The sequence below is a fragment of the Primulina eburnea genome, chromosome 6 (assembly GCF_022965805.1).
Source record: "Primulina eburnea isolate SZY01 chromosome 6, ASM2296580v1, whole genome shotgun sequence".
Lineage (NCBI taxonomy): Eukaryota > Viridiplantae > Streptophyta > Magnoliopsida > Lamiales > Gesneriaceae > Primulina > Primulina eburnea.
The window spans coordinates 18,041,806-18,113,894 of NC_133106.1; the positions used below are offsets into that span (position 1 = coordinate 18,041,806).

Sequence of the window (72,089 nt, forward strand, 5' to 3'; positions counted from 1 at the left end):
TAATCCGGTACAAGCAGATCTAGTTCTTGATGAATCCCTACGAACTTTCTTCAATGACTCCTTTCTTTATTCTTCTATTAGGTCCACGACTAGAAGATTTGTTCCTCTTCTAAATTGCACTAGAAATTTAGAAGAACTTTTACGTAGAGATTGAACACGAAGAAGAAATCGACTCAACACAATAAGCCGGATTTTTCTTGGTTTTTGAGAGGATATTTTCGAGAGCAGCCCCTTGAAATTGGAAGAGCCGAAAACCTTTTTTAAAAAATATTGCCAAAATATTTTTATGCTCATCACGTAAAAATAAGGATCAAATCCTTATAATTATGTCTAATCTTTAATTTAATTAATTAATTAGATAATTAAATCAATTAAAGATTCTACAAATATTATCATGCCAAATCATGAAACTCTCGATGCAATCTTCGTGAATCACAATTAGGAGAGTGTGGAGGCTAGGTCATTTTCTTTTTTATTTCCTTAAAAACAATAGCCTTGACCTAGATGCCATAATTAATATCAATAGGCTTGATTAATTAATTGGGCTAGTCCAACTAGTTTATTTAATTAATCAAAGTCCATTAATAACTTTAATTATTTAATATGTTGAACTTGTACTCCTACAAGTCCATTAAACATACTCTCAATATATTTCATTTAATGTTTAATAAACTCAACATTTGAGCTTAATAAATTAAATTAATTATAAATTCAATATTTGAATTTATTATTTAAATTATAAATTCAACTCTTTGAATTTATCACCTCCAAAATTTAATATTTAATAAACTCAACTTTTGAGTTTAATAAATTAAATTATCAAATTTAAGAAATTCAATTCCTTGAATTTATTCTCTCCAAATTTCATAAATTCAACTTCTTGAATTTGCTATCTCATAAATTCAACTCCTTGAATTTATTTTCTCAAAATTTAATTATCATAAATTCAACTCCTTGAATTTACTATATCATAATATAAATTCAACTCCTTGAATTTATTTTCTCAACTGGAACAAGCGATCCAGTGCTTGTGTGACCCTCAATGGTTCAGGGATACAGCTAGCCGTGGGTTCACAACTCTTTGTGATTCAGAATAATATTTATTCTTATTCGAGCTTACCCTAATTAGCCCCATTCTTTTCATCAACACCTTGATCAAGGGTGTCAGAACTCATTTCTGATTGCACCCATCGGATCATGGTAAGAGCGTCTAGTAGCATCGCCCCATGATCCCCTAGGTATCATTGATAGTGCCTGCAAGAACCAGTCGATTATGATTAGCGCACAGTAAGGTCCCTTCATCTCATTTATCCCGATCGAATATGCAACCATTAGTTCATCGAGGGTTGCATATTAATTCGATAACTATGTGACACATATAATAGTGGCATCGCGTGCACTATTGAAAAACTTCTTTCTCCAATGTACATCTCATACTCTGGCCAGAGATTCCATGCACTATTATTACATCAGATCACATAGGATATCCACACCCGTAGGTGAGAGGTGAATCCCCGACTACAATGCACTGGCTCCTATATGTGTCGCAACTGTACCCAACCTCGCCACCCGATAACTCTCTTGGAGCCGGTAAATGAGTCAAAGCACAACCTTAGCATATAGAGCCTCAGTGTTGTCCCGGGTCGTAAGGACTAATGGTGTACAATCATAACCACGGACTTATCCTCTCGATGAATGATAACCACTTGGAAAGTCCGAGGGAGGGTTGTTCGGTATAATCATCATATGACTACCATCTGCATGTTTGGACATCTCCATGCCCTTACCAGAAAACGCAGTACACAATATCACAGATGGTAGCACTACAAGAAAAATGGTAATCGACAACACACTTTTAACAACGGTTTTTGTTAAAAACGTTGTTAAAAAGCTTTTAACAACGGTTTTAGCGAAAACCGTTGTTAAAAGTGTGTTTTTTAAGAAAAAGACAATGAGTGCAAAAGACAACGGTTTTTAGAGTCAAAGAAAACGATTTTATAAAACGTTGTCTTTGAGCGTTTTTTAGGGTCAAAGACAAGTTTTTTTGGGACATTCGACAACGTTCTAAGAGAAAACTGTTGTGGGAAGTTTTTTTTGTGGCATATATAGCGACGGTTTGTTTTTAACTCGTCGCCACTATTAGCGACGGTTTAAGACAACCGTCGCCCAATTATAAATCGGCGACGGTCCAATATAAACCGTTGCTAAATTTAGTGACAGTTAAAGAAAAACTGTCGCATGTTTAAAACTAGCGACGGTTTTGAAACATTTGTCGCTACATTTGGCGACAAATAAAAATAAACTGTCGCTAAATCTAGCGACGGTTAAGATCAAACCGTCGCCGATTTATAATTTCGCGACAGTTTAAGTAAAACTGTCGCCATTTTCAAAAAAATTCGTTCCCACTTAAACTTCCCTCCATTTTCTTTCACCACTCTCTATAAATACATGCAAATTTGCTTCAATTTCTTCCACTTCACTTCACAACAATTAAAATTTTTCTCACTTACACGATTTTACAACTTCACAACACTTAAAATTTTTATCTCTTACACGATTTTACCACTTCACAACACTTAAAATATTTATCTCTTACACGATTTTTATACCACTTCAAAACAATTAAAATTTTTATCTCTTACACGATTTTATCACTCCACGACACTTAAATTTCTTTATCTCTTACACGATTGTACAAATTCAAAACACAGATTTATTAAATTCTTCAATTTTTTTTATTTTACCAAAAATATTAGCGACGGAATGTTTAAACCGTTGCTAAGTAGAGACGAGTTTGCACATGAATACCGTCGCTACATTTAGCGACGGTTTTTTTAAATCGTCGCTAAATTTAGCGACGGTCTTCTGTCTGTCGCAAATATCTTTTGCCACGGTTGTCAAAACCGTCGCAAATTGTAGCTACGACAACAGTTTTTCATTTGCGACGGTTTGCAAAACCGTCGCAAAATGTAGCTACGACAACAGTGAAAAACCGTTGTCTTTGAGCGGACCATTTAACAACACTGACTTTAACAATAGTTTTAAAATGACTACGACAACGGGTTTTAACCGTTGTCGTATGGCATTTTTCTTGTATTGTAGTCTCGAGCTCAAGCGGCCTTTATCCCTGTTTTAGGCGGCTGAATCGACTAGGAACGAATTTAGAATATGCAGTGTTTACAAATGAGTTTCAATATCGAATTACGATTCATTCGTATTAAAGCATAATCAAGGACTTTATCTATGTTGTTTGCATGGGTATACAGATAAAGTATAACAAGACCATAAAAAGTTAAATTATATTAAAATAAAGATTGTTTATTTCACTTGAGATAATAAATTCCCTAGCCAACCGTTGGCTTGCAGGGCATTTACTCTAACACGGTGGTCTGGGAAGTGATCTGTGTTGGTTTTTTCTGGTGAGTGTAAAATGTTTTTCTTAATTATGTGGCAATCTTGAGTGTTTCTTAGTTTATCCCATAACAAATTTGTTCTTATACTAGTTTATTCTTGTTAGTCTTATTTTGTACATCTACCCTTAATAAAAAAAGAAGTCAGGACTAAAGTCTGATTGCACTCATCAGATCTTGATAAGAACAATGAGTAGCATCGCCTCATGTTCTTCTAGGTATCACTGATAGTGTCTGTAATAACAAAAAAATTATGGTTAACGTACAGTACGATTCCTTCAACACATATATATCCCGATCGAATCTACAACTATTGGTAAATCGAGAGCTGATATGAATCAACTAGGGACACATTTAGAATATACAGTAAGTTTTAAATGAATTTTACTATCTCCATCATACGTACGACCTCATAGTACCATAGCATATTCAAGATCTTTATATATGCATCTTGCATGAGTATACAGATAAAATAATTATATTAAAATTGTAAAAGATAATTAAAATAAATATTTTTTTACACGAGAGTCGATAAAACTCAGGTCACAAGTTGGCTAGCTGGACATCTACTTTAATAATGAGTGGGCAACATTTCTAGCTGTCGAAAAAATTTCTGAGCTCCTCAATAGCATATTTGTTAGGAGATGATGATTAATCATCTTGTAAACTCTAGAAATAATTGACAATATCAATCTTAGAAAGGAGATTTGTGAATTTAATGATTGCATGTGAAGACCTAAAGTTGGAAGTGCCATATTATATGGAAACCCCTAGGAAAAATTGCATTTGTGCTACACTCGATGTTAGTTTATGGAGTTTATTTTTCATGGAATCCCTGATTTTCATTAATGGTGGAACCAGTATACACTGTGGCATCAGACAGCGAAACAACCTGGGAAGAAAATTATTTTCCTCCTTACCCCGAAGTAGCAATCGGGATTGACATTTGGACTTCTCAATCCAGTGTTGCCATATGGAATGGCTCGGATGTTGAGCTTCTGGGAAATAGACGAGAGCAGAAGTTTTTGAGATCTTACATCAAGTTCAAAGATGATATTCCAGCAAGCAGTAAAAGCAGTCATTGTTGGGATTTGTGCCCAAAAACAAATGTTTTTAATAAATGTGAGAAATATTTCAATATTGTTTTTGCATGCATATTTTTTTGATGCTTTATAAATATCTGGAATCCCAAGATTATTATTATGTGATTTTAAATATTTGTATATAAGTGTTATATACAAGAGGATAATATTTAAAATATAATGATCTAAATTTGTCCGCAATTAGAAATTAAAATTGGGATCTTTAATTTAAAATTGTTAGCGTGGTTCATTTTAGAATGATCTTATCCGGATTATTATTAATGAGATTATTATGAAAACGCTTTATATAATTTGATTATATAAGATTGGAGCATGATTAATTTTGAATCTCTTTAAATTTCCGTATCTCTTTGAGATTTCAATATTAATCAATGATGGTCATATATGAGTCGATCTTAATTCTGAGTAATTAATAAACTCCTATTTATGATATTGTGTTTTTGACATATCGAGTAATGACACAAATTATATGGTGTCAAAGTTCTTAATACACTGGAAATACAATAAAATAAATAGCTGGGAATATTAACATACAAGACGAAATCCATTACTTCGTAAAAGAAGATAGATAAATGGTTCCCTTAAGTGTTGATTCGGTACTTAAATAATAAGAGCGCTCAATTTATGATTAGTTCATAAACATATTATTCATTAGAGAACCAATGGGAGAGACTTAAGGAAAAAGATATAATTAAAGAGGTTAAGCGGAAATTATCTGACTTTAATTATGGACAATTTATGGATGATTGATTCACATGTAGTGACTATATCAATGGACTATTCATTTTTATTGAGTAATTTTATATCTATTTTTCAAGAGTGCAATTCCAAGTTTATAGTGGAATAAATTTGGAATTAATAAAATTAATATATGTAAATTAAAGAGTTTAATTTATTATCAATTTTATGGAAGCTTGAAATTATAGGTCCATAGTTCCCCATGCCATCTCCGATTTACTTCGAACACTCATGATAAATAATATATTTATCAACTTAAAATTTTGAATTTTAAGTCATTGCTCAATTTCAATTTGTTTGGAAAATCGTAAAGAATTTTTTTTCTTTTGCGATACCTTTATTTCATCTCATTCAATTAATTTTGAATTAATTGTCACACAATAATTTGTAATTGAGATCACAAAAGGATATACATTCTTAATATTTAATTTTGAAATATTATTATCAATTATTTTCTCTTTGAAATATATATTAGATAAATATTTGAGAAACTATTTTTGAATTATGATGGAGATGAAATCTTTCTCACGATTTATGGTGATCATATATATATATATATATATATATATATATATATATATAAAGGATAAAGAATGATATATATGATATCATAAGATTGAGAGGTGGAGGAGATAAGATCTCCTCCACTTCAATCACGTTAGTCACTTCCCTCAAAATCCCTCTTTTGAGGGAAGTGATATCAAATTTAAAAAGTTGTTTTCATATTATAGAAGATATGATTTTAGGATGAGATATCTTAACAAATTGAGGGATAATGTACACAATAATATTTTCCATTTTATTTTTCTCAATGGTTGAGTTTTATAAATAGAGAAATATATCTGTGTACAGTAAGATACAGAAAGCGAGAAACAGAAAAAAGGAAGAGCAATAGTTTGGTGACGCCCACACGTCAGTTCGTTGGTTCGAGAGAGTAGACGTGGAAGAATTACGGTGTCTTAACTCATAGTATTCCAATCTCTTTCAACAAAGGTATATATTCTATCTCTTGTTGATTATTTATTAAATTAATATAGTTATTGATCGTTCAACATTTTGGTGGAAAATGTTGTTTTATTCGCTTCGATCTATGTCAAGCTTCGCAAAATATAATTTTTTTTTTTGAAATTCGGTTTGAGAAACCAACAATTGGTATCAGAGCGGTCAATACTCTATACTAATTTAATTTTATAATACAGAGATTTTTTTTTCCTTTTCTCTCTATTTCGGATTCACTCATGCGTATTTACCTTTGGTTGGTCAACAAAGTCTACTGTTACACTCCTTCGTCAAAGTTTTTCCAGTAATTAGCAATTCCTTTTCTCCATTCAATTTGATTGTTACATTCATGTTGATGTATGGACTCATGATCAATGAATATTATGAATTTAATTGTTAAACTTCAATAATTGTCATCATTGATTTATATTTTAAAATGTTTAAAATTTAATTTAAATATTAAATATCGATCATGCCTATGTTTTTCCTGTAGTGTTATCTCACACAACAAATTGTGAATTTGTTTTTTCCTATCTGGGTTCCTATGTCTCGCGCATGATATATTTAATATTCATCACAATTTGTTTTTTTTCTTTTCAATCTCGGTTTCCTTTGTCACGTGCATGATATATTCTGCGTTTGGTTTGAAGGATAAAATAAACTAATGATTAGTAAGTAAATGATAAAGAAAATGATTGCTGTAGGAATGTAATATATGGTGTTATGTTTGAATGATTTTTCAGTGTAGGATAACTTTGAATTTTTTGATTAAAGGACAAAATTGCCCTGTCTTCTTTTTTTTCTTCTTCCACTCCGGCGGCGACGACGACGGCGAAGGTCCGGCGGCGGCGGCGGCGGCGGCGGCGGCAGTCGGTGGCAGCGGTGGTCTGACGGACGACGACGGTCCGGCGACTCCGACGGCGGCGGCGGCGGTCGTGGCTGGAAGTGGTGGTGAGTTTGGATATAGGAGAAGGGTAAAATTAGAAAATAAGAAGGACTAAGAGTTGGATAAATAATCCTAGGAAGTGAGGAGGTATTATTTTAACCTACCTAATATAACCTAATCATTCATAGGAGGACTAAGAGTTATTTTATAAATCAAATACATTTTTGTAAAATAATGAGTGGGAGCGGGTAATATGACAATATTAACCTTTGGTCTCCACTGTTAGAACAACACCGTGAGTTTTTTGTAGCGCTTTGAGACGTTTTTATTATGTCCTCCCTACGGAGGGTGTCTACAAATTACAATAGCAAGGTTGTTTTCCATGAGATAAGATTTTAAAATATATTTTATTTTTGACCTACCCTACGGAGGTAATTACTAAATTAAGTTTTAAAATCTGATACGGTGGGTTACATTCATAACAAAGGCGATTAAATTAGTTAATTATCTTTTTGACTAAAATTTATAAGCAATTAAAAGATGTTAGAAATATGAGATATTTTAGATAGCATTTATTAATTGAGAAAGTCTTATTATAATTAGCAATTTTTGACCTACCCTACGGCGGCATTTAATTGTGGTGATTATAATTCTTTAAGACTCAAGTAACATGTTTTGTGTATTATCATGTGCTTTAATGCATTCTATTACTTCGTCTTTAAATTATTTTGTGATATTTATGCAACTGCACATTGAAAATATTTCTCAAATTTTTTCAGAAAATATGTCAAATCCTAATCTTCTTCTTCTTGCATCGCAAGTTTTGACTGGTAAAAATTTGTCTAAATGGAAAAGCAACATGAATATCCTCTTGATCAATGAAAGTTACAATTTTGTCCTCAAGGAGGATTGTCCTCCAGTGCCTCCAGCTAATGCTTCTAGGACTGTGTCACAAGCATATAACAATTGGATTGTTGCAAACAACAAGGCACGTTGCTACCTGTTAGTAGCAATGAATGAAGTGCTTAGAGCTAAGCATGAAGCCTTTGAGACTGCTAAAGAGATTATGGAATCTCTACAAAAAATGTTTGGACGTCCATCTGAACAAACAAGCTATGAAGCTGTGAAAGCAGTTATGAACTGTAAGATGAAGAATGGTTCTTCAGTTCGTGAGCATGTGTTGAAAATGATTAATCATTTCAATGATGCTAATATCAATGGTGCTAACATTGATGAAAAAACTCAAGTTGGCATGATCCTGGAGAAACTTTCTCCTGTTTTTCTCCAATTTAGGACAAAATATGTTATGAATCATAGGGCATGTAATATGACAGAACTCCTAAATGAGCTGCAAAGTTATGAATCTCTGATACATGATAACAATGGCAAGGCAAATGTTGCCGAAGCTAATGTGGCTGTGGGAAAGGCTTCTTCTTCTAAGAATAAAAAGAAGAAAAATGTGGGAAAATTTAAGGGCAAGAAAAAGATTCAAAAGAAGAATTGGAAGGGTGTTGAACCCAAACCAAAGGGAAAATGTTTCCATTGCAACGTGGATGGCCATTGGAAAAGGAACTATAAGAAGTACCTTGATGAGTTGAAACAAAAGAAGAAACAAGGTAAACTAGATTTACTAGTCGTGGAAACATGCTTTGTTGAGAATGATTTCTCAAGCTGGATAATTGATTCAGGAGCGTCTAACCATGTTTGTGTTTCTTTGCAGATGCTGGAGTCGTCCAGGGATCTTGATGAGGGAGCTTTCATGATGAGAGTAGGCAATGGGGAAAGATTATCAGCGACGGCAATTGGGACAGTGCGACTGTCATTTAAGAATAATAAATATTTGATTTTGAACAATGTTTATTTTATTCCTGGTTTGCAACGCAATTTGATTTCAGTTTCGAAGTTGCATGAACAATTTATTTATGTTTCTTTTGATATTGATTCTGTTTCAATTAATAAGAATGGTATGAATATTTGTTCTGCTTATGTTGAGAATGGTCTATTTTTTATTAAGCCAATTTCACATAATTTACTTCAAACTGAAATGTTCAAAGTCGCTGAACCAACCCCTAAGAGAAGAAAAATTTCCGATGAAAATAATGATACATATTTGTGGCATTTAAGGCTTGGTCATATCAATGTAGAAAGGAAAGACTAGTAAAGGATGGTCCTTTGAAAGAGTTAAAACTTGGTACTCTGCCAGTCTATGAATCCTGTCTTGAAGGAAAGATGACCAAAAGACAATTTTTGGCAAAAGGTGAAAGAGCTAAAACACCTCTACATATTATACATTCCGATGTATGTGGACCTTTGAATGTCAAAGCAAGAGGAGGTTATGAATATTTCATCACTTTCATTGATGACTATTCAAGATACGGATAAGCATATTTAGTGCAAAGAAAATCCGAAACTTTTGAAAAGTTCAAACAATTCCGTGCTGAAGTAGAAAATCAACTCGGCAAATCAATCAAGACTCTTCGATCAGATCGAGGAGGAGAATACATGGATTATGAATTCAAGAACCACTTGATTGAAAATGGAATATTGTCACAGCTCACGGCACCTGGAACACCACAACAAAATGGTATAGCCGAAAGAAGAAATCGAACTTTGCTCGACATGATGAGATCAATGTTTAGTTATTCTTCTCTGCCTAACTCATTTTTGGTTTATGCACTGGATACAGCAGTATACATTTTGAATATCGTTCCATCTAAGTCAATCCCTAAAACTCCCTTAGAGTTGTGGAATGGTCACAAACCTAGTTTGAGACACATCCGCATGTGGGGGTGTCCTGCACATGTGCTAAGGGGAAATAATGGAAAATTGGAACCTCGTTCAGAAGTGTGTATTTTTGTAGGATATCCCAAGGGGACAAGAGGAGGTCTGTTTTATAATGCTACTGAAAACAAAGTGTTTGTATCGACAAATGCTACTTTTCTTGCGCATAAATACATTGCAGATTTCAAACCCAGAAGTAAAGTAGTTCTGGATGATTTGTTGGCTGATGAGATTAGCCCCATACCAACAAAAGTTGTTGAAAAAGAAAGGATGGAGACCAATACTCAAGGTCCAACACCCACGCCTCCACCACGACATAGTGAAAGGGAAATAAGATTTCCTATTCGCTATCGTGAAATAGGTGAAGCACAAGTTGCAGTCACTGATGGAGGTGACGATGATCCATTGACATATAAGATGGCGATGGTTGATGTTGATCAAGAAAAATGCCAAGAAGCTATGAAACTAGAAATGGAGTCTATGTACTTTAATTCGGTCTGGATACTTGTAGATCAACCTGAAGGTATTAAGACTATTGGTAGCAAATGGATCTACAAGAAAAAGAGAGGTTCCGATGGGAAAGTCGAAACTTTCAAGGCTAGATTAGTGGCAAAGGGTTTTACCCAAAAAGAAGGAGTAGACTACGAGGATACTTTTTGTCCAGTTGCCATGCTAAAATCTATCCGGATTCTCTTATCCATTGCTGCTCATTATGATTATGAGATATGGCAAATGGACGTTAAGATGGCTTTCCTGAACGGTCATCTTGAGGAAGCCATTTATATGGTACAACCAGAAGGTTTCGTAGTTAAAGGCCAAGAGCAGAAAGTCTGCCGGCTGCAAAGATCTATTTATGGACTTAAGCAGGCTTCTAGATCATGGAACATAAAATTTGATGAAGCTATAAAATCTTATGGTTTTCAACAAAATATAGGTGAACCTTGTGTATACAAGAAAATCAAAGGACAAAAGGTGGTTTTCTTAGTTTTTTATGTAGATGATATTTTACTCATTGAGAATGATGTTGAAATTTTATCTAGCATAAAGAATTGGCTAGCCAGCAAATTCCAAATGAAATATTTGGGAGATACAAGTTACATTCTTGGGATTAAGATTATTCGAGATCGGAAAAATAAACTTGTGGCATTGTCTCAAGCATCATACATTGACAAGGTGCTTGTCAGATTTGCGATGCAAAACTCCAAGAAAGGAAGCTTGCCTTCTAGACATGGAGTTCATCTCTCAAAAGAGCAGTGTCCCAGAACACCGCAAGAAGAAGAGAAAATGAGATAGATTCCCTATGCATCAGCAGTTGGTAGTCTCATGTATGCAATGTTGTGTACAAGACCCGACATATGTTTTGCAGTGGGAGTGGTTTGTCGATATCAGTCAAATCCAGGATTAGATCATTGGGTTGCAGTGAAACATATACTCAAATATCTGAGAAGGACTAGAAACTATATGATAGTATATTCTATTGGGGATTTGATTCCTATTGGATATACAGATTCTGATTTCCAATCAGATAGAGACTCTAGAAAGTCTACTTCCGGTGTGGTGTTCACTTTAGAAAATGGTGCCATTATATGGAGAAGTGTTAAGCAAACTTGTGTTGCTGATTCAACTATGGAGGCCGAGTATGTAGCAGCTTGTGAAGCGGCAAAAGAGGCAGTTTGGCTTTGTGAGTTCTTGAGAGATCTGGAAGTTGTTCCAAACCTGCATGAACCAATCAAGCTCTATTGTGATAATAGTGGAGCGATGGCCAATGCCAAAGAACCTAGAAACCACCGCAGAGGAAAGCACATAGAGCGAAAGTTTCACTTGATAAGAGACATTATCAAGAGAAGAGATGTGTCAGTTCAAAAGATCGCTTCAGCGAACAATGTAGCTGATCTATTTACTAAGACATTGCCTGCTCGAAGTTTTGAACAACATCTTGAAGGGATGAGACTCATAAACATGTCTCATTTGCTTTAAGGGCAAGTGGGAGATTGTTGGGATTTGTGCCCAAAAACAAATGTTTTTAATAAATGTGAGAAATATTTCAATATTATTTTTGCATGCATGTTTTTTTGATGCTTTATAAATATCTGGAATCCCAAGATTATTATTATGTGATTTTAAATGTTTGTATATAAGTGTTATATACAAGAGGATAATATTTAAAATATACTGATCTAAATTTGTCCGCAATTAGAAATTAAAGTTGGGATCTTTGATTTAAAATTGTTAGCGTGATTCATTTTAGAATGATCTTATCCGGATTATTATTAATGAGATTATTATGAAAACGCTTTATATAATTTGATTATATAGGATTGGAGCATGATTAATTTTGAATCTCTTTAAATTTCCGTATCTCTTTGAGATTTCAATATTAATCAATGATGGTCATGTATGAGTCGATCCTAATTCTGAGTAATTAATAAACTCCTATTTATGATATTGTGTTTTTGACATATCGAGTAATGACACAAATTATATGGTGTCAAAGTTCTTGATACATTGGAAATACAATAAAATAAATAGCTCGGAATATTAATATACAAGACGAAATCCATTCCTTCGTAAAAGAAGATAGATAAATGGTGCCCTTAAGTGTTGATTCGGTACTTAAATATTAAGAGCGCTCAATTTATTATTAGATCATAAACATATTATTCATTAGAGAATCAATGGGAGGGACATAAGGAAAAAGATATAATAAAGAGGTTAAGCGGAAATTATCTGACTTTAATTATGGACAACTTATGGAGGATTGATTCACATGTAGTGACTATATCAATGGACTATTCATTTTTGTTGAGTAATTTTATATCTATTTTTCAAGAGTGCAATTCCAAGTTTATAGTGGAATAACTTTGGAATTAATAAAATTAATATATGTAAATTAAAGAGTTTAATTTATTTTCAATTTTATTGGAGCTTGAAATTATAGGTCCATAGTTCTCCATGCCATCTCCGATTTACTTCGAACACTCATGATAAATAATATATTTATCAACTTAAAATTTTGAATTTTAAGTCATTGCTCAATTTCAATTTGTTTGGAAAATCGTAAAGAAATTTTTTATTTTGCGATACCTTTATTTCATCTCAATCAATTAATTTTGAATTAATTGTCACACAATAATTTGTGATAGAGATCACAAAAGGATATACATTCTTAATATTTAATTTGAAATATTAATATCAATTATTTTCTCTTTGAAATATTTATTAGATAAATATTTGAGAAACTATTTTTGAATTATGATGGAGATGAGATCTTCGTCACGATTTATGGTGATCCTTGTTATATATATATATATATATATATATATATATATATATATATATATATAAAGGATAAAGAATGATATATATAATATAATAAGATTGAGTGGTGGAGGAGATAAGATCTCCTCCACTTCAATCACGTTAGTCACTTCCCTCTCTTGAGGGAAGTGATGTCAAATTTAAAAAGTTGTTTCCATATCATATATAGAAGATATGATTTTGGGATGAGATATCTTAACAAATTGAGAGATAATGTACACAATAATATTTTTCTTTTATTTTTTCAATGGTTGAGTTTTATAAATAGAGAGATATATCAGTGTACGTAAGATACAGAAAGCGAGAAACAGAAAAAAGGAAGAGCAATAGTTTGGTGACGCCCACACATCAGTTTGTTGGTTCGAGAGAGTAGGCGTGGAAGAATTACGGTGTCTTAACTCATAGTATTCCAATCTCTTTTGATACTCACGGGAAATTTAGGGTCCGATTCCAGCAAGTGTCACTAGTCCAGACGCAGGTTTTGAAATTACCCTGAGCCTGAAATCACAAATAAGATCGTTAGGAGGGGGCCAGGAGGGTGTCCTGGCGTAGCCACTCCGACGCTCAAGTCAGAGTCTGAGGATATATGGGGGGAGCAGCTAAGGGTGCTGCTGAAAACAATATAGTGAATTTTTTTAATGGGGACACTCAAACCTGATATTTATAGCAGAATAACTGAGCCCTTGATGGGCTGGTCTTCTGTTTGGGCTAGAGATGGGCAAGGGTAGTGGGCCCATCCATGGGGTATCACCAGTCTCCCCCTCCCGAGTCGAACTGAATCGTAGGTTCAAAGTTCGATTAGTTGTGCTGTCGTCGGGTCACAGGTTACGAGTTAATATTTTCTTCCAGCCGTTTTTCAGTCTCCAAAAATTTGGAAACAAATCAAATCGTAATCCTGCTTTCATTCTCACTTCACCCATACAGAATTTTTTCTTCAATTCACACACGCTCCACCTTTGCAGCGCACTTTGCCTACAAATATTCAATCGCCTCCAGGCATCCAACGCCGCGCCGCCTGTGCGCAACGCCCAATGTCGCCCGCAAGCTCGCCCGGAGCGCCCACCTACCCCTCTCCAGCGCGCCTTGCCCTCACGCACGCTCGCCTACTGCCAGCCGTGCTGCCTGCCACACGCTCGCCCGGAGCTCCGAGCTCGCCTGGCGCCACGCTCGCCCAAGCCCCGCAGCACGCTCGCCCAGCCTCGACAGCACGCTCGCCCAAGCCCCGCAGCGCGCAGCCCACCTGCTCGCCCAGCCTCCTGGCCTCGCCACGTGCACGCTCGCCCCCACTTGCTCGCCCAGCCGCCTGCCTTCGCTCGGACGCCCCGCACGCTCGCCCCCACCTGCTCGCCCGGACTCCCCGCACGCTCGCCCGGCTGCCAGCCCCCGCACGCACTCGCCACTCGCCCTACGCCAGCCGCCCTGCCTCGCCGCTCGCCCAGCCCATCACAGCGCGCAGCCCACCTGCTCGCCCAGCCTCTTGGCCTCGCCACCTGCACGCTCGCCCCCACTTGCTCGCCCAGCCGCCTGCCTTCGCCTGGACGCCCCGCACGCTCGCCCCCACCTGGTCGCTCGGACTCCCCGCACGCTCTCCCAAACTCTGCTCCTCTGCTAGGCGATGTCTTAGTAGGAAAATTTAATTCTCCTCCTTCACTCTGCTCCTCTGCTAGGCGACGCCATAGCTGGAAAATAACATTTTTCTCTTCCCAAACTCTGCTCCTCTGCTAGGCGATGCCTTAGCAGGAAAATAAATTTTTTTTCTTTCACATCTCTGCTCTTCTGCTAGGCGGTGCCTTAGCAGGAAAATAAAAATTCACCACCTCCACCCTCTAACTTCTTTGCTAAGCCGGGCCTTAGCAGGAAAATAAAAAACTCAACACCTCTACCCTATAACTCCTCTGTTAGGTCGGGTCTTAGCAGGAAAATAAAATTCACCACCCCCACCCTCTAAATCCTCTGCTAGGTCTGGTCTTAACATGAAAATAAAAATTCACCACTCCCACCCTCTAACTCCTCTGCTAGGTCGGGCCTTATAAGAAAAATAAAAATTCACCACCCCCACCTTCTAACTCCTCTGCTAAGCCAGGCCTTAGCAGGAAAAAAAATTCACCACCTTCACCCTCTAACTCCTCTGCTAAGCCGGGTCTTAGCATGAAAATAAAAATTCACCACCTTCACCCTCTAACTCCTCTGCTAAGCCGGGCCTTAGCAGGAAAATACTCTGCTCCTCTGCTAGGCGATGCCTTAGCAGGAAGATAAAATTCTTCTCCTTCCCCACTCTGCTCCTCTGCTAGGCGATGCCTTAGCAGGAAAATAAAGATTCTCCCCCTCACCCTCAAACCCCTCTGCTAGGCGATGCTTTAGCAGGAAAATAAAATTTCTCCACCCTCACCCTCTAACTCCTCTGCTAGGCGACGCCTTAGCAGGAAAATAAAAATTTCACCTCGTCACCCGCTAACTCCTCTGCTAGGCGATGCCTTAGCAGGAAAATAAAGATTCTCCACCCTCACCCTCTAACTCCTCTGCTAGTTGACGCCTTAGCAGGAAAATAAAGATTCTCTCCCCTCACCCTCAAACTCCTCTGCTAGGCGATGCCTTAGCAGGAAAATTTATTTCTCTTCCTCCACTCTGCTCCTCTGCTAGACGATGCCTTAGCAGGAAAAATTTAACTTTTCTCCTCCCCACTCTTCTCTTCTACTAGGCGCAGCCTAAGTAGGTAAAATTTAATTCATATCATCCTCATAAAACAAGAACAACCACGAACTTAATATAAGAACTTGACTTTATTAAATATCAACTGATAACATAAGACAAATTCAGGAATGAAATACATCAAAAATAAAGTCAAGATTAATATTCTCTAAGGTGGTAAGCGTTCCCAGGCCTCTTTAGAGCCTTACCCAGCGCATTCTCCAACTTTCCTCTCTGCTCCTCTTGTATCTCCACAGGACAAAGTTACCCACTTAGAAGCTTCTCCAAATGACTCTACAATTGTAAGAGAGTTCAAGCTTCCATGTGAATGCTCATGACCTCTCCCTTCTTCTTCCTTCACGATTATTTCATAACAACGACGTGCGACTTTTTGGTCCCCGCCCAAGACTCCAACTCCTTTTCCCACAGGAAACTTAAGCTTCTGATGATAACTGGAAGCTACTGTTCTAAAATCTTTCAGGGCTGGCCGTCCCAGGATTCCATTATACGCTGAAAGGGTATCCACCACGGTGAACGCTATCATTTTTGTTACCTACCGAGGATCAGTCCCCAAGGATAGGGGAAGCACAATCTGACCTAAAGGCGAGATGGCGTGTCATGCAAACCCATACAGCGGGGTGGAGACCAGCTCAAACTCAAATCCTTCCACCTTCATTTGATCCAACGTGCTCTTGAACAAGACGTTCATGGAGCTTCCATTATCAATAAATATTCTTGCCACATCATAATTGGCAATGGTGGCCATCACCACCAAGGCATCGTTATGTGGAGTCACAATGCCTCGGAGGTCTTCCGGCCCAAAGCTGATGATGGGGTCTTGTGGTAAGTCTGCACCCCTAGATATCTCAAAGTTCTCCAACCTTCTCCCACATGCTTTCCGAGCTCGCCTAGAGTCTCCATAAGTAGCACCGCCCGAGATCATATGAATCATTCCTCTCGTAGGGTGGTTATCCTCATTCGTTCCCATCCTCGGTTCGACGGGCTCCTGAAGGACATCTTGACCTCGACCTTCCCCTCTCTGCTCCCCAACCCCCTGATTTATCTATGGAGGGCCTTGACCACGTCTAGGGGACGGGCGAGACCTCGGTCGACTCCCAGATGCCGATCATTCTCGTCTCTCACGCGAAGGCAATCTAGCACTGTACTCAACCCTTCGTGACTTCTCCCCTCTCCCCGCGGGTTCCCTCACCTCCATCACCTTGTCACGACTCCTATCCAGGGGAACATGTGATGAGAATTGTCCTCTACTTTTAGTTTTGTCCTCCTCTCTTTCCCCCGCACCCCTCTTCCTTCCTCCATTCTCCACTCCCTCAACTCTACTTCCTCCGGGCCGGTTCTCCATCTTTCTGTACTGTTGGGCATCTTCCAAGTTTATATATTTCTCAGCTCGAGACAACAGATCATCATAGCTCCACGGAGGCTTCTTGACCAGCGACTTGAAAACTCCTCTCCCCTCAGTCCTTGTGTGAAGGCACTTATCATGATGTTAGGAGCAGCCGCTGGTATTTCCAGCGCTGCACTGTTGAAACGCTGGACAAATTCTCGTAAAGTTTCATTCTCTTGTTGTTTCATCACGAACAGGCTCAAATAATTTTTCTGATGTTTCTTGCTGCTGGCGAACCGGTGCAAGAAAGCAACTGAAAAGTCCTCAAAATAACATACGGAGTCAGGGCGCAAGGTGTTAAACCACTGTTGGGCTGACCTCACCAACGTGCCCAAGAACACCCGGCATTTCACTCCATCTGTATATTGATGAAACATAGCCGCATTCTCAAATCTCCCCAAATGCTCTTCTGGGTCGGTATGTCCATCATATTCTCCAACATTTGGTTGTCGGAATCTCGGGGGAAGTCCTTCTTCCAGAATGGCCAGTGAAAAAGGACTTCCTCTCTTGGGGGTCGGTGCTCGGCTTCCCACTTGCTGCATCAACATTCTTATCTCCTTCCACATCTCCTCTATCTCGGGATTCTCCCCACCTTGGAGGGGTTGCATCTCTTCAACCTTTCTCTGATAACCCTCAGCACTCTCCTCTCGTTCCTGGCGAGTGGCTTGTCGTTCCTCAAACATAGATTCTTGATTCCTCTTCATGGCCTCGTCCACCGTCCGGGTAATAAATTGACCCAACTGCTCCAGGGTCAAGTTCCCCACATTTTCATTAGGACGGGGTTGCTCGACCCTGGTCTCTTGACGAGGTTGTTCGGCTCTTGTCTCTTGACGAGGTTGTTCCACTCTTGTCTCAAGATGCGGTTGTTCCTGTCTTGTCTCAATATGAGATTGTTCGGGTCCCCTCTGATGACGCGATGATGCGGAGGTATCTCTTCTACTTCCTTTCTTGCCTACCATCTCACGTCTCAACTCAAGTGTTCCCACAGATGGCGCCAAGTGATACTCACGGGAAATTTAGGGTCCGATTCTAGCAAGTGTCACTAGTCCAGATGCAGGTTTTGAAATTACCCTGAGCCTGAAATCACAAATAAGATCGTTAAGAGGGGGCCAGGAGGGTGTCCTGGCGTAGCCCCTCCGACGCTCAATTCAGAGACTGAGGATATATGGGGGGAGCAGCTAAGGGTGCTGCGGAAAACAATATAGTGAAAATTTTTTAACGGGGACACTCAAACCTGGTATTTATAGGAGAATACCTGAGCCCTTGATGGGCTTGTCTTCCGTTTGGGCTAGGGATGGGCCAAGGGTGATGCGAACACGGGTGGTCAAGCTCCAAGGAAGGCACGGGATCCTTTGCAGTTGCCGGAGGGACCAGTCACTAGGGGACGCCTGAAGAAGTTCAAGGAGGCACTACAGGGAGTCATGAGCAAGCATGAAGGGGTCGTGATGCATGGGAGTACGTCGGGAGGCCAAAGGAACATCATTCAAGCATTTTTGGATACGGCCGAGACTCCATGGACGTGTACACGGACCTGCACACGGGGTCCGTGCCCTTTAAGGCCGAGGATGAAGAATTCCAGTGTCTACATGGACCCGAGCACGGACCAGTACACAGGGTCCGTGTCCTATGACATTTGCAAAGACCGAGTGTACGCGGACCCGTACAAGGAGGTGGACACGGGGTCCGTGTCCCTTGTTTCCAGTTGAAGATGATTTCCCGAGAGTACACGGACCCGTACACGGATGGCTACACAAGGTCCGTGTCTAAGGCGGCTGAGCGAGAATATTTTCCTTTCTAGAGTTTTATTTATTTTGGAGACTAGATTTTTGATATATTTTGTTTATTAAAAAACATGTTGGACGAAATTTGACACACAACTCAGATTATTATTGATATTTTTATCAAAGTTTAGAGTTTTTCTCTCAAACATTCAAAGCTTCGCTTTGTTATTCGAAAATCAAACTTATCAAGATTCGTCTTGTGGCGTTTTTCGATCGTGCTTGTGCGGATTGTCTTAGACTTGTTCTTTGAAGGTTCGTTGAGTTTTTCGGTTGTTTATCATGTGATTATTTGTTGCTAGACTTTTCATAGTTTAGAGGTGAAAATAACAACACACACACTTGATTCAAAAGATCGGGACAACAACGATTCTTTGTTCGTTATTGAATTGAGGGCGCGATTTGATTTTAATCTTGTTTGCTATTCGTTCGTACGAAGTTTCACATTATTTGGTATCAGAGCTTAGGTTCATTGAATTCAAGTAAGTTTATCTTGTTCTTAATTCTTCAGATCTGTGTTAATTCTTCGTCCTTTTTCGGATCTGCTTTTGTTCTACCATTCTTCATCAGTTTCTGAAATTTTGGTGATATTTTTGTTGGGATTTTCGAGTTTTTACTCAGCCTTAGAGTAAAAAAAAAAGTACTAAAAATCCGAAAATTCACCATTTTTTCTTTTTGACATTTTGTTCTATTCTTTTTGTGAGTCATATACAAGTGTCTCACACAGTCAAAAAAATAATAATATTTATCTTCAATTTGCTTGTCTACGCAGTCCAAGCGAGTCGATCACATTTGTTCACAAGTTGAACTTGGTTGTTTGATACTCAAATACAAAGCTTGAGCACACTTTCGAGAACACTATCACATTTGAGTGAAATTACTTGAGTGCGAGTGAATTTTCTTTGGAGTGACTAGTGAGTATTTGTTGTGAGCAAAAAAAAATAAGAGAGGAGCGACGAGTGAATTTTCTTTGGAGTGACCGTGAGAATTTGGGTGAGGACTATCTATTTTCTACTAACGTTTTCTTGTAGGTACAATTCTAAAAATTAAATGGAGAGGGAGGTAGGAGATGATTCAAACCAAGGGGTTTCTAAGTTCCAAATGGAGGCCTTATTTGGGTATTTTAGTAGGATGATGAGGAATGAATTAGAGCCCTTGCATGAGAGGTTGGATAAGCTTGAGGTTAGTGCTAGTGGGAGTAAATCTAAGCCTAAGGATTTGGGTAGAGATGATAGGAATATGATTTGCGAGGAGACGATGAGAGTCAAAATGAGAATTGGGGTAGGAATGGAAGAGGTAGAGGATTTGAGAGAGGAAAAAGAGAAGCCGCACGGGGTAGATATGAGGGGAATAGGGAAAATGGTAACATGGGTAGTATTAAGATGAAAATTCCCTCATTCCATGGGAAATCTGATCCGGAGGCATACTTAGAATGGGAAAAGAGGGTAGAGTTTGTGTTTGAATGTCACCACTACTCCGAACAAAAGAAAGTTAGGTTGGCAGTGGTGGAGTTTCTAGACTATGCTCTCATTTGGTGGGATCAATTAGTGACCACTAGAAGGAGGTATAATGAGAGACCTGTTGAATCTTGGGATGAGATGAAGAGAGTGATGCGAAAAAGGTTTGTGCCCAATCACTATTATAGGGAGATGTTTAAGAGGATACAAACTTTGAGGCAAGGGGTAAAGAGTGTGGAGGACTATTATAAGGAGATGGAAGTGGTCATGATTAGGGCAAACATTGAGGAGGATAGTGAGGCGACCATGGCACGTTTTCTTCGTCGTTTGAACAGGGAAATTCAAGACCAAGTGGAAGCTTAGGCACTACTTAGATCTAGACGAGATGGTGCAAATGGCCATAAAAGTGGAGCAACAACTCAAAAGGCGTGGAGTTGGCCGCACCAATCAAACTGGGGGTTCATTATCTTCTTGGCGGCCAAATGTGGCAAGGCGTGATGAAAATAAAGTGGTGACCAAGCCCAAGATTGAGACTAAGCAAGAGGAGCCTAAAAAAGGAGTGCAAGGTAAATCTGAAACTCCTCTTACTCGGTCTAGAGATGTTAAATATTTTAGGTGTCAAGGGTTGTGTCATATTTCTAGTGAATGTCCTAATAATAGGGTGATGATCTTGAATGACTATGGTGAGTATGAATCTCATAGTGAGGATGATGATGATGATGAGATGCCTGAATTAGAGGATCCTAATGAGGGTTATGGGGCGGTTATAGGTGAGGCACTAGTGACTAGGCGTATCATGAGTGCCCAAGTCAAGGAGGAGGAGACTAACCAAAGAGAGAACTTGTTCCACACTAGGTGTTTTGTGAATCAAAAGGTTTTCAATTTAATCATAGATGGGGGGAGTTGTACTAATGTGGCTAGTGTTGAGATAGTGGAGAAATTGGGCTTGCCTACACTAAATCATCCTCAACCATATAGGCTTTAATGGTTGAATGATTGTGCGGAGGTGAAGGTGACAAAACAGGTGTTGGTTTCTTTTTCGATTGGGAAATACATTGATGAGGTTTTATATGATGTAGTGCCAATGCATGCTTGTCATATCTTGTTGGTAGGCCTTAGCAATACGATAGGAAGGTGACTCATGATGGTTTCAAGAATAAGTATTCATTCATGTTAAAAAAGGATTCCATTGTATTACTTCCTTTGTCCACAAAGCAAGTGTTGGAGGACTATTTGAAAAAAAAAAGGAGAGATGAGGCCCAAAGAAAGAGTGAACTAAAAAGTGAGGTGGCCTTGGAAAATAAAAAAGAAATGGCTGAAAAAAAGAGTGAGATAGCCATACAAAAGAAAAATGAGAGGAAAGAAAATGAGGGGAAAGAAAATGAGAGGAAAGAGGCCAAAAAGAAAATATATATGGCCCAAAAAGGTGAGTTGAAGCAATTGATGCACACACATGAACCACTTGTGTTGATTCTTTACAAGGAGATCCTCCTTAACACAAGTGATATAGCCGGGTCCTTCCGAGCATTGTTGTTTCAATTTTGCAGGAATTTGAAGACGTATTTCCGGAGGAGCTACCTCAAGGACTACCACCATTGAGGGGGATTGAACACCAAATTGATTTGGTACCCGGGAGTGCCTTACCAAATCGTCCAGCTTATAGGAGCAATCCGGAGGAGACCAAGGAGCTTCAACGACAGGTAAGTGAGTTATTAGATAGGGGTTTTGTGCGTGAGTCCATGTCTCCTTGTGTTGTGCCTGTTTTACTAGTTCCTAAGAAAGATGGCTCATGGCGTATGTGTGTAGATTGTAGGGCAATTAATAACATAACCATTAAGTATAGGCACCCCATACCTAGACTAGATGATATGTTAGATGAATTGCATGGTGCATGTGTCTTTAGTAAAATTGACTTGAAGAGTGGTTATCACCAAATTAGGATGAGGGAAGGTGATGAGTGTAAAACTGCTTTTAAAACCAAATACGGGTTATATGAGTGGATGGTCATGCCTTTTGGCTTAACTAACGCTCCTAGCACCTTTATGAGGTTAATGAATCATGTTTTGCGTGCACACATAGGAAAGTTTGTTGTGGTTTACTTTGATGATATCCTAGTGTATAGCAAAAATTTGGATGAGCATGTTAATCACTTGAGACTTGTGCTAATCACATTAAGGGCTGAAAATTTATATGCTAACTTAAAGAAATGTGATTTTTGTACAAGCATACTTGTCTTCCTTGGTTTTGTGGTAAGCTCGCAGGGGATACATGTGGATTAAGACAAGGTAAGTGCTATTCGAGATTGGCCAACGCCTACTCCTGTTGGTCAAGTCCGAAGTTTTCATGGACTTGCAAGCTTCTATAGGAGGTTTGTTAAGGATTTTAGCACACTGGCAGCACCGATGACAGCGGTAATCAAGAAAAATGTTCCATTCCATTGGGACGAGGAGCAAGAGAAGTCTTTTAATCTTATTAAACAAAAATTGATTAATGCTCCTTTATTTGTTTTACCTGATTTTACTAATACCTTTGAGATTGAATGTGATGCTTCAGGTGTAGGTATTGGTGGAGTCTTGATGCAAGGAGGTCGACCGGTGGCCTACTTTAGTGAGAAGCTCAATGGAGCAGCGCTGAACTATCCCACATATGATAAGGAGTTCTACGCACTTGTGAGGACTCTAGAGACGTGGCAACACTACTTGAGGCCTAAGGAGTTTGTGATTCATACGGATCATGAATCTCTAAAACACCTTAAGGGTCAACAGAAGTTGAACAAGCGGCATGCCAAGTGGGTGTCATTCATAGAGACATTCCCCTACATCATCAAGTACAAGCAAGGTAAGGAAAATATAGTGACCGACGCACTATCCCGAAGGTACGTACTAATCTCTACCTTGGAGTCAAAAATTTTTGGGTTTGAGCATGTGAAGGAATTGTATGTGCTAGATGATGATTTTAAGAGTGAGTTTGAAACTTGTATGCATGGTCCACATGATAAATTTTATTTGCATCAAAGTTTCTTGTTTAGAGAAGATAGGTTGTGCATCCCTAAATCATCGATTCGTGAATTACTTGTTAGGGAGGCACATGGGGGTGGTTTGATGGGACACTTTGGTGTGGCAAAACTTTGAATGCTTTGCATGAACATTTTTATTGGCCACATATGAAGCGTGATGTCAAACGTGTGTGTGATAAGTGCATAACTTGTAGGAAAGCTAAGTCTAGAACACAACCACATGGATTGAATACACCACTTCCTGTCCCTAGTGAACCTTGGGTTGATATTTCTATGGAGTTTGTGTTGGGTTTACCTAGGACTAAGAAGGGGAGGGATTCAATATTTGTTGTTGTTGATAGATTCTCTAAAATGGCACATTTTATTGCTTGTCATAAAACTGATGATGCATCTAACATTGCGGAATTGTTCTTTAGAGAAGTCGTTAGGTTGCATGGCATGCCTAGGACTATTGTGTCTGACCGTGATGTTAAGTTTTTGAGTTACTTTTGGAAAACTTTATGGGCTAAACTTGACACTAAATTGCTGTTCTCTACTACTTGTCATCCTCAAACGGATGGACAAACTGAAGTTGTTAATAGAACTTTAGGAACACTTTTGTGTGCAATTCTTAAAAAGAACTTAAAGAATTGGAGAATTGTTTGCCATTCTACTACCAATTATTCGCCGTTTGAAATTGTTTATGGTTTTAATCCTTTGACTCTATTGGATTTGATGTCTTTACCTGTGAGTGAAAGGTTAAACATGGATGGGAAAAAGAAGGCTGAATTTGTCTGGAGCTTGCATGAGAAGGTCAAAACCAATATTGACAAGAAGAATGAACAATACACAAAGCGAGCCAACAAGGGAAAGAAAAAGGTGGTGTTTGAGAAGGGCGATTGGGTGTGGCTACACCTGAGGAAAGAAAGGTTCCCTGAGAAGCGGCATTCAAAACTATTACCAAGAGGCGATGGACCATTCCAAGTTCTTGAGAGGATCAATGACAACACCTACAAACTTGATCTGCCAGGTGAGTACAACGTGAGTACTACATTTAATGTTAGTGATCTGTCGTTGTTTGATGTAGGTGATGAGCAAGATTTGAGGACAAATCCTTTTCAAGAAGGGGAGGATGATGCGAACACGGGTGGTCAAGCTCCAAGGAAGGCATGGGATCCTTTACAGTTGCCGGAAGGACCAGTCACGAGGGGACGCCTGAAGAAGTTCAAGGAGGCACTACAGGGAGTCATGAGCAAGCATGAAGGGGTCGTGATGCATGGGAGTACGTCGGGAGGCCAAAGGAACATCATTCAAGCATTGTTCCAGACGGCCGAGACTCCACGGACGTGTACACGGACATGCACACGGTGTCCGTGCCTTTTACAGCCGAGGATGAAGAATTCCAGTGTCTACACGGACCCGAGCACGGACCAGTACACGGGGTCCGTGTCCTATGACATTTGCGAAGACCGAGTGTACACGGACCCGTACAAGGAGGTGGACACGGGGTTTGTGTCCCTTGTTTCCAGCTGAAGATGATTTCCCGAGAGTACACGGACCCGTACACGGAAGGCTACATGAGGTCCGTGTCTGAGGCGGCTGAGCGAGAATATTTTCCTTTCTAGAGTTTTATTTATTTTGGAGACTAGATTTTTGATATCTTTTGTTTATTAAAAAACATGTTGGACGAAATTTGACACACAATTCAGATTATTATTGATATTTTTATCAAAGTTTAGAGTTTTTCTCTCAAACATTCAAAGCTTCGCTTTGTTATTCAAAAATCAAACTTATCAAGATTCGTCTTGTGGCGTTTGTCGATCGTGCTTGTGCTGATTGTCTTAGACTCGTTCTTTGAAGGTTCGTTGAGTTTTTCGATTGTTTATCCCGTGATTATTTGTTGCTAGACTTTTCATAGTTTAGATGTGAAAATCACAACACACACACTTGATTCAAAAGATCGGGACAACAACGATTCTTTGTTCGTTATTGAATTGAGGGCGCGATTTGATTTTAATCGTGTTTGCTATTCGTTCGTACGAAGTTTCACATCAAAGGGTAGTGGGCCCATCCATGGGGTATCATCTTTAGACAAAGGTATATTCTATCTCTTGTTGATTATTTATTAAATTAATATAGTTATTGATCGTTCAACATTTTGGTGGAAAATGTTGTTTTATACGATTCGATCTATGCCAAGCTTCCACAAAATATAAATTTTTTTTTGAAATTCGGTTTGAGAAACCAACAGTCATCTCTCTCACGAGTATGAGATGTTATCTGGCGCTGCCATTTTTAACATGAAATGGTTGATTGGTCGAGTCAACTCGGATCCCATTGTTCATGCAAGAAAAAGCCTCCCATTTCTTGTCCAGATCTTAGATATAGCTGCCAGGCCATTTGTGGCTGCTCTGGTCAATAACTTGTGGAGGTCAACGACTCCTGAAGAAGTTCTCTCTATATTTCTTCTTGAACTAAAAGCCATGGCAGAGGTTTATTTGAAACGTCCGGTATGAAATGTTGTCCTGACAATTCCTGTATCATTTAACAGATTCCAACCGAGTCGAGTTGAAAGAGCATGTGCCATGGCAGGGCTTCAGGTTCTGAGGTTGATGCCTGAGCCTACAGCAGTTGCCTTATTATATGCACAGCGACAACAGCAAAATGTAACTGAAAATAGGGCCAGTGGGAGCGAAAAAGTTGCACTTATATTCAATATCACTGCCACAGCAGGGGTAGTTATACAGATAAAAAAAAATGAGAGGAAGTACTTTAGGAGGTGAAGACATACTGCTAAATATGATGCACCTCCTCTTACCTGATATGAACATTCATTTTTTGAGATGTGGGATTGACGAGATAAGAAAAATGGGATTACTTCGAGTCGCCACTCAGGATGCATTCCACAAACTTTCGTCCCAATCCAGTGTCCAGAATTATCTTGACATGGGAAATGGAAGAAAAATATGTAGAAGTATTGAGAGAGAGGAGTTTGAGAAAGTGAACAGAGAAGTTTTTGCTGAATGTGAGGCTAATTATATTGTGTCTACTAACTCCATGGAACATTGGGATAAAAGCATATGGAAATAACTATTTGCTAATCATACATCAAAACACCACAATACCTGTAAGGAGAACCAAAACCTGAAAAAAAAAATTGCGACAATCAAATCTGTTGTTAATTTCGTTAGCGAAGGTTTTTACCACCATCACTATATCGGTCGTCGTTGACCATTAACGGCGGTCATTGACAATTAGCGACGGTGTTTAAGACTATGTCGCTAATTTAATTATTTGAAATAATATTTTTGAAATTTTAATATTTAAATTTTAAATAATGAATAATTTTAATATAAATTTATAATTGTATGATCAAGATTTTTTTTAAAAAAATTTCTTTATAATGTTTTCGAATATTTATCAAACATAATAAACGAAATTAACATTTTTCCAATATTCAACTGAACCCAATTGATATTGTATATAAAAAATATCAAATTCAGTGGATATTTAAACTAAAATGTACAATAAATATCATCAACAAAATAGAATAAAATCATATGGTGCCTCTGTCTCGTCATCGTCGTAACCGTTGTGGTCGTCTCCGTCACCATCTTCGTGTCTATCATCATCGTCATCCTCATCATCTTGGCCCAAGTCATGGGATGACCCAATATACTGCTATGAGTAATCGCGTCCATGTAAGGATCTACACTCGTATGATGGTCCTGTGACAAAGCGGCTGATGTTTGATCCTCCTGCTTTGAAGCGTCCATTGTGGGAGGAGCTGCATGGGTAGAAGACATTGTCGTATGACTGCAAGGGTTGCTGCATAGGTGATCCTTGAGACATATGAGCAACAGTAGACGTACTTGCTTTTCCAAAGAGGACATTCAAGTCCTCAACAACCCGTTCTCTTTCTTGGACTCCTAGAACTCCATCTCTAGTATGTCAGACCATGCATTTGTTGCTACTATTCTCCCTTAATTTTTGGGCCTCCTAACTCGTAGCTGCCATAGAACTCCAATGCTACTAGAACCTCCACGTTGATATGGAGCCATCTCCTTAGGATAAATCGTGGAAGCTATGGATCCAAAACAATACATCCGCCTTTTTTTAGGCTTGCCTGTCACTAACTTGAACATTGTATTGACCTCATGTATGCTAGGAGCTTTTTGGTTCATCTCATCCGCATACGACGTCAATGACTCAGCTATATATGTCTCCATAGTTTCCAGCGAGGAAGAATATAATTTATATTACTTATTTGAATTATATTTATTTTAAGAATTATTACTTAAAATTACTTCAATAAATTTCAAAAATGAAACTTACATTCGCACGTCGTGATCACTTGTCAAAGAACGTCCCATCTGCATGCCTACGTGTGTGACGTACAACTCCCATGATATATGGCCTCGCTCATGTCGTTGGCGCTGCATTCAAAATTGAATAAAAATTACAATAATAGTATTACTTATTGTATGGTATGGCGTTAAAGGTTATCACACTTCCTAAACCATAGATTTCCGATCTCCTCGTCATCTGCTTCGGTCCACCTATACTTTTTTGCAAAATTTGAAGTAACATTTATAATTAATTTTAATCAAAATTTACAAAACTTAAAAATTAAAAAATAACAAAGTAAAGTTTCAATAATATAGTATTTACGACGAACTCCTCCCAATACCACTGCTTCTGCTCAAGTGTGACACACTTCGACGAATGGCTGCTAAGGCAGGTTTGTAATGCGAATCTAGAAGTAATGTATCTCAACATCTTTCCATTATTTGGCTTAAATTTGTTACAGTTAATTGAATTCAATCTTATGATAAAGTAACAAACTACAACATATGTACTAACAAGATATTGTTTATTTTAATAAATTATTTAACATATTAAAACAATTTACATGTCATTTTGTATGGATTAAGCTATACGGTTATCACAGTTGGCTGCTGTGAAGCCATACATACTATATACCTATAAATGGAAAATAAACAGAAAACATGCAAAAATTTTTGGTATTTCAAGTATATAAATGATATGTCAATACTGAAACTGAAATCTTTACATCTCAAATATTACATTAAAAAAGTTAAACAGAAGCAACTAAGAAATACATGATACTGCGAAAAAAACCAGCAGAGTTACAGAAAATACACTAATAACTCTAATCACTGTCATTGTCGTTGTGCAAGACATCATCGCTTGAAACTCGAACATCATCTCTATCAATGTCACTGCTATTCATTTTGGCTTACAATAATGTGACAATGGAATTGGTGATTTAGACTTAAATCTGATTATTAGTTTTTTTATAAAAAATTATAACATACATTAAAAATTTTCCAATTAAATTTTCTTTAATAATAATACACGTAAGATTAATATTAATTTAAATAAATATATAATTAAATAAAAATTTAATACATAGGCATATATTTACATTCTTAAAAATATGTTTAAATTACAATTATTAGTAGTTTAAATAATAAATTTAATAATATTTGAATTTATAATTTAATTTTTTTAACTTAAAAAATAACATGATAAATATTTAATAAAATTTATAAACAACATTGAATTTAGTATATGTATTACTTAGATTTGATCAAACTGCATAAATAATTATTTTAGACTGCTGTTAAAAATTTTTGTGGAAAATTGTTACAAATAATATACATTAAGTACATTATCAATTAATATAATAATTATATTAAATACATATAGAAATAAATACACTACGACACATGCATATATCTATATATACTAGATAGATCTTTCATACAATTAAATAATACATAAATTAAATAACGTGATATAATTTCACATGCATCTTAACAATAAATTATATGTATGACATGAACAATTTATACTGTGTATACTGTATACATCTAACACACACACACACACACACACACATATATACCTAATACATGTATGAATCTATTAATTTCCAAAACATATGCACATATATATTTACGAACATACATATGAAAGAAAACTTGTTTGAAACGTGATTTAGAAAGTTATTGTCGAATACCAGATATGCAAAATTAAATAAAATTTTGTAGTTATGGTAATAAAAAAATCAAGAAATTTGGGGAAAAAAGAAAAAAATCGTGCGAAAACTATTGAAAAAAATGAAGTGGAATGCAGGTATATATAAGCGATTAGCTACGATTTTCTATTTTGAATCTGATTTTCAAAATTCAAAATTGCGACAAAACGTAGGTGAAATAATTTCGTCGCAATTGACCAAGGAATGTTTGAAAAAACCCGTCGCTAATGTAGTGTTTTTTGTAGTGGAGAAAACTGGTTTTCACAACCATTCACGATGACCAGAATGAGGCACTAATCGTCGTTTGTGAGGGTAATGAGAATACAATCGAAAAGAACCATCTTTTGGGTTATTTCAAGATTCCGGGGATTCCTCTTGCCCCAAAAGGAGTACCCAAAATCAGCTTGTGTATAGACTTTGATTCTTCGAACGCTCTTACAGTTTTTGTCAGGATTGTCATTGAAGAAATCAATTAGATTTCATATCTCAACACAGAATTCTCAAATACTATTCAATTCTCAAGAAACAATATATTTATAATCATAATTGCGGAAGCGTACCCGAATCGATGACTTTGTAGTCAATTTTCAGTGATGATCTTCAATCTGCAGATTTCCTTTGAGCCAGAGATTTTTGTTGACGGGATACAAAACTTGAAGCGTTTTTATGCAGATTGGGAACATAACCATTGTTTTATAATTAAATAAGTTTTATTATTTCTAATTTGGCCCCTCAACAAACTAGAATTATGATATATGATAACCACACAATAATATCATGACATTTAAGTTCTTAAGTCAATTTTTATTCTAAATTAGACCACATAAGTTTATGACTTATTTAATGATGACATATAAATATTTATAATTACATTTATGGCTCCAAAATTTCCAACAATCTCCCACTTGGCCATATGTGTAAACTTATAAATGTGTTAGACTTAGCGAGCTCAAAACTTTTGTCATCACAACCATAAGACTTAGTAAACAATCTCGTCCATTAATTATATCGACATAGGATCAATCCAGTCTTTGTTGTATCTGTCACAACTGAACCATCAATGGTCACACATATCAATACAATTAAATGACATAGATCAATCATGAATGTGTGGCATGAAAATTATATGCAAAGTAATCTATTCATGTCAGTTTTCAACTGTTCATTCTTTACCAAAGTGAGATCAAAACCTTAACTTCAGTTAGACAAACTGTAAAGTAAATAATAACTTTATTTCTGATCAGAAAATATCCAAATACATAAGTTTGAACAACATTACCAAACATAAAATGTATAGTACAAACTCCCACTAGATCTAGATTTCATCAAACTGAATAACACTCATATGAGTAGTATGCTCATGGAAAACTTTGGGTGGCAAACCTTACGTAAAAGGATCTGCTATCATGGAGTTTGCGCCTATATGTTCTATCGAAATTTGTCCACTTTGTACTCTTTCTTTCACAACAAGGAACTTGATGTCGATGTGCTTATTGTTGGAATACAATACAGCTGATCTATTGTCACAAAACAATTTCAATGGCCTTTCAACCTCTTCTAGAATACGGAGCTTAGTAGAAAAAATTCTTCATCCATATTGCATGATTAGATGCCTCGTAACATGCTATAAATAAAGCCACCATGGTGGACAAAGCTGTTAGTACTTGTTTGGAACTTCTCCAAGAGATAGCTCCGCCGGCCAATAGAAATTCAAAGCCTGAAGTGGATCTCATGCTATCTTGGCATCCCGCGAAATCGGAGTCCGAATATCCCATTATCTCAAGATTATTCGACCTCTTATATGTGAGCATGTAATCACAAGTTCTCTTTAGATATCTCATTACACGTTTAGCTGCTTTCCAATGATCCATTCCTGGGTTGCTTAAATATCTGCCCAACATTCCAACAATGTACGCAATATCAAGACGTGTACATACTTGAGCATACATAAGACTTCCTACAGCCGAAGTATATGGAATCTTTTGCATTTCTTGAATCTCGAGACTTCCTTTAGGGCACTGTTTAAGACTAAACTTGTCTCCTCTAGCGATTGGGGTGTTATGTGGTTTACAAGCTTGCATGCCAAATCTTTTAAGGGCGTTATCGATATAGTTCTTTTGCGATAATCCAAAAATACCTCGAGAACGATCTCGTTGTATTTGAATCCCTAGTACAAAGGAGGCGTTACCAAGATCTTTCATTTCAAAATGTCTAGAGAGAAATTTCTTGGTATCATTCAACATACCTATATCGTTTGTGACAAGCAAAATATTATCCACATATAAAACCAGAATATATGCTTACTCCCACTGAACTTATGATACACACAATAATCTACTACATTTACCTAAAAACTGAATGAGATAATTATTTGATGAAACTTGTTGTACCATTGACGAGAAGCTTGCTTTAACCCATAGATGGACTTTTTAAGTTTGCAAATCATATTCTTTGGATTTCCCAATACAAAGTGTTCTGGTTGCACCATATAGATTGTTTTCCTCCATGTCTCCATTGAAAAAAGCTATCTTGACATCCATCTGATGAAGTTCCATATCAAAGTGTGCAACAAGTGCAATGATTGTCCTAAAAGAGTCCTTCGATGAAACTGGAGAGAAGGCCTCTTTAAAGTCAATCTCATACTTTTGAGTATAGCTTTTAGCTACAAGGCGTGCTTTGTATCTCTCCACATTACCTTTTGAATCCCATTTGGTTTTGAAAATCCACTTACAACAAATGGGTTTCACACCTTCTGGTAAAGGGACAAGTTCCCAAACTTTATTGTCTTGCATTGACTTATACTCCTCACTCATTGCCTCGGCCCACTTTTGAGAATTTGAATCTTGCATGGCTTGACGAACGTTGATTGGATCATCCTCCGCCATACCATAATTTTCCTCATGTTCTTGGAGTAGCACTATGTAATCATCTGGAATAGCGCTCTTCCTTTCTCTAGTGGACCTCGTAAAGATAATGGTTCTTGAGGTTGTTGAGTTTTTTCGATTGGGACTTGATTGACAATGTCTTGTTGTTCTTGTATTATATCCTGATCAATGATAGGAATACGATCATGAACATTATTAGTATCAATCATAGGAATATGAATTATTTCCTCTTGAAGAGTAGTTGGAACTTATTCCTCCTCGAAAACAAAGTATGTTATTTTATTCTTCCCCCAAACTCAATATCCTCAAAAAATACTGCAGTTCATGTCTCAAATATTTTCTTTACTTTGGGATCATAAAATTTATAGACCCTTGATCGCTCAGAATACCCAATAAAAGTAGCTACTGACTGTTCTGAAGTCCTGTTTCTTTTCATATGGTCGATATGGTCTAGCCTCAGTTGGACATCCCCAAATATGAAAATGTTTTAGACATGGCTTTCGCCCTGTCCAAAGCTCATATGGTGTTTTAATAGCTGCTTTAGTTGGTACTCTATTTAGAACGCAAGCTGCTGTTTTTAATGCTTCTCCCCTGAGTGACTCTGGTAAGGTTGAATGACTGATCATACTCCTTATCATATCCTTAAGAGTCCTATTTCGTCGTTCAGCTACACCATTCATGCTTGGTGAACCTGGCATGGTGTAATGTGGGACAATTCCACATTCCTCTAGGTATTGAGCAAAAGGATCCTGGACGGTGTTCCCCTGAACAGTCATTTCTACCGTATTATTCACCACCACGATCAGATCTGACTTTGTTAATTCTTTTGTCGAGTTGATTCTCGACTTCAGTCTTGAATGAGTTGAAAACGTCCAATGTATGTGATTTTTCATGAATAAGTATCAAGTATGCAAATCTAGAGTAATCATCAATGAATGATACAAAATATTGTTGACCATTCCAAATATATCAGTGTGTATCAATTCTCATGCTTCGGTGGCTCTATATGCACCTTGTTTCTTTATTTTGGTATGTTTGCCTTTGATACATTCAACACAATTATTTAAATCTATAAAATCAATTGAGTTCAAAATTCCATCTGATACAAGCCGTTCAACTCTATTTCTAGAGATGTGACCCAATCGCTTGTGCCATAATGTACTAGAATTTTCATTATTAAACTTACGCTTAGTGCCACGTGATTCCACATTTAGGGTTTCAATATAAGAAGCGTCTGTATCAGGCATATATAGACCTTCATAAATTATAAGTGAACCAGTTCCAACAACTTTAGAATTAATAGATAACCTAAACATATTGTTTCCTAATGAACAACAATATCCTAATTTGTCCAAACTAGAAACAGAAATTAAATTCCGTCTAAACGACGGTACAACAAAATTATCTATTAAGTCCAAATAATAACCAGTACTTAACAAAAATCTAAAATGCCCAATTGCTTCCACTTCGACTGACATGCCATCACCTATATATGAAACGTCTACTCGTTTTAAAAATGCGGATATAAATTTTTTTTTTAAAGCTTGCATTTTCGAGATATCATTTAAACACTTCGCATGCATGCGCTCTACAGAAAATACAAGATTTAAAAATGATCTTAAATACTTGACAATAAAAATAGCGTCGATTAAAAATACCCAAACTCATCCATAATCATACGAAAACATAAACTTATAAAAATCTTAAAATCATCAACGTATGAAAATATTCATCTCCTCTCAATATCATAAATCGTAATGCGGAAAACATGTGTGGTCCTCGGGTCGTGTCACCGCACCAGGTCTACCTACTCAGAGTTCAGCACCTCCCGTCTCCTCATCATTAAGCTCACCTTGCATCACACACGCCTAGTGAGTCTAAAGACTCAACACACTTGCACCGTTAATAGCAAATACATATACATCTTAAACATTTACATATACTTCGATAGTCACAACTAACTCTCATCATTCAAAACATCATCATTTCCATGACTTATAAAAAAAATCATGCACATATGCAATTTTCCTTAAAATCAAACATGCGACGTATATCTTCATAAAATCTTAAAAATCGTGAATCATGATGCATGAACATTTAAAATATCATAATTTTGTGCTCAGGGCGCTGCCAGGACTCAAATCTCACCCCGGGTGCAAAATGACCATTTTGCCCCTGGAAACCCAAATATTATCGTTTTAATCCTGGACCCTCTAAAATTGACCCAAAGCTTACCAAACTCCTTAAAATATCCCAAAACATTTTTAAAAGTATTCCTAGACGTAAACTCGAGCCCATATCATAACTTATCTAATTCGTTTTAAAAACTCGGTTCGGGGTTCCGGTTTTAATCCGGATCGGTCCAAAATTTACCCAAATCTTCTACAACTTCTACCATATCATAAAAACACTTAATAGGCCCTAAAACACTATCATTAGTCTCCTTAAACCCACGGTAAAAGTCCAGAACATGCTACACTACTCGGTCCTCTCTTATTTCAACACCTCAACCACACCTTTCCCTCACAAACTCACACCTCACGCTAATCCTTCGTTCCAGCCATGCACCCACCTACTGTAGGCCTAAACCAGACACCAAAGAACACCCCTGAACCAAGCCAACCTCCCCATGCAAGCGGCTAACAGCTAGTAACCGAGGACAACCCCAAACTCCCTACCGAGACCCATGCGCCTCTACTTGGACCGATCGAGCTCTCCGTCCCTCCAGCCCGCTTCAAGCCGCACCAGACCCCATCTCAGACCCATCAGGATCTGGTCCAGGGCTGGAGGAGGCTCTCGCACAGCTGGTGTAACCCGTGAGCTTAGATCGAACCCCCTTCCTTCTCCCACTCGATCGATCTACACACCTGCACTCAAACCCTATCGTGTCACCATCTAGACAGCCCCTTTCCAACCAAATATGGCAGTCCCTTGCAGCAGAAAACCAAAAACGTGAGTGTAAAACGTAGGGTGCAAAATACATGCAAAAATCGAAACCCATTCTTGTTTATGCTTGGATCGAAAGTTTCATTGGATGTATGCACATAAATCAGTAATATAAGCATGTGTGATGCACAAAGGATGTTACAAGCGTGCCTGGTGATGATCTTTAATGAAGGACACACACGAGCCGGAAGTTTCTTTCAAGGGTGGAGAGGAAACCGATGGGGCCTCAAGCTTTAATGATGAAAACGAGGGTGTGTCTGCTGCTGAGGGGAGTGTCGGCTACTTGGGGTAATTAGGTTTAGGGTAAATGGTATTTAAGGGTTAATTAAGTAGATAACAAATTAGTTTATGGGCCTAAATTGTTTAATTTAAAGATTAAAAAGATGATTAAGCCCTATAAACTCAAAAGTAGGCTCATTAAGCCCAAACCCACTCCCGAAAAATATTTCGAGTTGAAAAGATTTTGAAAATAATAGCCGAATCATTAAAAAGTTCCCCGATTCGATAAAATTTGCGTACTGATTAAAAATAAAATCTTACGGGTAAAAACACCCAAAAATTCCCATTTTCGTAAAATACACTTAAAAATGCTTTAACTTAATTTATAAAAATAAATCATGTAATAAAATAATTTTTCTGAAAGTTCTCCGGCCTCCGCTCCTCGTTCGAGCGCGAAATACAACTTAAAAATCTATAATGCATGAACATTTAAAATTTATGAATTAAATCATATCATACATTAATTATGCATTAAATACATAAAATAATTAAACACATACTTTAGAATAAAATCCTAAATAGCATGAACTTTAAATAAATCATGAATTAAACAAAATTCATGAAATAAACATGCATTTAAATGCTTTAAAATAATTTAATAAAATACCAAAGAATTTAATAACTTGCATGCATGTGCTTCTCGTGGACCTTCAGATTTTCGGGACGTTACAATATAAATGCATCTTTCAGCATCATTTGGCTTTCGGCAGCTCAGGCTACACTGCATTGAAACACTTATATTAGCAGTAGCACCGGAATCTAACCACCAAGTGTTTCTTGGTACTGAAGCTAAATTTAATTCAGAACATACCAAACTTGAAAATGAACTTTTCTTTGCACGTGGACCTTTAACAGCCTCATTCATTCTTTTCTTGCCCTTATCTTTAGAGGTGCTTGCATAATGGGCACTTTCAGCCTTGTCTTGTTTCAATCTCTCTTCCTCTTGAACACAATAAGAAATAAGCTCATTAAGAGACCATTTCTCCTTTTGACAGTTATAACTGATCTTGATCTGGCTAAATTGATTTGGAAGAGAAATCAGCACTAAATGAACAAGCATGTCTTCCGACAAATCAAGATTAAGTGTCTTCAATTACGATGCGAGGTGAGACATTTCCATATATCGGATATTTCCCTTGCCTTTATATTTCATGGAAATCAAGCTCGTCAGGAATTTTTTTTGTTTCCGCCTTATGGCTTTTGGAAAAGCGCTTCTCAATTTCATCGAGATATTCTTTAGCTTTGGTGACTTTTTCGGACACCACACCTCTAAAAGCCTCGGGTATGCCGTGTTTGATGATCATAAGACTCATGGGGTTAGAGTGATCCCACCTCTCACATATAGCCCTCTGTTAAGAGGAACTAGAATCCGTAAGAGCGGTAGGTTGCTCTGTCCTGATCGCAAGATCTATTATCACAAGAAAATAAATCATTTTGTCAAGTATAAATCTTCCTTTGGGTCGATCAACACTCACATAAATATACTCATTTGCACTTTATTTTAAAAAAACTTTTTTTTAAAAAAATATCTTAATACTTCAAATAAAAATTAAATTACAATTATAGTAAATCACTTTGGTGACATATAATTGAAACCTAATTTAATCCGAAATATTAAATATCGAAGAACCATGATATTCAACCGAACAAAAAATTTTTTTAAATTAAATACCATGAAATAGTTACAAAAATGATGAAACAATAAATTTTAACTAGTTTGTGACAAATAAGGGCGTTTATAACAAAACCATAATCAGAAAATTGGGAATTAAAGTAAACAATCAAACCATTGATTCACCAACCGACACACCGATTCAATTTCATTTTGAGGGAAAACAAAATTTTGATCACAAAATCATGTCAATAACCGATTCAATTTCACAACAATTTTTGGGATTTTTTAATTTTTTTAAAATTGTTCTCACCGAAACCCATTAATCATGATAAGATCTTTAATGGCAAAATTTAAAACATGAAATACTCTTAACGAAATAGATTGATTGGACCGAAAAATCAAAACTTGAAATCATGAAATTGTGGGAACAAAACAATAGATTGATTGGACTGAAAACTCAAAAAATTGAAATCATGAAATTGTGGGAACAAAACAGGTTATCATTTCCAATATATATATATATATATATATATATATATATATATATATATATATATATATATATATATCAAGGTTATAAAATTCGTTAGGCGTTAGTCGGGCGCTAGTCCAGCGCGGCCTCGGCGCCGCTAATCGGATTCTACGATATTAAAATATAATAAATCACATACTAAAACTTCAATACAATAACATCAAATTTAAAATACGTTCAAAATATTCCCAACATAGTCTAATGTGTCATATCAATAAAATTAAAAATAATTCAGATTTCTTCCAAAATTCACAATAAAATAGTCTAATGTGTCATCACAAATTTACTCCACTTCTTCTTCTCCGAAATTTTCAACAACTTGTTCATCATCGGACACAAAATCAATATCATCATTGTGATCATCATCTTCTTCTTCATATTCAAAATCATCCTCATGAAGTTCTCTAACTCTAGAGCTTCTTCGGGGTTGTAGATTTTCATTTGCCCCAGTTGCTTCATCAACTAATTGCCAAGTGAGCCCCGAACCTGGTTCAACTTCATTTTCTTCCCCACCATCCGCTATCCAACCTTGTGCATTTGAAGCATCTTTTTCAAGAAGGGCGTCGACGTTCCTTTCTTTCTCTCTTTTTTGCTTGTTAAACAATCTAGCATTAAATTGGAAAAATACTAGATTGTTCAACCTATTGACATCCAACATATTTCTTTTCTTTGTATGAATCTGAAAAAAAAAAACAGAGAAAGTAATTAGTATAGTTAGGAATATGAACATACACTTTAAAAATTATTAATAATTTATTTCAATTAAAGTTTAAACTTACTCCTTCAAATGCACTCCAATTTCTTTCACACCCAGATGAACTTGTAGTTAATGAAAGAATCCTCAATGTCACTCTTAGCAAGTTGGGTGTGTGAGCACCCTAGGTACTCCACCATGTACATGGATCAAATGTATCGTCATTTTTTTCACATGCTTTTTCAGCCAATGCTTTCCCAAATAACCTAGTCTTATCTCTATATTTTGCAAATTCATTGTTAATAATTGTATCTTGCATTTCAAACTCATCGGCATGCAAAACTTCCATGCATTGAAAAATCCCTGCCGCGACCTCTCCATAAAGAGCAATAGAACTATCTTTGTAGTAGAAGTAGGGATTCAACAAAAAGGCCCTGGTATGCAATGATGTATCCAGTCTATCCATCATTTTTGACTCAATAATCACTATGATAGGTTGATAATTTGATTCGACATTGTTCAAGGCCACCTTGATATCTTCTTTAGCTCGAAGCAGCTCCCCATTAAGAAACCCCATGGATGGCTTTCTATCTCCGTCAACCAATCGCAGAACTCTTACCAAAGGAGCAAATATTTTCAAACAAAGTGACAAACCATTCCAAAAACTCATGCTCGTCACAGTGGAGTAAGCCAATTTCCCTTTGTTTGTCTTTGACCATTTAAAGTTCTCCCACATATCACTTGTAAACATGGCCCTTAAAATAGATTTTTTCTCAATCAAACTTTGCAATGTGAGGAAGTTTGATGCAAACCTGGTAACTTTTGGCCGGACTATGTCTCTTTTCTTTGTAAAACTTCTCATCAATGACCAAGTCTTATGGTGAGCATAAATTAAAATTGTAAAAGACTTGGCTTGGTCGGTAATCTTTTTAAATCTTGGAAGCTTGCCAATACTTTCAAGCATGAGATTAACAGTATGAGTTGCACATGAACTCCAAAATATCCCTAGCCGCTTTTCTTTCATCAATTTAGCCGCAGCCATATTGTTGGTGGCATTGTCTGTTACAATCTGAACAATATTATGAGCTCCTACTTGTTCAACACACTTGTCAACATACTCAAAAATAAGTCCAGCTGTATGTGCATCGTCTGAAGACTCCTTAGACTCTAAAATATTGTACCCTCCTTGCAATTAACACACAAATTTAATATGCCTTTTCTTTTTCTATCACTCCATGCATCTGTCATAATCGAGCACTCAATCTTTGCCCATGCTTCTTCGTGCTTCTTCAACAATTGCTTTGTTCTTTCAACTTCAGCTTTCAAAATTGGCTCTCTTAGTTGATATTGAGTTGGAGGCTTGAACCCTGGCCCAAATTGACCCACTGCCTCCATTAGTTGCTTGAAGCTATCATTACCAAGAGCATTGAATGGGATTCCATTTTCATAAGCCCATCTCCCAACATATTGTTGAACTTGTTGAGTTCTCTTGTAACGCCCCGAAAATTTAAAGGTCCACGTAAACCACATGCATATAAGTTATTAAATTCTCTTGTATTTTAATTAATTGTTTTAATTGCATGAATTAATTTTGTTGTGCGTATTTGCATGTTTAAATTTTATTTTCTACGTTGTTGCATTAAAATATATTTTTAAAGGATATTCAAGTTGCGATCGAGGAACGGAGACCGATGGCTGAAAAATAGAAAATATTTCTATTAAACAAGTGTTTTTAATTATTTAAAATAAGGGTGATGCTTTTTCTTATTTTTGAAAATAAGGGGTTTTGAGGTGATTTTATACGCCGGGACGTAAATTTTATCGGTATTGGTTTTTCAACAAAAATACGAACTTTTTGGCCACCCGGCTAATAAATTCACAAACTTATTTAAACAAAATTATTTTTAATATTTTAATTAAATCCTAATGGGCTTAATGGGTCTAATTAACTTGTTGATAGGCCAAGGCTTTTTGTTAGTGTGTTAATTAATATATAAAGTACAAAACCTCACAACTCACCACACAAAATACACGCCCCACCTCCCCAATATTTTACAAAGTTTTCCCTCAATCTCACGGCACACACACAAGTTCACCAAGGAAGTTTTCAAAAGTTGCAAGGTATTCAAGCCAACGTCCCCTCGTCGTCGTTCTCCCAATCGTCAACGAATAATCGTACGTTAATTACGCAAAGGCACGCCATATTCTCCTTTTACTCATCATCACACCATAATATTTATTTGAACATGTTTTGAAAGAAAACAAGGCACACAACTTGAATATTTTCGTACATGCATATTAGATGATTTGTTTACACTTGTGTTTTGATCTAAAAACATGATTATGGTGTTGTTAAAGGGGCTGCCATGTATTAGGATGTTAGGGGATGGTTTTACACAAGATTTAGGGTCCTAATAACACACCAAAAACGTTGCACAAACTGAAGAAAAGTTGTTGGAACCGTAAGAAAAGTGATAAGAAACGTGAGGTTGGGTTGGATTGTACAACTCAAGGAACTTGGGTTCTATGCATTGGGTCACGGGACTTTGGTCAGGGCTGGCTGGAGCTCGAGTATGGTCAGGGGTGAGGGCTTGGTAGAGTCCTAGGGGGCCTGGGCTCGCGCTAAGTTGGGTGGAGAAGAGTCCTCACGAGGAGGGACTCTTCACGCGCAGCAGCTCTTCGGACAAAAAACGGGGCTCGCTGTTGGGGCTGGGGCAAACCAGGAGGGTCCTATAGGGTCTAAGGGTGATGGGTAAGGGCTGGGCTAGAGGCTTGCGCGGCTGGGTCGCTGCTGGCTTGAGGAAGAAGATGGAACCGTGAGAGGAACATGAAACACGCGCAGCTTCTGGTTATGATTTCAAGGGGTTCGATGCAGGGGTTTAAGGGGCTGGGCTGGCCTGGGCTGGGTCTGGGCGTGGTCCAGGGAGGGTTAGGTTCATGAGGGGTCGGTGGTTAAGGGCTGGAAGGATCCTAGAGTCACTAGGAATTATATGCGTGAGAGTCATCCAAAGTGCAGGTTCTGAAGTCAAGTTCCAGAAGTGTTTTGGTCGGGCCAGGCATGGTTTTTCGGGCTGGGCTTGCACAGTAGGGTCCCTAGGTGGGTTGGCTAGGTTTTGGCTCAAGGTGGCTCGGGCGTGGCTCGAGTAAATTAGGAGATGGCTCGTGGTGTTCGATAAGGTGTCAAAACAGAAAATTAAAGAACTAAAAATAGAACCATGGTTCCACGGGGGTGGCTCATGACTTGGAAGGGTAGAATAAATCTTAAAAATACTATGTTTAAAATTTGGGAGCAAAATAACGAGTTTTGGATTTATTCGGGATTTAATCGCCGCACGAAATGCTAATTAACGAGTTAATTGAAACGCCTAGTTTTAAGCTTTATAAAATTATAGAAAATTATATTTAAGCTTAAGAAATTATTATAAGTCTAAGTTTTTAATTTCGGAATTTTATATTAAGGTCTGGTTTAATTCGGGATTAAACGCATTGATACGTCACATTTAAAGATTAATTTAAAAGTCATCGATTTAATGCCAAATAAAAATATGATAAAATTCACGTAGGCTTAAATAATTATTTGGGACATGTTAGTGTCAATGAAATCAAGAAAAATTCAAAAATAGTAAATTTTACGTCCAGGGGTAAAACGGTCTTTTTACACTTAGAAATTAGTAAACGTCATGGCAGTGTCCTGAATGCTGTTTTATATGCTAATATGATTATTTGGAATGTTTATGAATTTTTATATGTTAAATTGTTATTTTTAAATGTTCATGGATATGTATATGTTAAAATGTTATTTTTAAAACGTTTATGGATTTTATGGTTTAAATTGGACATTTAAAAGGTATGTTGCATACTTGGTTTCAAAATAAAAATGATATTATGCATGTTTTTTTTAAGTGATGATAACATGTTGAAGGATGTGAAGGGATTGTGACTATTGAATATGTTGGAAATATTGTGAGGGTTATGGTCCTAGTGGGAGTCCGACGATCGTGTTTTCGTTGATCCGAATACGAATATGATGAATATGATTGGAGATGTCGTGAGGGGAGGAGGCCCCAGAGGGAGCCCATTTATGGGAAAAGGCCCCAGAGGGAGCCCCGACGATCGTATTTCCAATGCCATGATATGTTAATACGTAGGCTAGGGCCCAGTTGACAGTTGAAAGTGTTGCTGCTGTCCCCTGTCGCCCAGTACTGTGGTTACATGTAGATGGATCCTATCGCCCAATACGTTTAAGAATACGAGTCACAATCACGATCTGAATTCAACAAGCACGAACATGAATATGAATACGAATACGGATATGGATACGAATATGGATATGCATACGAATATGTTTATGTTTTGATGAAAATGTTTTTATGCATCATGAAATGTTTACGAAAATGTTTATGTTTATGCATCTTCATGAAAACGATATTTTAAGTACAATTATTTTTCACCGTTATATGTTGACTATATTACGTATTACTCGTTATAAAGATTATGGTGTGTTGAGTCTTTAGGCTCACTAGGTGTGATGGATGCATGTGGTATTGAGGGAGGACTTGATGGGTGATACTACTGGACTGAAGGTGCACACAACCCGAGGACCAGCGCTACATTTTCCGCATTATGCTTTATGATTTAAGTTAAAGATTTTTAAGATTATTTATTTATACTTTTGAGAGATTTTGAGAGGTTTAGTATGGGTTTTACTTTTCAAATTATTGCTTTTTAGGTTTGGTCAAACAATAGACGTTTATGCTTTGCGACTATTTCACTTGAATTTTCAAATGTTAGTTGGTTGATTTATTTTAAAATAATGTCAAAAATATTTTATGCTTGTGTATGCAATTCGGTCGATGCTATGTGAGGTTTAAAAAAAAATTCTAGTACTTTTAAAGTAATAAAAAGGGCAGACGTTACATCTCTCTTTGAAAAGAGCCTCATTCATATTTTTTTGGCGAAGCGCTTTACTCCCACTTGAACTTACATTTTCTGGAGCAATCATCGATGCATATCTATCCATGGGACCAAGTAGATGAGGCTTTTTAATTCCATCTATCCCTTCAATTTCAGCATCTTCTTCTTCGTCTAGAGAAATATTCACCTCCGCTCTACAACTTTTTTCTTCCAGTATTTTGTTTTTCTTTTTGTTCTTCCCTTCTAAAATAGCCTGTTTGCACTTATTACAATCTTCTTGAGATACGATTCGACACCCAGATACCTTTCCAGGTATATTCCCTATGTGCTCCTTGATTCTATACACTCCACCAGACATAATTTTTCCACACAACTTACATTTAACTTTGTCGAGGTTCTTAGGATCAATCAACATACCAAACTCCCATCCAATGTCATTCGACTTTCTCTTCAAAATCCCAGATTCAGGCTGAGTGATGGATGCAGTCGACGATGGATTGCTTGCCATTGAGGAAGTAATGATATAGTCACAATAAACCTGAAAATTTAATGTGATAACAACAAACAAATGATAGTACCAAAAATCTCAAAGTCACTCCATATATTTTGAAGCATGAAGAAAAATGACACTGAGCAAGTAATGATATAGTCACAGTAGATTTTTAAGTACATTTAGAATTTAGATACAAACATGAAACAACCATCATAAGATTACACTGGAAAATTAGTTTGTTAGAGTTGTCTTCATTTGCATACACCAACTCTAATTGCCACACTCAAGGTTATAAACCTATTGCTTCTACCATAGACCACCACACAAACTGAAATCAAGCCTCACTAATAGAAACCACACAACTTTCTGAACATTCTGTAAAAGCTCAATTTTTTACAGCAACATTAAAGTAACAGCAACACTAATACAAACTGCACAACTTTCTGAGCATTCTGTAAAATCAAGCCTCACTAATAGTTTCTTCGAAAATGGCCACCCATTGAAGTAAATAAAAAAACAAACAGCATGCATGCCTAGTGGGAGAACGAGGAGTGCTTCTGGAACGGCCAATACAGCAATACTTATTCCAAATAATTAAATGCACGGCCAATACCTTGAACGAGGAGTGCTTCTGGAACGAGGAGTGCTTCTGGAATCTGGAACGAACACCTTGAACGAGGAGTAATTCTGGAACGAGAAGTGCTTCTGCCTTTTGGAACGAGGAGCGCTTTTGGAAAATAACGTGAAGAAAGAAACGCAGCAGCCCAGAAAGACATTACCTAGTGGGCCAAAATTTTATTTTTTAAAATGGGATTTTTAGCGGATAATTGAATTTTCAATTTTGAAGCCCAATTTTTTTTTTTTAATTCAGGCCCACCTAGGAGCCCAGCCTCCGCCTAGGCGCGCCCAGGCCCGCCTAGCGCCTGGGCTGGCCGCCGAGCACCTTATCGGCCTGCCACCGCCTAGCGCCTAGGCCGAATTTTAGAACATTGATATATATATATATATATATATATATATATATATATATACACAAAAAACCAATTTTGTTATCACTAATCATGCCATTAACCGATAATAATGAATATATCCAAAATGTTTGAAAAATTTCAACCATACTTGTCATTCGACTGACGACACCGATCCAATTTTGAAAACAAAAAAATAAACATTCCCGAATTCGTAAGAATTAATTAAAGGACGAACTATTTCTTAATAATTTGAAATAGATGGCTCTGATATCGATTGAAGAAATCAATTAGATTTCATATCTCAACACACAATTCTCAAATACTATTTAATTCTCAAGAAACAACATATTTATAATCATAATTGCGGAAGCATACCCGAATCCATGATTTTGCAGTCAATTTTCGGTGATGATCTTCAATCTGCGAATTTCTTTTAAGCCAGAGAGTTTTGTTGATTGGATACAAAACTTGAAGCGTTGTTATGCAGATTGGAAACATAACCGTTTTTTATAATTAAATAAGTTTTATTATGTCTAATTTGGCCCCTCAACAAACTAGAAATATTATATATAGTATCCACATAATAATATCATGCCATGAAAGTCCTCAATTCAATTCTTATTCTAAACTAGTGGATCAATGCACGCGTTGTGTGCTTGTATAATATTTTTAATAATTCATTTGATTTATATTTAAATGAGGAGCAAAATATAATTATAAGAAATAGTGAGGGACTACACTGTAATTTTGATATATAAATTAAAAAATAAATTGAAAAATAAAAGAATAAAAAAAATGACCTCACTGAGAATTGAACCTATAACTTGAACCCCAAAAGACAATGACTCTATCAACTGTACTACATTTAACTTACATTAAAATTTTAACATTTTATTAATATATATAATTATTTAAAAAGACCAACTCTAAGTGTCTCAAACTTAATAAAATAGTATATATTAGACCACATAAGCTTATGAATTATTTAATTGATGACATAAAAACATTTATAATTACATTTATGGCCCCAAAAATTCAAACAGTCATTTCACGAGAGGGAAATCCGGTAACTCCTTTTATGGAATTTCGGATGCCAACCGTTGATGGATAGCACGCTCTGTGTGCTGAAGCTGCTCAGAAGAATTTATGGGGATTCTTTTGATTTGGTGGCAGTGCAAAAGAAAGTTGGGTGTCGAGCAAGTGCGCAGAATTTCTTAGGAGTTAAATATGTTGGAATTTTGATGCTTAATGAATGAAAATTAAGCAAATAAATCAATGTGTTTGATTTGAAAAAATTCGAAACGAAGAACGAAGCTTAATGAACGAATATTAAGTTCGGTGGTTCTGAATTAAACTCGAAAAGAGTTCATCAAATGTTGAAATAAATCCAATCGAGTAGTCGGAACATGTAAGGGACGAAAACGGGAGAAAAAAGAAGTCGCGTGAACAGTAGCCGGCGCGGGCGTGCCTGTGCGCGCGCCTGCCGAGAACTCTCGGCAGGCGCGAGCGGGTTCCTGCAGGTCTTCGTGTCCTTTCGAATTTTCTGATGTTTTTTCATTTTCTTGGCATTGTTTGATGATTGATGTCAGTTACAATGGCCAAGGGACATCCCTATGAATGAAAGATCATGTCTTTTCACATGAAAAGCATTAAATGCTTGATATTTTGAAAATCAAACATACATAACATATCATATGCTTATTGTCTTCTTCCTTCTTCAACAAGAGAGAGTTTCATTCATTTCTTTGTGATAGAACTTGAATATTTGAGTGCTCATTATTCAAGAGTTGTAGTTGTATCTTGGGAGAAGATTGCCACAAACCTTTAGTACATTGTGATGGACAAATTCTTCTTAAGAAAAAAGTGTTCAACACTTGTCTCTACAAAGCCATTCCTTTGTTTTCTTCTTGCTTCTCCTCTCAAATTTGAATACCATAAACAACAATCTTAAGAAGAATTTTGGTTTTTGATCATTTGCAAGAAGAATATCAATGGCATCAACATCTACAACACCACATGCAACCGTTGCACCGGGAGAGAAACCGGAGAAGTTTTCTAGTGCAGATTTGAAAAGATGGCAACAAAAGATGCTATTCTATCTCACAACCTTGAGTTTGTCAAGGTTCTTGAAGGAGGATCCTCCCAGCGTTGCTGAAAACGAGACAGACACCAACATGAGGGCCGCTTTGGATGCATGGAATCGAAGTGATTTCTTGTTCAAGAACTACATCCTAAATAGACTTGACAATGCATTGTACAATGTGTATTGTCAAGTCAAGACCGCCAAGGAACTTTGGGATATGCTTGATAAGAAATACATGGCGGAGGATGCGGGCTTGAAGAAGTTTATTGTTGGAAGATTTCTGGACTACAAGATGTTGGACTCAAAGTCCGTGATGAGTCAAGTGCAAAAACTACAACTTCTCTTGCACGAGATTCGTGCGGAAGGAATGAGTCTAAGCGAGTCCTTCCAAGTTGCTACTATTATCGAGAAACTCCCTCCGTTATGGAAGGATTTCAAGAACTATTTGATGCATAAAAGGAAAGAGATGGGATTAGAAGATCTCATTGTGAGATTGATGATAGAAGAGGACAACAAGAGCACCGAGGCCAAGACAAGTAAAATGGCAGCAAGAGTGAACATTGTTGAATCGAGTTTTCAAGGAAAGAAGAGAAAGTTTGAGAAGCAACCACAACAAGGCCAACAACCACCAAACAAGAAGAAGTTCAAAGGCACTTGTTATAACTGCGAAAAACCGAATCACATGGCTAAGGATTGTAGGAAGCCAAAGAAGGGAAATCTTCAAGCCAACATTGTTCAAGAAAGGTCAGTACCATTTGATTTTCTCAACTCGATTTGTCTGCAGTTATTTTGGAAGCCAATTTGGTGGAAAACCCCAACGAGTGGTGGGTTGATACTGGAGCAACTCGACACATATGCTCCAACAAGGGGATGTTCTCCACATACACTCCATCGACCGGGAGAAAACTTTAAATGGGGAACTCCGCTACATCTGAGGTGGTTGGCACCGGAAATGTAGTACTGAAGATGACATCGGGTTTGGAAGTAACCCTTGTTGATGCACTTCATGTACATACATAACAAAGAACCTTGTGTCGGGGCCTCTGTTGGTCAAACACAGGTTTAGACTAGTATTTGAGTCTAACAAAGTTGTATTGACCAAGAGTGGTCATTTTATTGGAAAATGATATCTCGATGAGAACCTTTTCAAGTTGAATGTAATGGCTATACGCCAAAATGTTGTTGAAAGTAATAAAGGAAAAAGTTCTATGTACTTGTTTGAGTGTTCTCATTTATGGCATGTTCGTTTAGTACACGTAAATTTTAATACCTTGCAACGTTTAATGAAACTTAAATTATTGCCTAAACACAACGTCGATCCAACACAAAAATGCGAGATATGTGTTGAAGCAAAAATGACCAAAGAGCATTACCACTCGATTGAAAGATGTACAACTCCTCTAGAACTAATACACACTGATCTGGGTGATTTAAAGTTTAAACAAACTAGAGGAGGGAAAAGATACTACGTGACATTCATTGATGATAATAAAAGGTACTTTTACGTATATCTTTTGAGGTCGAAAGATGAAGCTCTTGAAGCATTCAAAAGTTATAAGACCGAAGTTGAGAATCAATTAGGCAAACAAATAAAGAGAGTTCGAAGCGATAGAGGGGGCGAATACGGAGCACCGTTTGATGAATTCTGCACATCTGTGGGTATAATTCATGAAACGACTGCTCCTTATTCACCACAATCGAATGACATTACCGAAAGAAAGAATCGAACTCTGAAAGATATGATGAATGTTATGTTAATAAGTTCAGGACTACCCCAAAACTTGTGGGGGGAAGAAATACTATCGGCTAATCACATCCTGTATAAGATACCCCACAAGAAAAATGACAAGTCACCTTATGAATTGTGGAAAGGTCACAAACCTTCCTACAAGTACCTTAAAGTGTGGGGGTGTCTAGCTAAGGTTGAAATACCAAAGCCTAAACAAGAGCGAATTGGACCAAAGACGGTCGACTGCATATTTATCCGGATATGCACATAATAGTAGTGCCTATAGGTATATAGTGCACAAATTTGAAAATGTAGATATGAATACGGGCATGACAATTGAGTCAAGAAATTCAGTTTTTTTTTTAAAATATATTTCCTTGTAAAAAGAGGAAAGATAATGGTTCTAGCAAGAGAAAACTTGATACGGAGCATGAAGGTCAAGTACCTACACATGATCCAATTCTAAATGATAATGCTATACCATTGGGAAGCTCTTGTTGCGTGTTTTCTTGATTGCTCGCAAGCGCACGACGTCAAGTTATAGTAAAATGTAATTTTGAGTACAAGTGTCGATCCCACGAAGAATGTATTTCTAAATTTATATTAATTCTTGTAATTAAAATAGTCTCGACTTTATTTAGAATAATCAACTGACAGATTTGTTCGTATCAATAACTGAATTGAAAATAAATTTACTTGTAGTACCAAACAGAGTTGAACAATGGAATAAAAGATCTAGAGGTCCGATTTCACGCAACTATCCACCTTGTGCTATTTTGTGTAGCTATATTATAAATGTCCTTCTTATTCATTAACCAAGAATTCTATAATTATCTACTCCTTCTCCCGAGTGCTAAGTAGATACTAATTATCTAACAAAAGATTGTAACATCCCTGTCAACAATCTAAAATTAAATAACACAATAAGCACTAACTTCTTTTAATGGCTTTAATAACAATAGATGTCCTCCCGAACTATATAAATACTATCAATGTATTTTTCCCTTTCTTGTTTATAAATTTCCTTTTCCAAGTGATAATTTATAAACATACAAATCATTCAAGATATGGCCAATAAAATGAAAGCATTAAGATTGGAAAAATACAAATGAACAAGAAAGGAAACTTATATAGCATAAATCATAAATCTCAACACATGGTTTCTAGTTTTGTTCCATCATTCCTCTAGAATTCAGATTTAGTTCATAATAATACAAATAACACAACAACACATAAATCTTAAACAAGACATATCAAATAAAAGTAAAAATAAAGAAAGAAGAACTTAGAACAAGAGTTTTGGAGTGTATGAAGTTTTTGTCCAAAAGTGAGCAAGAACTTGTTGAAGAAGATGAGCTTGATCTTCAATCCTTTTCTTGTAGCCTCCACTCTATTCCTTGCTCCCCAATATGACCTAAGTGATGAAAAAGAGATCCTTTTATAGTCTAGACAGGATTCCCCACGTAGCACACCATTTTCCTCTACTTTTATTCAAAGTCCACAAAGTTTCACAATTTCCGGAATGATGTTGGTGCACGACCGCGGGTGCGGTGATGGTAGGACCGCGGGGGCGGTGGTGTCTCGGCGGAATTCCTCCTGTTCAGCGTGTGAGACCGCGGGTGCGGTCCTAGCATGACCGCGGGTGCGGTCATGCTTCGGGGAACACCGCGGGTGCGGTCTTGTGGACACCGCGAGTGCGGTGTTGCATCGTCTCTCTTTGTCCTTTGCACCTTCTAATTCATCGCTATATTACTCCAAACTCTCATTTCTAAGCTTCCAAACTACAATAACAAAAACAACAACAAATCAAATAAAACCTGCTCAAGAATCACAAAATTCCAAGTTAAAAACAAGTAATAAAAGTACAATAAATTGCACTTATCAAACTCCCCTAAACTTAAGATTTTGCTAGTCCCGAGCAAAACAAAACAACAAGAACAAACAAACAAACAAGTCATGAATTTTTTTTAAAGAACTTGGCCTCAAGATAAATTTAAAGCCCTTCATGCATTTACAATTCAAATTAATTCAACCACTTGTTCATCCGGATAAAATCATGTGATTGGTTAATTTTCTAACTTTAAATCTCTTCAACCATGTTTCAAATCATTCTTAATTGATTTCAAATTTTTACAAACACATATCACAAGGTCTTTTTCGGTAAAGATTGAGTTCAAAGCAATATTCATTCAAGAAATAGATACCCAATAAATATTTGATGCAATGAGGTATGTGTAGAGTTGATCAAGATTCTTACTCAATGAAAATGTTTATCGATTGTCTATAGGCTAGATCCTCCCAATCACTCTCCACTAATATATTGGACAACTATGACTAGGTTAATAGGATTTTAAATGGTTGTAATGTTAGGCCTTGGTTCATGGCTACAAATAAAGATTAGGAGTTCAAATAAGGGAGTAAATTGAATTTCAGTTCTTTTTGAAAACTCCACTATTTCTTTTATCTCCATTTTTTCTTTATTCATTTCATCTCTTTTTCTCCCCTTTTTCTCCAACTTCATCAATATAAAATCATTCATTTTTCTTTTGTTTTCTTTTGTAGGAGAATATCACTTGCTTTAGTCTTTTGAATTCTTACTCCCTTGAGAAGGTAGGAAATAATTGTATAAGATATTCAAAAGGTTGGTAATTGTGGGATACTTGAAAAAAATATTCGAATGGGGTCTTTTACACATATTTACGTGTGTCATTCAAATTCATATAGGCTCAAAGAGGTGACAAATGATAAATTAATTTTATTTGGTAGCTTAAAAGGCTCAATCGATCCAAAAAATCACCTAAATCGTAATTTGTCCGTATTTCGCCTCGAGTGATGTTTGGATAGTTCTAGACAAAATCTCAATTCACCATCAAAGAGTAGAATCTAATCATCGTGAAAATGGTGTCTCAATGCATCAACCAAATACATATATATTCAAAAAGTAAAGTGCTTGGCTTCCAAGGAATTTCAAAAACACAATTCTTTGTTCATATAGGCTCAAAAGGGCTTCAAATGAATGTTTATGAACAAAATAAATGGCCCAAATAAAATCAAAGATTGCCTCAATCATCTATATGCAAAAATTTTATTTCAATATCAAATAAAAATCACACGGTTTTATAGAATTTGTAAGTCTCAAACTCACCAAATCTCATGATTATTCCCTAAATTTTTCAAATTAATCGATTAACATGAATGTAATGCATGACCTTTCTTTTCAAAATATTTTCATCATTGGCCAATTCATAAAAAAAAAAATTCATGACTAAAAACACACAAAATAACCTAAATAAACACACCAAATAAAATAAAATAAAACACAAAAAATTTAAATACACCAAATAAAATAAACTAAATCTCCCCCAAACTTAAACATGTGCATCGTCCTCGATGTAAATAAGCATGATAAATAAGATAATACACATACACTGGGCAACGACCGTCAGTGGTCATTGCCATCATCCTCATCTTCGTCGTCGTGGGGTGGTTGGAACTCCGGCGGGTGGTAAACGGGTGGTGAAAGGGGATCGGTTACGGTGACCGGAAGCGCAACGGAAGTTCAAAAAATCGAATTTTACATACAATATTTCGGCCACCATGTTCTTTGTGTACCAAATACAATAAAACACAAAATGACATTCATAGTGTGTTTAGAAATGTACCTATCAATCTTAAAAGATTGATGATGGCTCCAACTTAGTTGATATACAACTAAGCTCTTTAATGGCAAGACAATCTTCAAGCTTCCTTTGAGCCCACCTTGCTCAAATATTAAGCCCACCACCAACTAGCTAGAACCACTCCAATTTTGCACTAGAAAAATTAGAGCATTTTTCAAAGAGAAGTATTTTTCATTCCTCAACACTTGAAGAAGAAAAAATGGAGAAACATTTTGGAGAGAAAAGAGTGTTTCTTCTACCATTGAAGAAAGAAAAAATGTGAGAGAGAAAAATGAATAGTATTTTCGGCACTATTCATCCTAGGAGAGAAGGAGAGACATTTTTTTGGTTGTGGGAAAAGTTAAAGTAAAAAGGTTGCATGCCAAGCCTTGGTTATACAAAAAGTTGTCTCCCAACCTTTCACCTCCCATGCATGCATATTATATGGTTTTTAACAAATTAAAAACCATGGACTAAATTTAATTATCTCAAACATATTTGAGACTAATTAAACATTACTTGAATTTACCCAAGTCCCACTAGTTAAATAATTAATTTAAATTGAGCTCTACAAGACTCAATATAATTTAATTAATTCAACACTTGAATTAATTTAATTATTTGGACTCTACTAGGTCCACTAGTGTTTAATTAATTCAACACTTGAATTAATTTAATTTAGTCCATAATAATGTTTATGAAAGTCACAATTTTCAAATACATTATTCACTTGGCCAACTTTTAATTTAGGAACACTTCCATAAATTAAAATTTACATTTCTCTCATAGAAGTCATACTTCTATTTTTCTTTACACTTATAAACTCATTTATAAGTCGTTCAACACATTGAACTAGTTTCTCCTTTATAGAAGTCATACTTCTAATTTTTCCTTACGCTTATAAACTCCTTTATAAGCCGTTAAACACATTGAACTATTTTTACTTCTCAACGGGATCTAGAAAGCTAGTACTTGTGTGGCTCTCAATGGTTCACTGATACAACTAGCCGTGGGTTCACATCTCTATGTGATTCGGACTAAACATGTCCTTATATGAGCATACCCCAATTGCTCCATTTTTATTTATCAACACCTTGATAACAAGAACGTCAGAATTCAAGTCTGATAGTACCCAACCAATCATGTTAAACGCCTAGCAGCATCGCTTACATGATTCCCTAGGTATCAAATGATAGTGCCTGCAAGAACCATTCAATTATGGTTAGCGTACAGTACGGTCCCTTCAACTCATATATCCCGATCGATTCGACAACCATTGGTTTATCGAGAGTTGTCAATGAATCGATACTATGTGTCATGTCGTAGTTGCATCGATGGTGTAATCTATGAAACCCCTTTCATAATTACCACCATACTCTGGCCAGAGATTTCAACCTACATACACATGATAACACGTAGGATATCCATACCAGAAGGTAAGCGGTGAATCCCCGACTACAATGCATCGACTCCTATGTGTTTCGACTGAACACCCAACCTTGCCACCTGATGACCCCATGAGAGTCGGTAAACAAGTCAAAGTGTAATTCTAGCACATAGAGTCTCCATGTTGTCCCGGGTCATAAGGACTAATGGTGTACAACCATAAACTAGGACGTTTCCACTCGATAAGTGAGAACCACTTGGAAAGTTCTTTAATGGAGGGTTGTTCAGTGCACTCTGCCAGGAGCACCTATCTGCATGCTCGGACATCACAATGTCCCCTACCAATGAAACATGGTACTCACATCGCAGATACTAGTCTCTAACTCGAGCGGCCTATATCCTTCTTAGTGGCGGCTGAATCGACTAGGAACCGTTTAGAATATACAGTTTTACAAATATGAGTTTCATGATACTCATCATATGAGCATCTCATATTCTTTCTACTATTTGTATAATCAAGGGCTTTATCTATGCAACTAGCATGGGTATACAGATAAAGATGTGCCAAAATAATAATTTCAAATATTACTAAAATAAAGATTGCTTATACATAGAGTTTCATTGTGAACACTCGGTCAACACTTGGCTCGACGGGCACCTACTCTAACAATCTCCCACTTGCACTAGAGCCAACTACCCATATGCTTTAAACCCATTGATTCGCGATGCTTGTCGAATAATGGTCCAGGTAAAGGATTAGCTAGTGGATCAACAACATTGTCTGCGGAGCCGACTGTGTCAAAAGACACTTCTTCCTCTTTCCACAATCTCTCCGAGGATGTGGTACTTTCTCAATACATGTTTGGACTTCTGATGAGACCTTGGCTCCTTTGCTTGAGCTAAAGCTCCCGTGTTGTCGCACAACACCGGGACAGGAGCAACTCAATTAGGAATGACGTCCAACTCTTGGACAAAATTCCTTATCCAAACAGCCTCCCTTGCTGCATCTGATGCAGCAATGTATTCGGCCTCTGTGCTGGAATCCGCAGTATTGTCTTGCTTGGAACTCTTCCAAGAAACAGCAGCACCATTGAGCATGAATACAAACTCAGAGGTTGACTTCGAGTCATCGATATCGCTTTGGAAGCTAGAGTCGGTATAGCCTTCCAATTTTAGTTCTCCACCCATAGACCAAGAACAATTTATTGGTCCTTCTCAACTACTTGAGGATGTCTTTCACAGCTTTCCAATGTGGAATACCAGGGTTCGATTGATATCTACTCACTACACTTAGTGCGAAGGCCACGTCAGGACGTGTAGATATCATCCCATACATGATGCTACCAATCGCAGATGCATAAGGAATGCTTTGTCATCGCCGCTATCTCTGCATCAGTCTTGAAAGACAGACTTGGATAGGGACACGCCATGAAACATTGGTAGATGTCCTCTCTTGGACTTATCCATCGAGAACCGCTTCACGATGGTATCAATGTATGTAGACTGGGTGAGACCAAGCAATCTTTTCGATCTATCTCTATAGATCTGTATCCCAATACAAAAGATGCTTCACCCAAGTCCTGCATCGAGAACTTACTCGCTAACTATATCTTAGTTGATTGCAACATTCCTACATCATTCCCAATAAGTAGAATGTCATCAACATACAATACCAGAAATGTCACAGCACTCCCACTGACCTTCTTATACACACAGGGTTCCTCAGGATTCTTAGTAAAACCAAACTCTTTGATTGTACTATCGAATCTGAGGTTCCAACTCCCAGATGCTTGTTTTAGACCATAAATAGATCTCTGAAGTTTGCATACCATATGCTCACTTCCGATAGATGTAAACCCTTCGGGTTGAGACATGTAAATTTCTTCCTTAATATCCCCATTAAGAAAGGTTGTCTTGACATCCATTTGCCATATCTCATAGTCATACTATGCAGCTATGGCTAGCAATATCCTTATTAACTTGAACATTGCAACTGGTCAAAAGGTTTCCTCAAAGTCAACTCCTTGTATTTGAGTATATCCTTTTGCCACCAATCGCGCCTTGAAGGTCAATACCTTCCCATCCGCCCCAAGTCCCTATGGGAACCGTTCCCTCAGGTGGATCTATAAGATCTCACACTTGGTTCGAATGCATGGAATTCATCTCAGATTCCATAGCTTCAAGTCATTTGGATGAATCGGCATCAGATAACGCTTCCTTGAAGGTCCATGGATCACATCCATGGTTAGGCTCATCATGGCCCTCTTCAAGAAGCTGACCATACCTCTTAGGTGGTCTCGAGACTTTCTCGGATCTTCTAGGAGCTTGTATCTCCTCTCTTGGCTCTTTGGGTGTGGGTTCTACAATTGTGGGTATCTCTCGAACCTCTTCGAGTTCTATCATCTCCCTTTTTCTATCCAATAGAAACTCCTTTTCCAAAAAGGTCGCATTCCTAGAAACAAACACTTTTGTTTCTTGGGGATGATAGAAGTGATATCCAACTGAATTCTGTGGATATCCCACAAAGTACCATAAAATGGATCGACTATCCAATTTATCTCCCACTACCTACTTCAAATAAGCAGGGCTCCCCATATTCTAAGATAAGAATATTTGGGAGACTTACACATCCATATCTCATGTGGTGTATGCCTTTGAATGGACATTTAGTGGAATATCTTTTAATTTTAAGTTATAGAGATCGTTTTCAAGTTCTCAAGTACCAATTAAACATTCATTCTTGTAAATGTTGCAAACACCTTTGCTAAATAGACAAGAATATCCATCTTTATCACAATAGAAATGGAAATAATGTTTTTCACCAAAAAGGTACAAACAAAACATCTCTTAAAAATTAACTTAAAATCATTGTTCAACAATAAGTAAACATTTCTTAAGGTCTTGGCAGCAACTCTTGCTCCATTGCCCTTCTCAAGAAGGTCTCACCTTCCCTTAAGCTTCCTACTTCTTCCCATCACCTGTAACCCATTACAGAGATGTGAGTCATAACCGGTATCTAATACCCAAGAAGTAGAATTAATTGAAATGTTTACTTCAATTTATAACATACCGTTTCCAGAACTCTTTTGGGCCAGATATTCCTTGCAATTTCGCCTCCAATGTCCAGGCTTCTTGCAGTGATGACAAACATCACTAGTCTTGTCAGCCTTAACTGGTGTGGCTGCCACAACGGGATTCGGAGATTGCCTCATCAAGGGCACGTTCTTCTTGGGACGTTGGAAAGAACTCTTCTTTCCCTTCCCATGTGGATCAATCTTCGTACCAGATGAAGAACCCACATAAAGAACCAACTTCTCTTTCTTGATGGTTGATTCAAACGTAACAAGCATATTCACCAACTCCTCAAGGGTCGGCTCTATCTTGTTCATGTTGAAGTTCACCACAAAAGGATCAAATGAGCTAGGCAATGATAACAGCAACACGTCGGTGGTCAACTCCAAAGGCAAGATCATATCCATGCCAACGAGCTTATCCACGAGCCCAATCAACTTTAAGCCATGCTCATGGACCGAGGCCCCATCTCGCATGCGCATAGTGATCAGCTCCTTGACGGTAGCATGCCTAAGAGGCCGAGTTTGCTCACCAAAGAGCTCTTTGAGGTGCTTATGAATGTCAGCAGCATTCTTTGCATCCTCAAAACGCCTCTGCAGCTCATCATTCATAGAAGTCAGCATATAACACCTGGCTATCAAGTCATGGTCACACCATTCCTTGTAAGCCTGCAGTTCCTCAGGATTGCAGTCAGTCGGAGCCTCAACAGGGGGCGACTCAGTCAGTGTATATGCTACCCTTTCCGAATTCAAGACGATTTTAAGGTTTCTTAGCCAAGTGAGGTAATTAGGTCCAATTAATATGTGTTTGTCGAGTATTACGGATATCGGATTGCGAATCGAAGACATTGTCAATTTGTACTGAAAAGTAAAAACAGATAAATGTTGATGACTATTTTAAAATATTTAGTAAGATATGAAGTTTGGACTTTTACTTCATAATTATTTGCTCCCACTGTTTTGACATCTTTCACTACCCTCTAGTGAAAACGGGAAACTCCTTTCCTCAGTAGGTACGTAAGGTCCAATTAGCGAATTATGATCCCAAATAATATCAGCCAATCACAATTCCTAAAAGGTAGTTTCCAATTGCATCACAATGCAACCCTCTACGTAAACTTTTGTCTCACGTTTGATTAGGACCCAATAATATGACGTCGTTCATCTTCACGTGTCAAGCCTTACCCATCGATGTTGAACCTTAATGGACGGTCGCCATGAGTTCCCCCAATAATATGAGCCGAAATCATGGGAGTTCCACGTAGTTCACATCACCATGTCAATGGATGTCACAGCTTTCCGGCACCCAAAGCTCCCCCAATAATATGAGCCGAGCCCCGAGTACGGGTAGCGTTCATCATGCACCCATTGTCGATGGAAGACAAGGAAATTATAAACAAATTTATAATTCCCCTTATCAGGCTTGATATTAATTTTGAATCTTATTTAAAATGAGGGTTTTTAATTTTGAAAGGTCTCATCATTAATTTTATTTTAAAAGCTCGCCATGTTTGATCGTATGTTTGCCGGATTCATGCAACTTTGTTATTATCATAATAATAACGCACATACTCATTATTTATAACATATCATGCATATATTATAAACAGTAAACAAACAAGGATGATCAATCGCCCCAAAACTAATGGCCCGTGTGAGCTAAACACGGGCCTAGGTCCAATCCTAGGGTAAATGCACGGGATGCAATGTAACTATTACATTAGCTTCCAATATTTACATGTCTTCGATCTTCATAATCATCATGGCCACCATCTTCCAATCTTGATCATCCACTATACTAATATTTACAAATAAATATCCACGGCAAATAGGGATACATCTCATGGGGTGGGAACGGGCCATAAACCAAGCCCACTTGAAATTTGATAATTATTACAATCATTCAACACAAAATATTCTAGCATACACCTAGCAAATTGGGCTTGGGCTTTTGATCATCCTTCTTGCATAATATCACATATCATACACCATCAATTAATTATCACAATAATTAATTGATCCAATATTATATATCTTGATCCAATCACTAACCGCCACGATTATAAACTAAATTAACAAAGTATACAAACATCTTTGTCTACTTTCCAATTAATTTATTTATAACCGAATTTCTTATAAATCACAATTTACTATAAATAATTAAAGTCCAACTTCAATTATTTATTTTATGAGAAAAATTTGCAACTTTTGTAATTTTAAACTTAAGGGCCCAAAAACTTATTTTTAACCAAAAACATTTTTGGCCCATTTAAAATTCACAAACATGTTAGCCATCCAATGGCCTAACAACTCAAGGCCCATGACACTTTGATATTCCAAAACACTTTTGGAAACCCTAGCCGTCATCGTCGTCGCCGGAGCTCCGTCGCCGGATTCCGGCAACAAAAATTTTTTTTTTAATTAAAAGTAAGGGGCTGTTCGGGCTGCCCTTGCTGCCCGAAACGGGCAGCCCCTCGGGCAGCCCGAGCTGCCCGACATTTCCCCAAAGATGGCCTCGATTTTTATGCAAAAAATTATCTCAAGCGGTTAGAAATAGATCTCAACATAATATTACGTAAATGCTACACAAAAAACTTAACCATAGCTCTGATACCACTTGAAAGGGGATAGGTTACGGTGACCGGAAGCGCAACGGAAGTTCAAAAAATCGAATTTTACATACAATATATCGGCCACCATGTTCTTTGTGTAGCAAATACAATAAAACACAAAATGACATTCATAGTGTGTTTAGAAATGTACCTATCAATCTTAAAAGATTGATGATGGCTCCAACTTAGTTGATATACAACTAAGCTCTTCAATGGCAAGACAATCTTCAAGCTTCCTTTGAGCCCACCTTGCTCAAATATTAAGCCCACCACCAACTAGCTAGAACCACTCATATATCCCGATCGATTCGACAACCATTGGTTTATCGAGAGTTGTCAATGAATCGATACTATGTGTCATGTCGTAGTTGCATCGATGGTGTAATCTATGAAACCCCTTTCATAATTACCACCATACTCTGGCCAGAGCTTTCAACCTACATACACATGATAACACATAGGATATCCATACCAGAAGGTATGCGGTGAATCCCCGACTACAATGCATCGACTCCTATGTGTTTCGACAGAACACCCAACCTTGCCACCTGATGACCCCATGAGAGTCGGTAAACAAGTCAAAGTGTAATTCTAGCACATAGAGTCTCCATGTTGTCCCGGGTCATAAGGACTAATGGTGTACAACCATAAACTAGGACGTTTCCACTCGATAAGTGAGAACCACTTGGAAAGTCCTTTAATGGAGGGTTGTTCAGTGCACTCTACCAGGAGCACCTATCTGCATGCTCGGAAATCACAATGTCCCCTGCCAATGAAACATGGTACTCACATCGCAGATACTAGTCTCTAACTCGAGCGGCCTATATCCTTCTTAGTGGCGGCTGAATCGACTAGGAACCATTTAGAATATACAGTTTTACAAATATGAGTTTCATGATACTCATCATATGAGCATCTCATATTCTTTCTACTATTTGTATATTCAAGGGCTTTATCTGTGCAACTAGCATGGGTATACAGATAAAGATGTGCCAAAATAATAATTTCAAATATTACTAAAATAAAGATTGCTTATACATAGAGTTTCATTGTGAACACTCGGCCAACACTTGGCTCGACGGGCACCTACTCTAACAGGTGGCCACTGTGGAGGAGGTGGAAATGGATGACCAGAAGTGGAAGCAGATGGAAATTGCTGAGCCAACACCGGTGTGAAATCCATCATGTACCCCATGAATGTATCAGTTCTATACCGAAACGCATTCATCTCTTGGCGTTGAACTCGCATGTCCTCTTCCAACATAGTCAATCTGTCTCTCCTGTGCCTTTGTTGCGGTGGTGGTTCTTGAGCCTGGGCTTGGTCACGTCTCTCTGCAGCTCTCCTATTGAATTCCCTTTCAGCTCTACGTGCTGCAGCTTGGTAATTTCTGACTCCCACAAATGGTTGAATAACCAAAATTTCATTCTTTGGCTTCAACAACTCTTCATTCGTAGCCCAAGTAACTCCCGCATGTTGGCATAAAACAGTGATGAGAGAGGGGTGGAGAAGTCCACTCGGAGAGTTACCTCTTGCATAGTCGAGAATCGAATTCTGAAGCAATTGACCTAAATCAATTGCCTTCCCTGTCATAATGCAAAATGTGAGGATGGCCCTCTCCTTGATGACAGTAGTGGTGTGTTCGGTAGGCTTGATCCTAGCAGAAATGAATGAATACCAATGTTTCGCAACAGTCTTCAGATCAGACTTCGCTAGGCTCAAGTGCACATCGTCCCTCATTCTCCATTCGGCTCCCTGTATGCAAATTGTTTGAAGAATACTGTTATAATCAACATGTTCGTTCCTGTATTCTTCATATTCGTCATGCATGATTGCAGGGATACCATATAACGTGTTAATCATATGTGCATCAAATGCTACCCATTTTCCCCGCACAAACACCGTCAACCGATCATACCTAACCTTGAGGTTTGCATAGAACTCTCTCACCAATGAAATGACAGCATCTTTTGGCTGCCTGCCAAATTCTTCCCACTGCCGAGCCCTAAGCATTTGTCCAATTTCATTATAAGGGGCACTAAGATCAAATCCCCTTTCCTTTATAATGCTTCTATTCAAAATCTTGTCATATTGCTCCTCCGCCTTCTCATCATAAAACCGACTCGCATCGTAATTCACAGTTGATGAGGATGAAACACCCTTAGATTGTTTTCTTCTTGGAGGCATTTTGTCGAACACCTTTCAAACAACAACTTCACTTCAACCCACTTCTCAAAATACAAGGATTCTTGCACTCCCCCAAACTACTACTCACAATATCCACACCTCAACAATGTATTCAACAATCAATCAACAATATCCCCAAAATCAAGAACGTGCTTCACCAAATGAATTTTTCCTTCCAAAACATCTATCACCAACAAATTTCGAATATATCAACAAATTCGCAATGAATTTGCTCACCTTAGGTGTGTTGAATTGTTTCTTAAAGAACAAAAACAAAGTTTTGTTCAAATTCTTGAAGAAATTTTCGAGCCCCTTTTCAACCCTAGGTTGGATGTTGAATTTGGTGGAAATGAATGTGATATTTGATGGAATGAGTGAAGCTATGTAGGTTGTAGTGGTGAATTTGTTGAAGAAATTACAAAAATTAAGTGTGAGAAGAGTGTTTTGAGTAGGGATTTCGAAATGGAAGAGGGAATTGTGAGAAGTGTTCTTCGTTTGTGTGTGTTTCTGCCCGATTCTGTCTTTAAAAAGCACGACCGCGGGTGCGGTGATATAAGCACCGCGGGTTCGGTATAAGTTCGGGGCTGCAGCGCATTTTTCATTTTAATTGACCGCGGGTGCGGTGTTAGGAGTACCGCGGGTGCGGTAATTCTTCGGACTGCGCAGCGCGGGTGCGGCTTATATAAGACCGCGGGTGCGGTGAATGTTCGGCATTTCATGAATTCGTTCGACACTGCCAGACCGCGGGTACGGCGTGTGTTGCGGTGCTGCTTCGGCACAGCTGGCACAGGGGCGGTGTCTTTGTGCTGCGGGTGCACTCCTGTTTCGTCAAAATATTTTCATCTCAAATTTTCAGTCCTGAAAAGAAAACAATTGGGATTCATTAAATTTGGGAAGATTTAAGCACACACAATATTAAAAATACACAACCAAAAATAACATGATAAAATAAAATCAAAACCGAAATCAACATACAAAAAAGAAACAAAAATTTGGGTTGCCTCCCAATAAGCGCTTGGTTTAACGTCATCAGCCTGACTACCATCAGTTTATATCAAGTTGATCCGCCCAAAGGAATGTTGTCAAGGTGCCTTACTTCATTTCCATAGTATGGCTTAACTCTTTGCCCGTTCACCTTGAAAGTCCTCCCATCACTGCATTTTAGCTCGATCGCTCCATGAGGATACACAGTCTCCACCAAAAATGGACCTGACCAACGCGATTTCAACTTACCAGGAAACAACTTTAGACGGGAATTGAACAAGAGTACTTGTTGTCCTGGTTTTAGTTCCTTTCGTACAATGAGCTTATCGTGCCACTTTTTGGTCTGTTCTTTATAAATCTTGGCATTTTCGTAGGCTTCATTGCGGAATTCCTCCATTTCAGTTAATTGAAGTTTTCTTTCATCGCCAGCTGCTTTCAAATCAAAGTTCAACTTTTTGACTGCCCAGAATGCTCGATGCTCCAATTCCATTGGCAAGTGACAGGCTTTACCAAAAACCAACCTATAGGGAGACATCCCTATTGGCGTCTTGAACGCTGTCCTATAAGCCCATAGTGCATCATCCAATTTTATAGCCCAATTCTTCTGGTTTGTATTGACAGTCTTTTCTAATATTTGTTTGATTTCCCGGTTGGATATTTCAGCTTGTCCGTTCGACTGAGGATGATATGCCAATGCCACTCTGTGCTTCACATTGTACTTAGCCACCAGTGAGTTAAAAATTCTATTGCAAAAATGCGTACCTTCGTCACTTATGATGGCTCTCGGTGTTCCAAACCTGGTGAAAATGTTCTTGTGCACAAATTTAACTACAACACGAGCATCGTTATTACTGGTGGCGATTGCTTCCACCCATTTCGAAACATAATCTACAGCTAATAATATGTAAGATTGACCAAAAGAAAGGGGAAAAGGTCCCATGAAATCTATACCCCAGACATCAAAAAGTTCCACTTCCAAAATATTTGTCAGTGGCAATTCGTGACGCCTAGAAATGTTTCCTAACCTTTGGCACATATCACATGATTTCACTAAGATATAGCTATCCTTGAACAAAGTAGGCCAGTAAAAACCTGATTGCAATACCTTAGCTGCTGTTCGTGTTGCTCCAAAATGTCCACCATAAGGTGATGAATGACATTGTTCCAGAATTTTATGTGCATCTTCTCCATCAACACATCTCCTAATCACTTGGTCAGCACATCTCTTATACACACAAGGATCATCCCAGAAGAAAAATTTGATATCATGGAAGAACTTCTTTTTCTGGTGATGATTCAGATCTGGAGGAAAAGTACCACAAGACAAAAAGTTAGCTATATCGGCAAACCAAGGGAGTTTAGAATTTACCTCAAATAGCTGTTCGTCTGGGAACGACTCATTAATGACTTCACCATCAGTTCTTTCTTCAAGCTCTAGTCGTGACAAATGATCTGCCACCTGGTTCTCACAACCTTTCTTGTCTTTGACTTCAAAATCAAATTCTTGAAGTGATAGGATTCGTTTTTACGTGTTTTTAGTGTTAGTTTTGAGTCGCATTCATGCATCATATTAGTTTGTTTTAGTTTAATTTAGCATTCATTTAGCATTATTTAGCATTTGGCTGATCTCGTGTATTTTGTGGTTGTTTTGTAGGAATTGGACCAAAAAGGGGGATTTTATATGCAGAGCAGCGAGAATGCCTCGCTAGGGCGGTCAAAAGTGACCGCCCCAGCGAGCATTTTAATCCAGCCAAGGAGTATTTGCGCGAACCTCTCGCTAGGGCGGTCAAAAGTGACCGCCCCAGCGAGACCAAAGACGCGGCCAAGGATTTTTATTCGAGAACCACGCGCCCCAGCGGTCAAAAGTGGCCGCCCTAGCGAGTGACGAAATCCGAGAAGATTTGTTTCCAAATTTTATGGACTCTATAAAACCACCTAACCTAATACACGAGAAGAGGCGCCGCGATTTGGAAGGGAGAGCACTGTAGCAGGCGATAGCTCAACGGAACCGGAACAAGAACTCAACAGCGTTTTCTCTTTACTCTTTTATTGTAGTTAGGATTTAGGGGATCCGACCCCGAACCGTTGTTTGATTATTTAATTCTCGACTTTTGATTCATTCTTGATTGTGCTATTATTTTACATTGAATTGTTAAAGCCTAGCTAACTTTAATAATATCTAATATTGTGGGTGAGTTCGAGAGAATAACTTGCGATAGGAACAAGTAGCATAATCCGTGGATCTACAATTTACATAGAGATATGAAGTTGGATACACGTTGGTAGTCATAGTCCAGTAGAGCGAAAACTAAGGGATTTCATAGATCGACATGCAATTCACCATTAGTAAATAATAAAAGAGATTTTATTATTCTTTCGTGTAGAATTAGTTTAGCATAGCTCGAGAGAGTATGTTAATTGCTTAGGAAATCCTGTCAAAAGCGTAAATCAGTGTCGATATTAATTAATTAAATTAACGACGGGTAGGTGAACCGAGATCCTAACACTCGCTTATTTATTATTTTAGTTTATATTATTTTTAATGTGTTTGTTTCAATTTAGTGTTTTAGTATTAATTTAGTTAATAAGTAATTCAATTGTCGTTTTAATTAATTAAAGAATTTAATTTAAAGTAAATTTGTCTAATCAATCTCTGTGGGATCGATACTCGTACTCTTATACGTTTTACTATAACTTGACATCGTGCACTTGCGATTATTTCGAGCCTGAATTTTTATTTATTTTTATTGGAGATTTCACTGTGCAAGTTTTGCTCGATCAAGTTTTTGACGCCGTTGCCGGGGATTGAAATTGACAAATTTTTCTTTTTGTTATTTTCTTTAGTTAATTTATTTTTTTTTAGTTATTTATTTTATTTTATTCCTGCGTGATCTACCGTTTTCTATTTTCGTTTTGCAGGAAATTTTCTTGTGCAATACTTTGAGATGTTTCATCGAAAAGTATTCACAAGATTTGCCCAACAACGCGGAGAGCCTTTTTACGCAGCATGGGAGAGATTCGATTATTTAGCAAACAATTTCCTGTATCATGATTTTTCTAACTATTCTCTTCTTAAATTTTTCCTTAATGGTTTGGATGCACTAACACGAAGATGGGTGATCGACGGAGCACTAACAACAGGCAGTCCACTATTTTGCCGAGATGATGAGAAAATGATACTTTTGTTGGGTGATATGGCGGACTTTGACTACCATAGATATTGGGATCTTTCACCACAGTGTTGGAGTCATCAATACACACAAGATCATTACCCAGAGTTTATAGACCAACCATTTGAGTTTCAAAATGATGAGAGAGATAGCCATGAACTGATCACGACTCAACTAGAAGATACCGTGGATAGGTATGTGGCACTGACTGAGGCAGCTATAGAAAATCAAATTAATTCTCTGCGCAACCTTGAGGAGCAAATAGAGAATATCAAGAAATCCATCTTTCAGAGTCGCCGAGAACATGAAGTGAAGCGAGATACTCAACCGGTGATCGATCCGGTTTGGTTTGATGATGATGACTCAAACAACCAAGATAGTGAGAATGAGTTGGATAAGACTGAAAATCTAGAGTTGTTTGATCCTTCGCTTGTAAATGAGCCTCAGTCGGAAGAGATTTTTGAAGAATTTTCTGATAAAGGAGTGCCGACACTATTTTTCTCATCTCATGCCGATTATTCAGAGTTGTGTGTTGTTGAGGTGACGAGCTTAATGTGCCTATATCTAGCCAGACTTGAGGGCATTTGGAATCCAGACCCAGATGTGGTGTCATATGACACTTACTTTGGGCATCAGCCGCTCTTTGATAAGGACTTCGGAGGGTCAAGCCGACGACTAGAAATCAGGCGTTACTTGGGAGGCAACCCAAGCGTTTTATATTTTAGTTATTTATTTTAATTTTAGTTGTTGCATTGAGTCCCGGTTTCGTGGTTATTTGATTTTGCTCAATTTCTTTTGTGCCAGGTGAGCATACTGGAGGACGTGGGAGATTGATGGCCTTAGGAGCTCGTACAATAGGAGATGATTGATGTCTACAACTACTACAATATAATCAACCAGGGGAGTTTTTATTTTATTTTTATTAAATTATTAATTATTAATAATTTTTTTTTATGCATGCATTTAGTTGTTTGGTTTTATCTATCTATTTAATTTTTCTATGTCGTCTAGTGCAATGGGGACATTGCACGACTTTAGTATGAGGGGGTGGGGTAGGTATTTTCTTTTAGTTATTTGGTATCATTTAAAAAAAAAAAAAAATTGGATGATGAAATTTGGCCAATGATGAATGCGAATTGATGATAAACATGCTCATTGATCTTGTTTCTTCATTAAGTTTTAGACACCCCTGTTGTTGAAGCATGAAATTTTTGCTTGAATGTTGAATATTTTTAAACACATGTTGTAACTAGTGAATTTTGTGAATAGTAGTGCAATTTTGAATTTTTGTGGGGAATTTGAGAAGCATGAGGTGTGAGTTGAACTTGAGTGCATGTCTATGAAATGAGTTACTAACCAGTGGCACAATAATGAATTAGACAATTTTTTTTATGGATTTGAATATGGAGTACATAGTGAAAATTGTGCACTTAAAAAAAAAAAAAAAGTTTCTTGTAAAAAGGAACTATTGAAAAAAAAAAAAAAAAAGGGAGATGTAAGGTGAGGGGGAGCCAAATAAAGGAATGAAATCCTATTCCTAGGCTAAAAAGTTGGAGATGTAAGGAGACGAGGAATGTCGGATAAAAAAAAAATCTGACAAGTGCATAATGAAAATGAGCTGTGTATTCCCGTCTTTTAATCAATTGACTATACTCTGATAATAAGTGAATCCTAATGTGCAAATATGAAGTCCTAATTAGTTGTACTTACTGGTTAGCAATGAGTGGAGACTGGAGCATGAAAGTGAACTTGCATTTAACATGTAAATCGAGTTATCTTGCAAATTTCAGGAATGAATCTACTTGAAAGACACGATACTGGAAACAACATTGCACTCACACACGTTCACGTTCAACGCATAAAAATTAGTATGGAAATTTCAAGGGGTGTGCGATGACTTGTGTTGTACATTGATCAATGGAAAATATACTTAAGATTTGTTGATGCATGAGTTGAGCCATTACATATCGTTGAATTAGTTTTCATTTTATTTTATTTATTTGATTTTTGTTTTTGTTTTTAGTTTTTGTTGTGTCTTGTCACCTATTTTGCTCGAGGGCGAGCAAAAGGTTAGTATGAGGGGGTTGATAGGACTCGTTTTTACGTGTTTTTAGTGTTAGTTTTGAGTCGCATTCATGCATCATATTAGTTTGTTTTAGTTTAATGTAGCATTCATTTAGCATTATTTAGCATTTGGCTGATCTCGTGTATTTTGTGGTTGTTTTGTAGGAATTGGACCAAAAAGGGGGATTTTATATGCAGAGCAGCGAGAATGCCTCGCTAGGCCGGTCAAAAGTGACCGCCCCAGCGAGCATTTTAATCCAGCCGAGGAGTATTTGCGCGAACCTCTCGCTAGGGCGGTCAAAAGTGACCGCCCCAGCGAGACCAAAGACGCGGCCAAGGATTTTTATTCGAGAACCACGCGCCCCAGCGGTCAAAAGTGGCCGCCCTAGCGAGCGACGAAATCCGAGAAGATTTGTTTCCAAATTTTATGGACTCTATAAAACCACCTAACCTAATACACGAGAAGAGGCGCCGCGATTTGGAAGGGAGAGCACTGTAGCAGGCGATAGCTCAACGGAACCGGAACAAGAACTCAACAGCGTTTTCTCTTTACTCTTTTATTGTAGTTAGGATTTAGGGGATCCGACCCCGAACCGTTGTTTGATTATTTAATTCTCGACTTTTGATTCATTCTTGATTGTGCTATTATTTTACATTGAATTGTTAAAGCCTAGCTAACTTTAATAATATCTAATATTGTGGGTGAGTTCGAGAGAATAACTTGCGATAGGAACAAGTAGCATAATCCGTGGATCTACAATTTACATAGAGATATGAAGTTGGATACACGTTGGTAGTCATAGTCCAGTAGAGCGAAAACTAAGGGATTTCATAGATCGACATGCAATTCACCGTTAGTAAATAATAAAAGAGATTTTATTATTCTTTCGTGTAGAATTAGTTTAGCATAGCTCGAGAGAGTATGTTAATTGCTTAGGAAATCCTGTCAAAAGCGTAAATCAGTGTCGATATTAATTAATTAAATTAACGACGGGTAGGTGAACCGAGATCCCAACACTCGCTTATTTATTATTTTAGTTTATATTATTTTTAATGTGTTTGTTTCAATTTAGTGTTTTAGTATTAATTTAGTTAATAAGTAATTCAATTGTCGTTTTAATTAATTAAAGAATTTAATTTAAAGTAAATTTGTCTAATCAATCTCTGTGGGATCGATACTCGTACTCTTATACGTTTTACTATAACTTGACATCGTGCACTTGCGATTATTTCGAGCCTGAATTTTTATTTATTTTTATTGGAGATTTCACTGTGCAAGTTTTGCTCGATCATGAAGTAAAAGTATCCATCGTATCAACCTGGGCTTGGCATCCTTTTTGGCAAACAAATAGCGAAGAGCTGCATGATCAGTAAAAACGGTTACCTTGGTGCCTATGAGATATGTTCTGAACTTGTCAAATGCAAACACCACTGCTAGCATCTCTTTCTCAGTAGTTGTATAGTTTTGTTGGGCTGCATTAAGTGTACGACTTGCATAGTATATAGCCTTGAACATCTTGTCTCGCCTCTGTCCCAATGCTGCTCCCACAGCATAGTCGCTAGCATCGCACATGAGCTCAAATGGCTCCTTCCAATCAGGCACTATCATAATGGGAGCAGAAATCAGTGCTTTCTTGATCCTGTTAAATGCCTGCAAACAGTCATCATCAAAAATAAATGTCGAATCTTTCTCTAACAAATTACATAAAGGTCTAGTAATTTTAGAGAAATCTTTAATATAACGACGATAAAACCCAGCATGTCCCAAGAAACTTCTGATCCCTTTCACATTCTTCGGCGGTGGAAGATTTTCAATTGCCACAACTTTGGCCCTGTCAACTTCTATTCCTTTAGCCGAAATTTTATGGCCAAGCACAATACCTTCTGGAACCATGAAGTGACATTTTTCCCAATTCAAAACTAGATTCTTCGCCTGACATCTCTGCAAAACAAGCATTAGATTTTGCAAACAGTGATCAAAAGATGAACCGAACACAGAGATATCATCCATAAAAACCTCCATTATTTCCTCAACCATGTCAGAAAATATGGCCATCATACACCTCTGAAAAGTAGCAGGTGCATTGCACAGTCTAAATGGCATTCTCCTGAAAGCAAATGTACCGTAAGGGCAAGTGAAGGTAGTCTTCTCCTGATCCTCCGGTGCTATGACAATCTGATTGTAACCTGAATAACCATCTAGAAAGCAATAATAATGATAACCACCAACTCTATCAAGCATTTGGTCAATAAAGGGAAGAGGAAAATGATCTTTCCTAGTCGCATCATTCAGTTTCCTGTAGTCTATACATACTCGCCAACCAGTCACTGGACGAGTTGAAATCAATTCATTGTTATCATTTCTCACTACAGTTATTCCTCCCTTCTTAGGCACTACTTGTACTGGTGAAACCCATGAGCTATCAGATATAGCATAAATAACACCAGCATTTAGCAATTTTAATACCTCAGCCCTCACAACTTCTTTCATTGCTGGATTAAGCCTTCTCTGATGATCAACATAGGGTGAATATGATTCCTGCATCAATATTTTATGCATACAAACTGTAGGGCTAATCCCCTTTATATCAGCAATTGCCCATCCTAAAGCAGATTTAAATTCCCTCAACACCCTCAACAATTTCTCTTTTTCAGTACAAGTAAGTAAAGAAGAGATGATTACCGGATATGTTGAATTTTCACCTAAAAATGCATAACAAAGGTGACTTGGAAGTTCCTTCAATTCAGGGGATACTTTTGGTACCTCTATACTTGCATCTTCAAGTAGCTCTACATGATGAACATCAATCTTTTCTTTATGCACTGTATCAAGAGCAAGTAACTCCTCTTGCACGTCCCAACCATCTTCATCCAGTATAGACGCGGATTCCAACAAGCATCTCTCCAAGGAATCTTTCGTCAATCTACCTGCACCAACATGAGATACACATGAATCAATTACATCAATACTATTACAAGTACTTACCTCATTTGGTTTTTTGATTGTGTTGTAGATGTTGAACATGACTTCTTCTCCACCTACTCTCAATGTAAGCTCACCCTTGTGCACATCAATCAAAGCTTTTCCGGTGGCCAATAATGGCCTTCCAAAGATAAGCTGAGTGTCCTGATCTTCTTCCATATCTAGAATGACAAAATCAGCAGGAAATATAAATTTGTCTACCTTTACCAGAACATCCTCCACTATAACCCGTGGATATGTAAGGGATCTGTCCGCCAGCTGCAAGGTAATAGTGCTAGGCTTCACCTCGCCAAGCTCTAAAGTCCTGTAAATAGAAAAAGGCATTAAATTAATACTGGCACCTAAATCACATAAAGCTTTATTTATTCTAGAACCACCAATAACACAAGGAATAGTAAAACTCCCTGGATCTTTGAGTTTCTGTGGTAGTTTCCTTTGGAGTATGGCGCTACACTCTTCTGTCAACTTCACTGTCTCAAACTCATGCAACTTCATCTTCTTTGACATCACATCTTTGATGAACTTTGCATAGTTTGACATTTGTTCTAAAGTATCGGCAAATGGAATGTTGATGTGAATCTTCTTGAAGATCTCCAAAAATTTGGCAAATTGCTCATCCAATTTCTTCTTTTTAAACCTCTGCGGATATGGAAGAATTGGTTTAAATACCGGAGGTTGTTCAACTTCAACTTCAACTTTGGATCCCTCAGTTTCAACTTCTTCAACAGTCATCTTTTTCTCATCCTTCTCATTGGAATTTTTACCCTCAAGTTCTCTTCCACTTCTCAAAGTTACAGCTTTGCATTGCTCCTTTGGATTCACTTCGGTGTTACTTGGGAATTGACCTTTATTTTGATCTTTCAATGCATTAGCCAATTGACCAATCTGTGTCTCCAATGATTTCATTGTGGCTCCCATATTTCCCATGTGAGTTTCCATGCTATCAAGACGAGATTCAGTCCTAGCCATCCTTTTACTCGATTCAACAACAAATGTCCCAACTAAATCCTCAAGTGAAGGTTTTCCTTCCCCATTGATGCATTGAACCCCGGTGGAGGATTCAACACATTCTTATTATTAGCATATGAAAAATTCTCATGATTTCTCAAATCAGGATGATAAGTGTTAGGGGGAGGGTTACCTCGATATCCTCCATAACCACCAAAATTCCTATTGTTGATATAATGAGCCTCATCAGGAATATGTGGTTCT

The 72,089-nt window shown here is 37.5% G+C and overlaps 3 protein-coding genes and 1 pseudogene across 3 annotated transcripts; 1 reads left to right on the top strand and 3 right to left on the bottom strand.

Annotated features, from left to right (window-relative positions):
• Positions 1–4,056: 4,056 nt before the first annotated feature.
• On the top strand, positions 4,057–30,098 carry LOC140835355 (heat shock 70 kDa protein 8-like; annotated as a pseudogene).
• Positions 30,099–31,193: 1,095 nt separating this feature from the next.
• Positions 31,194–31,865, bottom strand: LOC140835356 (secreted RxLR effector protein 161-like). Its single transcript, XM_073200844.1, has one exon. It carries the CDS (start codon positions 31,863–31,865, stop codon positions 31,194–31,196), a length of 672 nt encoding a protein of 223 aa, XP_073056945.1.
• A 6,297-nt stretch (positions 31,866–38,162) lies between these two features.
• On the bottom strand, positions 38,163–44,756 carry LOC140835357 (uncharacterized). The gene is made up of 7 exons (XM_073200845.1): positions 44,594–44,756; positions 44,244–44,308; positions 43,558–44,025; positions 39,755–40,061; positions 38,808–39,662; positions 38,690–38,757; positions 38,163–38,558 (listed from the first exon to the last, which is right to left on the bottom strand). The coding sequence occupies exons 1-7, from the start codon at positions 44,754–44,756 to the stop codon at positions 38,163–38,165; spliced, it is 2,322 nt and encodes a 773-aa protein (XP_073056946.1).
• Positions 44,757–62,730: 17,974 nt separating this feature from the next.
• On the bottom strand, positions 62,731–63,195 carry LOC140835358 (uncharacterized). Its single transcript, XM_073200846.1, has one exon. It carries the CDS (start codon positions 63,193–63,195, stop codon positions 62,731–62,733), a length of 465 nt encoding a protein of 154 aa, XP_073056947.1.
• Positions 63,196–72,089: the final 8,894 nt, after the last annotated feature.

What these genes read in the sequence shown, in the direction of transcription:
- LOC140835356 (XM_073200844.1), bottom strand. Translation starts at nt 31,865, where the DNA reads ATGTTGAATGATACCAAGAAATTTCTCTCTAGACATTTTGAAATGAAA.
- LOC140835358 (XM_073200846.1), bottom strand. Translation starts at nt 63,195, where the DNA reads ATGTCTCCCTATAGGTTGGTTTTTGGTAAAGCCTGTCACTTGCCAATG.
- LOC140835357 (XM_073200845.1), bottom strand. Translation starts at nt 44,756, where the DNA reads ATGTCTTTCTGGGCTGCTGCGTTTCTTTCTTCACGTTATTTTCCAAAA. An exon ending in GTGTGGCAATTAGAGTTGGT is followed by an intron (nt 44,026 to 44,243) that starts GTATGCAAATGA and finishes TTAAATTTTCAG; the next exon opens with GTTTATTGTGACTATATCAT. An exon ending in CGATGATTGCTCCAGAAAAT is followed by an intron (nt 40,062 to 43,557) that starts GTAAGTTCAAGT and finishes GGGCGTTACAAG; the next exon opens with AGAACTCAACAAGTTCAACA.